At 43.8% G+C, this 72,089-nt stretch overlaps 1 long non-coding RNA gene across 1 annotated transcript in view; it reads left to right on the plus strand.

Annotated features, from left to right (window-relative positions):
- 1700104L18Rik (RIKEN cDNA 1700104L18 gene) overlaps nt 1–1,346 on the plus strand; it is an 8,706-nt gene extending 7,360 nt beyond the window's left edge. Inside the window, exons 2-3 of the long non-coding RNA NR_108033.1 lie at nt 661–775; nt 1,002–1,346. This is a non-coding gene — a long non-coding RNA (RIKEN cDNA 1700104L18 gene). The remainder of the gene's footprint in view (nt 1–660; nt 776–1,001) is intronic.
- The last annotated feature ends 70,743 nt before the right edge of the window (nt 1,347–72,089 follow it).

The raw sequence follows: 72,089 nt of genomic DNA on the forward strand, positions 1-72,089 counted from the left end.
GCCCGAAATACTTCACATGACAATCCACATGCCATCCCCAAAGTGCACAGATGATAGAATCAGAACGATAGGGATCCGCTGACTACAGCCTGTGGCCAGTCAGCAGTAGGGCAGTATGGGACAGTTGGGACACAATACAAGTCTGACTCAGTTTCCTAATCTATAAAAACAAGGGCACGGCCCAAGATGGCTTTGGTCCCATTTGACTCTTGTATTTTTTAAAAATGTCTTGTCAATGAAACCACAAGGGTCTCAACGAACTGAAATCTCATAGCGTCTTTCCCAAGGGTCTCAATGAACTGAAATCTCATAGCGTCTTTCCCTTATTTGGTTGGTACTTGCAAATTTGGATGGTAAGATTGGTTTTGGGTTTGGGGGTTTGTTTTGGTTGTTGTTGTTTTGTTTTTGTTTTGAGTTTCTATTCCTTCTAGGCAAGAAGTTACAAGTGTGTTTGATTTTAGGTATCATGAACCGGACAAGAGTGACCTGGAGTCCCGCTGAGAAGGTTTCTGAGACCGGCTCCAACTTGCTGAGGGTTCAAAAAACCTGATGATGCTTGGTTGTCTTGGGCCTGGGAAGAAATAAGAACAGGAACACATAGGCCCAGGCACTGTCCAACCACTTTATCGCTGAGCCAGTGTTCCCTTCGTCTCTTATTAGGTACTTCTGCTGTGAAAGGACCTGGGAGACTTTGCATTCTGCCACTTTCTGCTGTGAAAACACATTGTCAAGGCAGCACTGGCTTGAAAACAATCTAGCAATAAAACCGTGCCCAGTGAGTATGCAGTTAGCAGCTTCAGTGCTGTTCCGTCTTTACAATGGTCAGACAACCATGAATGAGTTGGTCTAAATATCTACTCTACTTAAAGAAACTTGATATTTAATACTGTTTTTGCTAAAGCAGAAAAAAATGTTTTTGATGCTTTTACTCTTCAGGCAGCTCATTAGATGTAGCCTACAAGTGAGGTAATCTGTGGCCTTCCTCTCTTCTACCTCCTTAGGTTTTGAAGATGGTGGCTTCTCTTTAGGTCATGTGACGCCACAGCATGCTCTGAAAATCGACTGAGTACTTTAGGAGATAATCCAGGACAGACTTTGAAGCAGGAGCCATCCCGTCACTAATAGCTCCTTGGCAGATGATCCTTCCTTCTGGCTCTTCAGAATTGGATGTAGTAATTGCTCTGGAATTTAAAACTCATCTGGGGAATTCCTTGTCTTACATTTAGGGCACAAACTGCTAATGGCTCAGGCATGTTGCGTGTGTGAGTGTGTGCTCACGCATGCACCCAGCGTGGTGGCAGTGACCTGAGAATCACAGTATGTATAAACATGGCATACTTTCACTGTAAAGGTCTGGAAATCTTTTAACTGACCAGGTTGTAAAGATGTCATACCCAGTAAACTGACCACATGTTGACACGCACATCTGTGGAATCAGTCACACGTTGGCACGTGTGTCTGTGAGGGGGAATGTCCATGAAAGCTTTTATCGCTGGGGGCTCTGTACATGTGTGCTCCAGCTGCAGAGATGCCCACCATCGTGTTGGTTTGGAGGTGCCATCTCCTTTAGTTAAACTGTTGTGGGGCTTGTTTCTTTAGAGCTGTGCCTCGGTTTCCCAGGAATCTCCATTTTTCCTTCCACCCTGCTCTCACACACCTCCCTTTTGCACCCGTTATCTTGATGAGACCATTAGATGGTTCTGCATCGCTCCCCATTGCCAGTGTCCTACATTTCCTGAGACTGGGGATCTACATCAAGCCAGCTCTCTCCCATCTTCCCCAACTGCTTAGTTTGATGTAATAGCACCTGATACACAAAGAAGTCTGGGAACCAGTATGTATAATGGTCCTGTCTAGCTCATGTTAATGATTTTGCTGTCTTTTCTCTGCTGTCAGGAGTTACCCATCAATCAGCTTAGTCCCACGAACGGTCAAACATCCCAATATCTTAACTGCTTGAAATGCTAAAAGGAATCAAGTCAGTAAACTAATCCCAAACTAGGAATAAAGTCTCTGATTTGGTGATAATTCCAAGAATCAGTGAAGAAAAAATTTACTTCTTAAATATGGAAACAGGAAAGCAGAAAGCAGAGAGCTAGCTGAATTTTACTTGGAGAAGACTAGATGACCAAGTGACAGCAATGTCCTTCATCCTAACAGTGCTCTGTAAGTTCAGAGGCAAATGTGAGCCCAGGGACAAGTTAGGGATCCAAACCTGGAGGGATAAGGTAACTGAGCCTGATTGAAGGAGAAGGTTGGAGATGGCAGAAGAGAATACACAGGCCTTTCTAGTGAGGCCTGACCAGGCAGAGCCATGGGGGGAGTAGCCAGTGAGGTCATGGAGACAGCAGTCCTGTGTAGAGCAGGTGCTAGCACAACAGAGACTTGTGTACACTCGATCGGTACGAGTCAGATTACTGGGGGCCTTTAAGGCCACACAGGGAAGCTTGGAACTAATGTGACGCAGGATCAGGAGCTGCTGAGGGATTCTGACGGAGGGAGGGACTCAACTTCAGTGATATTTCCAGACTCTATTTGGCCATGAAGTATGGATGAAGTGCAACCTAGGACCAGGCTGTTCACTATTGGTGAGGTGAAAACAGGATTTTCCAGCTGCGGTGGGAGCTGTGGGGGAAGGGTAAGAGATACCCCACGGAAGGTCCAGTCAGTCTTGGTGCTTGGCTAGATGGGTTGGGGGTGAAAACAGTAAGGACAGGTTATAACTAGAGGAATCGATGACACAAGTGTGGAGCTGAGGAGAGGTCTGCCTTTGCAGATGGTGAGTTTGAAATGACAGTGAGCAGTGTGAATCAGGCACTGTGAAGGCTTGGTTTAGGAAATACTGAAAACTGCTTCTCAAAGCCAAGCGTATCTTTAGTCTCTGTAGCCAGGACAGCAGTGTCGGGCTCTCATGGAGCTAGTGAACTATGGAAAGATGTAGAGGAGTTAAGTCTACCCTGATGCAACCTTTGGTGTCTTACTGTGTCTGCATCACCCCTCCAGCAGCACAGGACACTAGTAACATCAAAACGGTAACCCTTGCCGAGCCTGGAAGCCCAGCTAGTGAGACTGTCTCAAAGATAAAGGAAAAGAGGACTGGGGGTAGCTCAGTGACAGAGCACTTGTCTAGCTTGTAAGAGCTCCTGGGTCCAATTCCCAGTACCAAGGGGAAAAAAAGGACAAAACAAACCAGAGACGTTCTGCCTGGCATGTTTTGAGATGTGCCACTTCTTTGAGAGGAAGTCAGCTGGGAGGTCATAGTGATTAAACAGTAAGAGAGGATGCTGAGGGCCAAAACAGCATGTCACAGTACCTGTAGAACTAATGATACTGCTCTCTTGCTCTCTCTCTCTCTCTCTCTCTCTCTCTCTCTCTCTCTCTCTCTCTCTGTGTGTGTGTGTGTGTGTGTGTATTTTTGAGACAGAGTCTCACTATGTAGCTCTGGTTGTCCTGGAACTACTCACCACAAAGATTAGGTCAGCCTTGGACCCTACTTCCTCAGTGCTGAGACTAAAAGTGTGTCCCACCACACCCAGCTAGACTGAGCATACTTTAGCAGGAGGAAATGATAAAAGGAATTGATTGATGGGTGTCTTAGTCAGGGTTTCTATTGCTCTAAAGAGACCATAGCAACTTGAACCAGGAGCACAGAGGGTTGGGTAGAGCCAAACTCAGGTCTTTTACAACTCTCTTCAGAGAAGTGCTAAGGAACCTCACAAGAACTGCCCACCAAAGGGATGCCCCAATAACCTAAAGGCCTTCTCTAGCCCTACTTCCCGAGGCTCCACCATCACCCACAGACCATGCCTTCCATTACAGTGGGCTATGAGGAAACACTCAACCCACAGCCAATCCATAGCATACTCAATAATCAATGTGTTTTGATTGTATTCCTTTCTTATATGTGCGCAACAGTCTAAAAGTATTGTTTCAACATGAAATAAAAAAGTTTAAGTGAAAAACACCACATCAACCTCATTAGTACTGTTCTTACTTAAATTGATGATGAATTTACAATTGAATGATGTCATAAGCTTGATGGTCTTTGTAGATGTGGGGAGGGCTAAGGTTGTTTCTACAGAAAGATCCTAAAATGAACAGTCAGCCCAGAGGGAAAGATCTTTTTAAAAGTATTGCTAAGCAATGTGTCAATGTCTACCTAGAGTCATTCAAATATATTTAAGCTCCTTTATCTCACTTGGCCAATTTGTTTCAAAGAAGTTATCAATAAAGAAAATATATTAGTTAATGGACATTACTTCTGTCACAAAGTGAGGTAGGCACAGAGAATATCCCAGAAGCTCTACTCTGACCACAAGTCCCAGTCTTCTGTCACTGGTCAGTTAGCATAGGAGGGTCCAAGTCAAACTAGAATCACAGTTCATCCCTATTCAAAACATGGTAGTGGCTCTGGTCAGCCATCAACACTGGAGTGTTAAACATCTCTCTTTGTCTCCAAAAGGGTGCACAGAACATTTCAACTTCTCCATGTAATGTCATATTTCTACTTACCAAGAGGGAAAGGTAAACTGGCTCGCTTTACTAACTAACACAATGCCCTGTTGTTGGGCAGTTTCTAGAAGAGGCACTCATGTGCTTGTCTGATGGAGGGCAACACCGTTATAAACAAAGACTGTCGGAAGCTACTCTCTAGCAAAGGCCATGGGTACAGAGGGCACTACAGAACTACACAATCTAGAAAGAGCATATGTTCTTTTATAAAAGGAAAATATACACACAAACACAGAGAGAGAGAGAGAGAGAGAGAGAGAGAGAGAGAGAAAATAAGCATGCCCAGATAACCAAATATCTCATTTTGAACATGTATTAGTATAATTTTTATACATTGTCAACACCTATTATTAATAAAAGAATAAAATAAAGAATAAAAGGTAAGATCAATATTGAACTGAATGACCAGAAAACTTCGTAGAATATATCTTTATATACAAAATTTTTAATAGCTGTGTAGGAAATGGGGCTTTAAATGACTGTTTCATTTAGTTTGAATTTTTTGAGGCATGATACTGTGATTTTATAACCATAATAGGTAAAATGGACGATATTAACATTATTGTTAAGAGAAAAAAAGCTATCAATATAGTTCATAAAAGATACAGAGAATCACAAACCACTAAATAGGAAACAGGTAAATCTAGAAGTCACAGGTAAATCTTCAGTTAAGGGATTTGATCTTAGTAAATGATGCTTGTACCAGAAATCACTGAAGCAGAATGACTCGCTTGCCCTCAAATTGTTTGCCCCAGAAGTAAATTCGCCATACTAGTTCTCACAAAACATAAAGGAGGCATGCCCTTCAACTTTTTAATACCATCTTGACTCCTTCAACTAAAGGATTTTCACATATAATGTGTTTTACTCCACTCTAAAAATTGGGTATAATTATCACTCCCTTGGAAGGAACTGGCAAAGACTGGCCAAAATCTAGCATTGTTGAGTGTTATTTCTTAACTACCTAAGTACTGTGTCTCAGACAGCAAGTCCCCCTACTCCTTTTTTTTTTTTTTTAATGGTTTTTCGAGACAGGGTTTCTCTGTGTATTCCTGGCTGTCCTGGAACTCATTTTGTAGACCAGGCTGGCCTCCAACTCAGAAATCCGCCTGCCTCTGCCTCCCAAATGCTGGGCTATATTCAAGATTATTATCTTTCTTAAGACATTGCACAAAGCCACTTGAAATATGGAATTCTTTTATCAGATGATTGTATTGTTATAGACTGAAGTTGTACAATAATGACTTTTCAGGCTATTTGTTTTTATTTAATTTTATGCAAAATTTCTAGGTATGACTTTGTAATTTACATTTCTGTCATTATTCCTGATTATATTATACTATATGTTTATTATATTTTTTGCACACACCTCTGTGTGTGTGCGTGTGTGGCCATCTAGGCCATCTATTCCCTCTACCAATGCAGTGTTGAGTTTTTGTAGCAGGAGGAACAATGTTAGAGCACCACGTTCCCTTCCCTCCCAAACCACCATAAACTCTTCAGGAACGGGCCCGTGACTTAGCATCCAAGAGCGTGAGTCTAGCCCATCCTCAGTCCCAACTAGATCTATACCTTGACCCCATGAGATACCATGCACCCTAAGGATAGTATTCTAAACAATTAATATGTTGCAAGGCCAAAGGTGAGGGGCAGAACAAAACAGCCTGGACTTAGTCCTGGAATCCCACTGTTATTCTGAATATAATCCTCTGGTGAGGAATCATGGCATTCTGGGAGGTCCCTGGGGGTGAGCAGGGCTTGTTGAGGCAGTGAGGAGACACTAGGGAGTTCCACAGCAACAGGAACAAAGTGTTCCAAGGACAAACAGCCGGAGTTGCCGCATAGGATCAAGTATTAGCGCTGTCTGGACCTTTCCAAGAAGTGTTGTCTCACTGAAGCTAGTTGAAACAGTTCCTATACAAACTGAAGACAAGTTCTAAGGAATATGCTTCATGCCACAATTTGCCATCCACTTCACTAGCCGATTTTAATGGTAACTTCATAAAGCCTTGCAGGCTGGAACAAACTTGGAAGTAATTTTATCTCAGTTCCCACCCCAATTTACTTTTTATCCTAATAATTTATCACAGGGTGGGGGTGGGGGAAATCTGTTTTCTACTCTGTGATACAACATAATAAGATGCTCCTTATATTACAATGTAATATTTACTTATTGTAGGAAAATTTTTAACACATGTATCCAATCAGTATAAGTTAAAAAAAAAAAAAGTTAATGCCATTGTATAGAGCCTGACTTTATACATCTGTATAACCGCTTAAGTTTCACAAGAAAAATTGAACATGAGAACCATCTTTTTTTACATTTAATGTGTATGGTGCTTTGCCTATATGCATATATGTGCACCATGTGTGTTCAGTGCAAATGGAGGCCTTATCTCCCATAGGGCTTAGTCACTGCCCATTGTGAGCTACGGTGTGGGTGCCGGGAATCAAACCTGTGTCCTACAGCAGAGCAGCTAGTGTCCTTAACCATTGAGACACCTCTTTAAAGGACCATCTCTCACAATAGTATTTTGTGGTCATCTTTTCACAAGTGCAGACCGTTTTACAATGTGTTTCCTTTTCTGGGTGTTGAGACATACATAAACGAAGGAAAACTCGATTAGGGTATGCGGAGCATGAGGTCCGTGTGACACTTGTTCCTGCCTGCAGTGTAGGTCTCATGAGATCAAAGTTGACCTTATTTTCAAGGCAGAATTATTCATGTCACCACCTCTCCTGTGGAAGCTGCGTGGCTAGTCCTGTCTACCCGAGAAAGGATGAATTTACACATTCGGCTGCAAATGCACGGTTGTCAACCAAGCACATTCTTTAATCTCCATTATGAACTTCCGAGTTGCAAAAAGGGAAGAGGATAAATGAGTTATGTGGCTTCATCTATCACTTAGCTTCCCTGCTCTTATCCACTGGGGAAGGGAAGTCTTCTTAAGTAAGAAAAGCAGCTTTTACTTGATCACTCCAACGTGAACGCTGAGTTTTGTTCAGTGATGCCAGCTGTCAGGATATGAGGACACGACAGATCAAATCAAATAGTGACCTCCTGGGGTCACCGCATCCTGTATGGAGAGGACGTGAGAGGACACAGAGGACTGCTCAGGTCTCACGGAAAGGGAAGGTAGACACTAAACTTCTTGAGAGTATGCAGATTTGCGATGGTGGCAAGCATCCTGAGAGCCCAGAATAAGAATGCTTCTTGTCACACTGGCCTCCAGACTGCAACGTTCAAATAAAGAATAAGGGTCTCTGGAGGCCACAGTCATCATCCTCTGCTGCTACAGTTGCTGAACTCTGGAAACCCAGTAGAAAAAGAGATTGGCAAATAAGGGCAGGCCCAACAGCTCAGCAAGCCAAGACTGAAGGTCAACTAAGAAAGTGTAAGATCCAAAGTTCCACTCATTTGGAAAAAGGAAGACTGAAATAGAGGATTATCTTTTCTATTTATAAATTAGAAAGCACCTAATTGTCTACGAGAATGAAAATATTTACATGTGAGCATATGAGGTTGGATATTATACAGCCATCAACATTTAAAGAGCAAGATAGGCCCAGCAAAGGGAACGTTTAATAATTTTGCTTCAAAGAAAAATCTCCACTCTAAATATTGATGAATGTTTTATAAAACACACACACAACTTTTGTAATTAGCTTGCAATCAATTGGCATACAAGGAGAGAACGAGGCAACCAAAATTTTGACTTGTATGGGAAAGATGGAGGGTAGAAGAGAGGGAGAGAGGAGGGGGAGAGAAAAGAGATTTTTATTGTTTTTACTACAAAAGGTATACATGCATTCTTATTCTCTCTCTCTCTCTCTCTCTCTCTCTCTCTCTCTCTCTCTCTTTGTTTTTCGAGACAAGGTTTCTCTGTGTAGACCTGGCTGTCCTGGAATTCACTCTGTAGACCAGGCTGGCCTCCAACTCAGAGATCCGCCTGCCTCTGCCTCCCAAGTGCTGGGATTAAAGGCGTGTGCCACCACTGCCCAGCACATCCTCTCTTTTTAAATTAGATTTATTCATCTTATTTTTGTGTGAGTATTTTTCCTGCATGTAGGTACATGTGTGCACCATGTGCATGCTTGGTGCCTGTGGAGGTCATCAAATTCCTTGTTAATGGAGTTACAAATGGTGTGAGCCATGTAGGCACTGGGGACCAAATCCAAGTCTTCTGCAAGAAGAACAAGTGCTCGCTCGTAACCACTGAATCATCTCTCTAGCCCCATGAATTTTTATTGTAAATAAAAATAATAATAATTTCAGTCTCTCCTTGAGTATTATGGAGCATCAGACATGTACTGTACTTTTTTACTCTTAGCGGTTTCGGAGATCAGGAGAGGAAGAATACAGAGGAGATAGAGCTTGCTCTAAAGAAGTGATGCCAGGGCTGTTGACACATGGGGCTAATTCCCACCATGCAAAGCCCCCCAGTCCTAGGCATACTCAGCAAGCTGAGGAGCTATGGTACTGATGCTGCACACAACACTTCAGAGCCTCTTCTGTTTCTGAGAACCTGTTGGTTTCTAAAGTTCATAGGTCAGGAGATAGATAAATCCTTGCTATCTGCCATATACCACTGGGCAACTCAATTTACTTCCCACTGACCTGCTTAAAATCTGGAAAAATAACATTGACCTTGACCTACATAAACTTGACAGATGAGAGTTAGATCACAGTCGTAGACTGGTGAACAGTCATTAGTTGTAAATTTCCACTTATGTCTAGTGTGATACTTAGAACTATGGCACCATCCATGTAGCCTTAGACACCTTGGTGAAGGTCTTAAACTCAATCAGGATTGCACACACTCAGTTTTGTCTGCTTGCTTGTTTTTGTGTTTTGAGAAGGGTCTCCTTTCGTAGGCTTGGCTGGTCTGAAATTTGCTATGTAGACCAGGCTGACCTTGAACTCACGGAGTTCTGCTTACCTCTGCCTCCCAAGTGCTGGGATTAAAGGCCCACCCTACACTTCTTTGCATAGGTTCACTGTACAATGATGTTACACTGTTACTTCAGGTCAGCATTGTTGGTGATTCAGTGGCTTACAGACCTTTTTGGTTTTTTTCTGGTCTTAAATATGATTATATATAATATATATATCATATATAGTTTATTTAGGAATAAATATATGTTATAAAATTTATTAAATGTATATAATTAATTCTTAACTACTGAGCCATCTCTCCAGCCCACTTAATTTATTCTTTAACAATTTCTTATAAGCTCTAATACTTTCTGACTGCCTCTCTGATGTCTCTTCCACTCCATCACACTCTTCTCCCTACAAGTCCCTTATCTGCACACTTTTGTCTTTCTGATTTGTTTTGTGACCCGCTTAACCAGGGCCATTTGTGCAAGCATAGGTGTGGAACTATGCCCTGGATCATGGTGGGATTGCTAATACAACTAAAAACAATGTCCCCATTTCCAGCTTCTATCAATAACCCCCAGTGTCCCACGATCAACTCTCTATCCACGATTAATTGTTGAGATGGCCAGTCTTTTGCAGGCCCAGTGCAGACCAGACAACTGTATTTGCTATGAGATATGGTGACAATGACCAAGTCAAGATTGGAAGTCTGCATTTCACAGCCTTCCTTCTCCTCATGGCCTCTTACATTCTTTCTGCTCCCCATGCCATGATGTTCTCTGAGCTATGGAGGAAGGGACCTTGGATGTCCTCTTTAGGGCTGAGCATACAGCAGTCATTTGTTCTCAGAACTGGGAATGGCCATGAGTGTCTGCATTCACCTCTGTGTCCTGCAATAAGGAAAGAAAGCTTTGAGACAGTGTCTTACTGCAGAGCCAGGAGTCTCTGAGTCCTTTCAACTTTCAGCCTACTGAGTAGCTGGGACTACAAACATGCACCTCCATACCTGGTTAAGTATCATCTTTATACTTGATCTTGGTCAAAAGGCAAAGAGTGATCAAAGATCATCTTTAAGAATGACTTTTTATAGTTGCAATTTTTTAATTAACAGGAAAAAAGAAAACTATTGGATCCAGAATGATACACTACTTAGTGCATAGTAACTAGAATACTAGAATGACTACTTTTTTTGTTTGTTTGTTTTACAGGCATGATAACAAATGTTAGTATGGAACCTTCACACATCATTGGTAATAATGTAAAATGGTGTCCCCACTCTAGAAAATAGTTTGATATTTTCCCCCAAAATTAAATATGGTTACCATATGCCCTAGCAATTCTAATCCTACATATATACTGCAAAGCAATGAAAACTTATATCCATACAAAAGCTTGTGCACAAATATTCATAACAGCGTTGTTCATAAAGTCAAGTCCGAGAGGTGATCCAAATACCTAGTTACTAGTAAATGCATGAAGAAGATAGATGTATATGATGAAATATTAAACAATTAAAAATGAAGTACTGACTCATACTATAATATAGATGAACGTAAAGAACATTTCCAGTGAAAGAAGCTAATCACAAAGGAGCACACACGGTGTGATTCTGTTCAGCAGCTCTATCTGGAACAGGCACAGCTACTGAAACAGAGAGTAGCCTAACAGTTGCCTAAGATCCGGGGGATAAGGACAGAGCATGGGCTTGACTGCCAGTGAGGACAGGCTGTCTTCGTGGGGTGACAAAATGCTCTATAATTACATGGATAATGATTGCACAACTTGGGACATCCATTCTGAGTCTCTCTTTCCTTGAACCCTTTAAACGGCTGAGTCAGACACGGCCTCACTGTTGTCTTAATAAGGCTGTAGTTAAACAAGGAATGAAATCAGGCTTTCACGGGCGCTTTCATCCGCCCGAATTTCTGCAGCTGCTGTGGAGGCTGCTGTACTATTTCCTAGATGGAGCAGCTCAGCCAACACACCACTACAGAAATAGGATGTGGTCCTCCAGTGCCAAGTTCAGCTGTGAGTCAGGTTTCCAACAAAGCCAGAAGACAAAACAATGCATAGATGAAACTCTAACCGGGTCAAAAGTACCAAATGTGAAACATCACGATTAGGCCTCAGCCACTGTTACAATGTTGGTTTCTTTGTTTGCTGGTTTGTCTGTCTGTAACAGGTCTTTACTGCATACCTCAGTCAGACCTTGACCTCAGAGTTCTTCTACCTCCTCACCTTGAATGCTTGGATTATATATGACCCACTCTACCTGGTTAAACCTTTGTTTTTAATTAGGCCAAAGCACGAAAAGAGTACAGATTAACAGGAATAAATGTGCTCCGATATCTTTGACCGTATAGATAGAACATGAAATGTTTGGTTATTCCAAGCCAATGGCAGAATTCTCTGGAATCTCCAGGCAATCATGTGGGTTTCTATAAAAGGAAGTTCTGGGACTTTCCATGAAGGCAGGGCTGCCAGTATTTGCCTTGGTCTAAAATCTGGCTTCCACACCCACCTGAAGGACGCTCCTGGAAGCTGATGGGATGGAAGATAGCTTTGTGATTGAACTCCACGTCTCCTGTTGCCTTCTCATTATTACACACACCGGTGCATGGTTTCTAACTTAGTGTTTACCCACAGTAAAACAGAGCTGTGAATACCTTAGCCAACACACATAGACAGCAACGTGTCAGCCCCTGCGGATTTGATGTATACAAACTTCTAGGAGAAATGTAGCCAATGAAAGGAAGATGACCAAAAGAATCAAAGTAAGCAGACCCCAGTGGGCAAAACCTTAGAATCTTGGCACATTTACAAAGGTGCCATGGGGAAGGCCAAAACTACAGGAAAGCAAAATATCTGTCATGGACTTGTCTTTAAGAAGCCCACAGTTTATTTGAACCAAAGTTTTCATATATCAAAATGAGAAAGAAGACTTCAAAAGTAAATGTACCTGTGTGGGTATGTAAAAATACATAAGCAGAATAACTATAATAATTATAAAATATGTCCATAGCTTTTTATGGGATCTATTAATTCTCAGTAATGGGTTTCAGAGGCAATTTCAACTATATCATATATTTTATATCATACTTATCCCACATAACCCCCTCTTCTCCTCTCTTTCCCTCCTCCCACCTTTCTCCTTCATACCCTATCTTCCGTCCATTGTCAAGTCATCTGTGAAAATAGTTTTTATGTTTCTATATGCAATCCAGAATCTACAACTGAAAAAAAAAAAACCAACATGGTGCTAACGTGATGTGTTAACTTAAACAGATTTGGCACGGCCCCAAGGGTGGTATAGCTGCTGGGTCATATAGTACTTCTGCTTTTTGCAGAACCTCCATAAAATAGATTCGGGGATGGAAAACATATGCTTATCTCAGTAGGCACAGGAAAGGTATTTGACAAAGTCCAACACTCCTTAATGATAAAAGTCCCAAAGCTAAGAGGAGAAGAATGGACTTAACATGGTAAAGGCTCTGGATGCCAAATCTTAGCCAGCATTATACCGGATGGGCGGGAACCCAAAGCATTTTCACCAAAATTAAGACTGACAGGAGGGCCCCCACTCTCTCCTGGTCCTTCAAGGCCTCAAGGATGCAAAAAAGAAAAGAGAGAGAAGGAAAAGGGGCCACAAACAGGAAGAGAAGTCAAATGGACTCTGTCTACAGATGATACAAGCCTGTGCATAAGAGAGTCTGAATATTCTCCCAGAAAACTCTTAGAGCTGATAAAGACATGGGCATAGCAAGATACAACAGCAGCACACACACACACACCAGGGGCTTCCCTGCGTGCCAATAACGAGCGATGAAACTAGGAAACAACCTCATTCATCCTGGATCCCCAACCACGTTCTAATTCCAGGATCTATGAATGTGTGGAGGACGTGGCAGAGAGGAATTAAAGGCTCACATATAAATGAGATTCCCAGTCCACTGTTTACCACCACAGCAAGAAATAAATAGTCTAGATTACTCTGTGGTTCCAATGCAAGCACAAGGGTCCTTAAAGGTAGAAGAGGGAGGCAGAAGAGAGTTCCAGACCAGATCTATGACAATGGGAGCAGGGTAAGCAAGGGTCACAGTGTTTGTTGGCTTTGAAGACAGAAGAGAAGGAACATGAGCCAAGGGGATGCAGGTAGCCTCTGGAGCTAGGAAGAGCAGAGAAAAGGAGATAGACCCTAAAGCCTGCCCACATCCTGATTCAGTCCCTGGGACTTCTAACTTCTTATAGAACTTTAAGATAATGCATCTGAGGTCTTTTAAGCAACAGTTTGTAGCAATTTTTTTAACAGTGATAGAAAATAATATTACATAATACAACGCTTCATTGGTCTCGAGTGAGTCTTCATCTTCGCTGCTCTTCACTTCATTGAGAGAGGCACAGCCAGAGACTTTCTCCTGCCATCCCAGATGATCCTGGTAGCTTCTACTGGCTCGCGTCAGTTTTGTGGAGGCCTGGCTGTTGCTGCTATGTTGTGCCACCACTACTGATTCCTATTCGCTATCCCAACTCTACTGAACTGGTCTGGTGGTATACTCGTGAAATGTTTGTGAGTGGATCGAGCTGCCACTGCTGATTCCTATGATCTGGACTTCTGATTTCCTGACAACACAGATTAATTAGATTTGCTCCAACGAACAATTTCTAAACAGGTCCACTTCCCCCATATCCTAGTAAACATTTTTTTTCCACTACCCCTGGTGGGTGGTGGGCTAGAAGGGAGGTTAAAACATTTAAGAACCTTTATTACAAGTAGGTTTTGAAAAAAATTCAAGCCGACAACCCCTTAGTAATATGAGAGTTATAATTTAGAATGGATGGATGGATGAGTGGGTGGGTGGATGAGTAGATGTGTGGATGTGTGAATGGGTGGGTAGATATGGGTGGGTGGACAGGTAGGTGGATAGATGGGTGGATGGGTAGATGGGTGGATGGGTAGATGGGTGGATGGGTAGATGGGTGGATGGGTAGATGGGTGGATGGGTGGATGGGTTGAAGATGGATGGGTAGGTGGGTGGATGGGTGGGGGATGGATGTGTGGATGAACAGATGGTTGGATGAGTGGATGTGTGGATGGATGGATAGGTAGAAGGATATATTGGATGGTGGAAAGGAGGAATGGAGAAAGATGACAAGAAAGTAGGAACAAAAGAAAAGAAGGCATGGAGGGTTGAGAAGAAGGGAGGGAGGACAGAAGAGAGTAGGAGAAAGGGCGATAGAAAGAGAGAGGAGGCCGGGCGTGGTGGACACGCCTTTAATCCCAGCACTTGGGAGGCAGAGGCAGGCGGATTTCTGAGTTCGAGGCCAGCCTGGTCTACAAAGTGAGCTCCAGGACAGCCAGGGCTATACAGAGAAACCCTGTCTCGAAAAAACCAAAAAAAAAAAAGAAACCCTGTATCGAAAAAAAACAAAAAAAATTAAAAAGAGAGAGAGAGAGAGAGAGAGAGAGGAGAGTGAAAGAGAAATGAAAAGAGGAAAGGGAGGGAAGGGGAGAAGTGGGGGGCAGTTTCTTTATGCAACATGGGACCCTTCCACCCTTACAGGAAACAGAACTGAGAGTGTTAAAATAATCTTTAGAGTTTTTCAGATAAATGCAAAGAGGTCAGACCCAAAATGATGTCACAGAAATTAAGATGTTTGGGGTAAAAGTTGGGTGCGCCTCAGATAACCTGTCCTCCAGGCCTGAACCCCTACTCCTTGTCTGAGGACTTTGAATCTGCCTATTTGAGCCGACATATAGTCATTTCTATTCTAAACTCTGAAAGGTTACTCAGAAAATAAAGTTGTTTGCTTGAGTGTTCCTCTGCCTCTTTGTTATAATGTAACTGTGTTTCTGGTCTGAAAATAGCAACAGTGGGGGTGGGGAGGGTAGGGGGGTAGGGGGTGGGGGGTTGGCCCCTAGAGCATCAAGCAGCCCAGACAATTCACTGCTCAAACCCACCCTCTCCCAAACCTGAGTGGTTTCATGTCACATCCATCCAACCATTTGTTCATCTAGTCTCTCGTTACCATTCCATTGATCTGTGGTTGTCAGACCCTCTGCTAGATGCTGAGATAGAAAGAAGATGGATGTGACCCTCAGGACACTGGGAAATGTAATTCTGATTAAATGAAGTCAGTATCAAGGGATTATTGCTAATTTGCAGGAGAACAATGGTATTGTGGCTGAGAAGGAAAAGGTCCTTTTCTCTCTCCCCCAGAACACTTAAGGGTGCATGGTATGGTATCTCTGACTTAATTCAGTGAAACGAATGAGAAGACACACAGGGTAAAATGATAGTAATTGCTCTGCCAGGTGTGGATGTGTGCATGTTTATGATAATGTTTGAATGTGAGGTATGCCCCCGTAGGCTTCTGTATTTAAACACTTGGTTCCCACTCTAGTTGATGACAGTGTTTGTTGGAGTAGGTGGAACTTTGGGGGTACAGCTGGCATAGGCCGGTCTCTGGGGACAGGCCTTTGAGGACTGTGCCCACTTGCTTCCAGCTTGCATTGTCTGCTTCCTGATCTGCCAGATGTTGGCAGCGGCCACCTCATGCCCCTGCCGCTATGGGTGGAGCTGCCCCAGCCACTTGTGCCTTCCCCATCTGATGAACTTTATCCTCTAAACCAGAAGCCAAAGCAAACACTTCCTCCCCTGAGCTGTTTCAGCTGGTATATGGTCCCACAGTCCAGAGCAGTGGTTCTCAACTTTCCTAATGCTGCAACCCTTTAATACAGCCTCGTGGGGTGACACCCCCCCCCCGGCATAAAATTATTTTCATTGCTACTTCCTAATTGTAATTTGCTGCTGTTACAATATCAGAATGCAAATATCTGTGTTTTCCTAGGGTCTTAGGCAACCCCCCCCCCCCCCCCCCGTGAGAACCACTGGTCTAAAGTAACTAACAGAATTTACTCTGTGGAGTTGATAGGCTGCACACTTAACTTTCATTTTTAAAAGACCTCATAAGGAAAAGTTAATGCCAGGTCTGATAGCTCTGGCCTTGGATGCCATTAAGGGAGACTAAGGCAGGAAAATTGCAAGTTCGAGGCTTTACATGGAGTAAATTCAAGGTAAGCCTCTGCAACTTAGTGAGACCCTGCTTCTGAGTTCGAGGCCAGCCCGGTCTACAAAGTGAGTTCCAGGACAGCCAGAGCTAAACAGAGAAACCCTGTCTCGAAAAGCCAAAAAAAAAAGTAAAAAGAGGCCTGGTGATGCAGTCAGTAACAGAGTTGTTTCCTGGCAGGCACAGAGTCTTCGATTTAATCCCCAATTCTAGGGATTAAATACTTAAAAAACATTTTTGAGTTAAAAGCAAACAAACAATCCATTCGTCTTTAAGATAGCTCTGATATTGTCCTGGGGGACAGGGGTGTGGATTTAAGCCTAGAAGTCATTTCCCCAAAGGCAAAGGATAGAAAAGGATACAAATGGATATAAATGGATACAAATGGGAAACTTTGCACTTTCCTCTTGTTTCTTTTCTGTGTTTTTCCCCATCAAGCTGTGGCCTGTTTATACAAATACAGTTCTTAAAACCCTAAAGCAGCAGTCAGTGAAAAAAGTTGTCCCTTTTCCTGCAAGAGACTAATAGACAGCCAAGACCTACTCTGCTCCGATGACCTCTGTAGACAGAGAGCGCTTGGGGTTAGTCTGGTGTTCAGAACTGCAAAGACTGTACTTTTAACAGTTTTCTAAAGTACTGGCAGCATCAATTTGCCTCTACATTCCCTCCAATTGTACAGCTTGGGAAAGTATGCTGATTTCTACTCTCGGGGGCTCCTGCTGCTCCATGCTGCTCAATGATTATTCCAGAAACAGAGAAGCAGGCACTCTCAGTGGATGACGTTTGAATGAAAGCGAACAGTAGCTCAGCATGAACTAGGAAGTGCCAAAGATGAAGTCATGGTCCGTCCTGCGACCACAGTCAGCCTGCTGGAGAGGCCAGACCTGAGAGCCCTGAGAAGGGAGTTACAAGATAAAACACAGGATGCCCAGTTAAACATGAGGGCATACTTACATTTTTAAAATTGGTTATTTTCTGAAATACAAATTAAGTTAGGCTTCCTGTATATTTTCCTTTTTTCTCCCTCTCTCTCTCTCTCTCTCTCTCTCTCTCTCTCTCTCTCTCTTTCTTTCTTCCTTTCTCTCCTTTTCTAAATCTGGCAGACTTACATAGGCATAAATGAAGTTCAAATGTATGGCGCGGAGGCAGGAGGTAAAACGCAATGGCAGGAAAGGAGCCCACAGTAATGCCATAGAACCTATTCACAGATTGTCTTAGACCCGGGAGCTAAGGGATTCCCACCAGTCCCTTTGGGACAAGCAAGCATGGCTGAGCATGAAAGACTATTTAATTCTAATGCTGTGATAAACACCAAGACCAAAAGCACCTTGGTGAGGAAGGGTTTCTTTTATCTTACAAGTTTACAGTTTAATACAAAAAGGAGGGAACTCAAGGCCAGAACCTAGAAGCAGGAACTGAATCAGAGACAATGGAGGAGTACTGCTTGCTGTCTTGCTCCTTCATGGCTTGCTCAGTTGGCTTTCTTATAGCATCCTGGGACTGCCTGCACACAGGCTGAACACCCTCCCATATCAATCATTAATCAAGAAAACATCCTACAGCTGGTCTACAAGCCAATCTGACCAAGGCATTTTCTCAGCTGAGGTTGCCGGGTGACCCCAGATTGTATCAAGTTGACAAAAAAAAACTACCATCACAAAGACCAAAAGAGAGCATGTGATTGTTATTTATGTCAGATCCTTAAAGGGGGAGACCTTCCCTACCATTTTTTGCCTGAAACACTAGGAGCTCCTGACTAATTTATTAAGCAATAAGCAGCATTTCCTGAATGATCAAAAGAGGGATAAGAAGTCCCCTATTGCCCTCCAACAGGCAGTATAGTAGCAGAGACCTCCCAGACTCCAGAGCTGTGCTGACCCTGGAGCCAGACTTCAGGGTTTCTGAATTCAGGTCCAACACTAGATTTCTCTCTTTCTCTCTTTCTCTCTTTCTCTCTTTCTTTCTTTCTTTCTTTCTTTCTTTCTTTCTTTCTTTCTTTCTTTCTTCCTTCCTTCCTTCCTCTCTCTCTCTCTCTCTCTCTCTCTCTCTCTCTCTCTTCTTTTTTTTTAACCAATTACTTAAACTTTCTATGGCTCCATTTCTTCTAGGAAGAGATTTCCATCTAACCCCATGAGGGTACAGGAAACAGTATGAGAAAGTAGCATAGAGTAGAGCCTACAGAACATATGGTCAGAAGCCTGTGTCTATGCGACAGAACAGGGAAGGAGGGACCAGCCCAGATCACAGGGTCTTAGACTGAAGCGAAGCGGCTGTATCCTGTAGGCACCAGAGGATCTCAGTGTTTGAACAGAGTTATATGATAAATAGCTATCATGATCATAGCTGCTCCTGGACATCATGAGCCAACACTGGCTACTAGTCTAGAGGAAAAAAAGATGTCAAAACTGCCACATAAGGTATGGAGGAAAAATCCATGAAGTTTTGAGAACTCTCAGGGAACCTGGACCTGAGCCCTGAAAAGGTGACTGGTCCAGGGAGGTCTAGGTAGCAGGGGTAGAAAGATGCCAGGAGCCTGTGCTGAGGTAAGGGAGTGTTAGACAGGTTAAATTACCCAGCACCTGGGCCCCACTGAACATCTAAACACTGAAGTATGCTGAGTGACACCTACTGCCTAAAGAAATCAAAAACTCTCTTGAGAAGAGAGGGAGAGGAAGAAGGAGAGAGAGGTAGAAAGGGAGGGAGACAGGAAGGGAGGGAGGGAGGGAGGGAAGGAAGGAGGGAGAGAGAGAGGGAGAGAGAGAGAGAGAGAGAGAGAGAGAGAGTAATGCAAGAGCACCAGATCATACAGAACAGACTAAAGATCTGAGGATTTCATTAAGAACAAACACTAGTGGGAAATGGGGATGTTGCTGAGTGGGGACCACAGAAATGAAGAACAGGGCCCTGGTGTCACAAACAGGTCCACAATAACACCCATCTTAAGTGTGAGCTGGGCTTGCCGGTTTGCTTCTAACAAGCAGAAGAAAGTCAAGGGATGTTGCATGATTCCCAAGATTAGGTTACAAAAGGACTAGAGCTCCCATCTTGAGCACCTGTTTCTCCTTGGCCCCGCCCATCTTTCCCCCTCTCTCCAGTAAGCTACGGTGTGAGCAGTCCCATGTGGCGGGCCCCATGGCAGGAAATGGAGGCTTCAGGCCAAGGAACTGAGACAACAGGTGTGGATGCGCTGGAAGTGGCAGTGATCTTAGCCTGGGTCTGGCCAGGCTTTGAGGTGACTGTAACCCTGGACAGCTGCTTTCCTTCAACCTCAGGAGAACCCAGCCAAGCTACACCACACCCAGATTCCTAATCTTCAGAAACTGTATAAAATAATAAACATGTTGCTCAAAGCTCCCAGGCCTTTGCATAATCAGCACAGAGAAGACATAGGAAGTCCACAGCAAGAATTGGTCGGATGTCATAATCCCAGCTACTGAGGCTTGGCCCGACTCAACTCAATTCCATTCAGATAGAGAATAGACAGATAGGAGGGGAAATTTTAAAGAAAAACAAAACTTCCATTTTGAGCTCAATAAATTCAAAGTGCTGGTAGCATTTCAGGTACGGGGTCCTGAGTGATGTGGAGATGCGCAGGAGTATTGAAGTGACAAGCAGAGCACTGCAGGAGAGAGCATTACCACACACTGCAAAAGTCAAATAAAGGCAAGAGGCAAACCAACATCATATACACTATAACCCCCCCAAAAGAAAGAATGACTCAGAGAAAAGGGTAAAGACTCTACAGAAAATTTTGTATTAGCTTGCTTTTGTTGTGGCTATAATAAAATGTCTGAGACCAGATAATGTTATAAAGAAAAGGTTTATTGGTAAAATAAATTTGAGGGGGCTTCTCTAGTGCCCCTTTTATCTCCAAAATAAATGACACGGGGACCTTATTTTTATTACAAGCTTTAAGCACTCTAGCTGGGCAGATACTGAACTATTCTAAGCTGTCCATGGCAACATGCTCATGGCAAATTTCTCATGGCAGCAAAATCGCCTCTTTCCCACCTGAGTCCCTCTCTTCTTCTCTCAGCACCAGAAGTCCCACCGGGTCCTCTCCTGCCCAGCTATAGGCTGAACCAGCTCTTTATTAGCCAATCAGAGGTGATGGAAAACAACTTTTATACAACACTGAAGGAGAAAATGCTTGGCAATGCCTATGTCTGGACTGCAGCCAGACCCAAGGGCACAGCAATTCGCCTCTGAATACACAGCGCACAAAACCATCCCCCACCACTTTTTTAGTTCATGGTATTAGAGACCAAAAGTCCAAATAGCAAATGGAAAAACTTCAGGGCAGAAAACAAGCTCTTGCACTGCCGTGACCCCCACAAAGCACTGACCATGTTGGCTGTGGCAACCCCACAAAATCTGGACCAGCATGCAAAGCTGCCCTAGCCATCTGTGTGCCTTTTACTTTGAGCTCAAGCTACCAAGGAAGAGATGCATGACCATCACGGACCAACTGTTCTTTTGACAATGGGGATGCTTCAAGTTGTACAGAAAGCTGACCTCGTCTTTTTTTTTTTTTTTTTTTTTTATCATGGGGTAAGGATACTCAGGAGGGCTGGGGAAGCAGGGTTTTCCAGGGCTACACATCAAGTTTCCTCAAGAACCTAAATCAGAACAGAATAGTTGTTTCCCCATCAGCTTCCCATTGCAGAAGCCTCCCTGATAGCCTCCTTTCTCCCTTGTTTCTCCCTTGCTAACAGGTAACACTGTAAGTCTTCTTTCCCAGCCTCTATCTACCAAAGCCATCGCCTGCTCTTTCCGGGACCCTTGGCTTCTGGATGATGTCACATCACCTTGTCTTTCTGTTTCTGGGCCCCTTTCCTTCTCTACCTCAAGTTCAGATTCCTCAAGGAGAGGGCTTTAATTGGTCCAGCCACTTTTCAATACAACTCCAGGCTGCCTGAAGGGGATGGAGCCCATGAAAACAGCCTGCCTTTCGGTCAGCTGATGATTCTTGGTCTAACCAGACGTGACGGAGGAGAATGTGTTGTGTGCGCTCAGAAACTGAGCAATGAAGCCTAGAGAATTCCCTGTGGCCCTATTTTGCCCAAAGGGAGCAGGCATGCCTAGAGATCACTTTGAGTTTTAGTGACGTCTCTAGTACAATCTCCACAGAGAGCTACTGGGGAGAAATGGTTCAGAGCACCCTCTTCCATGTATGGATTCCTCCAGAAGGGTTTTTCATTTTTATATTTCAATTTAGCAGCAATCACACCTCAAAGTAGCACTCGCTGGGTGAGAGGATTAAACACCGGAGTTAAGCAGAGAATGCAGGCACACAGAAGCATTCATTAATGGAAAATTCCAGAAGTTGTTTCTCTGACCTCTGCCTAACCCCAGCTAGTTAGTTCCTGCGCGTTGGTCATCATTCGCCAGCACCACCTACTTACTGGGTAGTTTTCTGGTCTGATAAGTTTATAAAGATGGCTGCGACAGGAGCCCTCCCCTCAAGGATCTGACTCCCAAGAGAGGAGCCAAGACAGTGTCTTCTCTTCCTCTGGGCTAGTCTGACCTTTCCCCTCCTTCACCTTCACTTTGGGCAGGGAAGCACACTATTTGTTGTTACACCTTCCTTGTCTGTGTTTCTTTTCTATGTTGTCAAGGGTTCCTAGAAATTCTAGTCAACTATGGCTGTACAAACAGAAAGTAAATGTGGCTTGGAGGTTGGCAGAGGTTAGGGAGAGGGGAGGCATAATTAGTTTGCAATTTCCTAAGCTTTTATCTATAGATAACTTTTTGTAATAGAAGGGTAATTAAAGAAATTTTGTATAAAGAAGGAAAATAAATGGTAACCTGTGAACAAATGGAGCTGGTAAAAATCTCTGTGATACAACTGGTAAGACTATTTTAGTTTCATGCACACACACACAAACACACACATACACATGCACATACATATATACATACATACACACATATACATACATACACACATATGTACGCATACATACACACATGCACACACATACATATACATGCTCATACATACACATACATACATACATACACATAATCACACACACACACACACACACACACATCCTCACCCAACAAAATCAGCTCATATCGAGTATTATAGAGCAAAGGAGACCAAACACTCTACCATCTAAAAGTGCCTGGGGTCTTTTGTCCTGTAGACTTGCTTAATTTGTATAGATTATTATTTTTGAAATTCAAGTGGCCATCTTCCTACTTCGATATGGAAAAGCAACGGACATGTTACAAGTTAGCCAGCCTTTTGGAAGCTGGGATTTCAGAGGTAAGCAATGGAAAATTCAATGTGGGAGGCCAACAGGACACGCTGCTGAGACGTGAGAGCTTCCTGTAATGTGGAATGCGTACGTGTGAACTTGCCAGTCAGGTCATTTGTAATAACTCGATAATATGACTGTCCCTCCGCCCAGCCTCTTTGCCCACACAAGTTCCAGTTTCACACCAGGCTACTTGCTGTGGCCTTACAAAGAGAGGAGGAAACAGGGCACTGGCAGGGGCGGCAGCCTGGTTCCAATACCACATTCCTAACCAGATGAAAGTTTCCTGCATGGCACAGACGGCAGGCTACATGACTCAGGGTGGACCATCTAGATCTTGTGTTTTTTTGTTTCCCTGTGCCCTGAACCTTTCAAATTCATTATTACTTAAGAGGCTAACCTGGCTGGAGTAGAGCTAGCAGACAATACATTCCGCGCAAGGATCAGCCTCATGCTTCTCTGAACTTGCACCTGCTCCCTCTTCTCAAGCAAAGGGGAAGGAAAAGGTGATAGTAAGTGGCCAGCCTTTTGTCTGATGCCAGGAAACCGGCAAGCGCTCCTGTTTCTGCCCTGTTGCGGTTCATGTTGAAGGGTCTCCAAGTGGGTGGCACTTGAGGGAATTAGCTCCCTGCTCCCTAAAAAGCAAATAGCTCTGAAGTGGAGAGGCAACAGCTGGGCAGTGGGGCCCCTTGACCCCTGGCAGCACACACCAGGGGCAGACAGAGATTACTGTGTTTGGAGAAACTGATAGGATCCAGAAATCAACCTTAGCCTGAGGCAGTATCTCTCAGACTTGAAGGAACAGCAGACAGACTGCAGCTTGGGGAGTGAGGAAGGAAGAGGCCCTGGCTAAGCACACTGAAGGCACGTGTGTAGACATGGCTAGTGTCATGGTAACTCAGAACAGTGTGGGACCCTTCAGAAGCGTCCTTTTTCATGGCTACTTGGAACAGAAGGGCTTGCCGGCCATAAAACCCAAGTATCATTTGCTCTCTGAAAGACAAGTGACTAAATCCAGAGATGACCCCGCTTCCTCGTAAGATTCTGGGGACCTCTTTAACTGGTATCTTATTCTTAGTTCCAATCGTGTGACACATAAGAGAACAAAAGCACTCCTACCAGCCCCTAGGGGCTGGGATTATTATTCTCAAAGCAGTAATGAAAGCTGTGAATGTTGTTCTATCATTTCCAGTCTTTGAAAAATATTGTTCATCTGTCCTTTGATTTTATGAGGCAGTCTTGTAAAGCATCCATCAAGGACTCGCCCCGACTCTCCAGGTGTGAATACAGGAGACAACAGGAGATCCAGATGGTCGCACTAGCAGCAGAGATTTTATTCTTGTGATTGGTGGAGAGGAGGGAGGCTTTGTCTAAGCTCTGGCAGATGGGACATGCCAACGTCATCCCTTAGAGCCTTAGCCTCACTCCCACCCTACAATCTGGAAACAAGTAGCAGAGTGCTCCCCCTTAGCTCGCTTGAAGCCTTTCCTAGATAAGACAACTATGCACTCTCCAAGTTAAAAATGCAGCCATCGCCATCCCCATTAGTTAATAAGAGGGCCTGCCAGACTATTCAAAATAGAGGTGTTCTTGGGATTTAAAACTCATTTACAGTTCAAAAGGCAAACTGAAAAACACGCTTGAATGGTTTAAAATAGACAACAAAATGTGTGTGGGGATGAACACGTGCACACTTGCACACATGCTCAATCACCGTTCTATTTTTAAGGAGGGGAGATATGCTTTGAATGATTAATCTTCTTTTGGGCAATTCCACTTCTTATAAAGTCTCAGTGTCGGTCCGAGAATGTCCCCACCCCTGCTTCAGACAACCACAGTCACTGTTACTCCTCCTTCTCCTCCTCCCGCATGGAAGCAAAGCCATGTTTAGGACCAGGCCACCAGTCCTAGGAATGGGTTGGGGGAGGGAGGAATTCCAGTCCCAAGCCGCACATTCTATTCCATTGCCCAGCCCTGAGCACCATCCCATCTTCAGAGTCCCTTTTCACTAACACTGGGTTTGTAATGTTGGCCTGTATTTGTCCCCGTTTCTAATCACTGCTGGGGTGGGAGAGAAGGGCAGAAGCATGAATGGCCCCACCATGAAACAGTTACAGTAAAAGAAAACACAAACTGACCTTCAGAAATATTTTGAATTGAAATTCTTTGGAAATGAAGACTATAAATATAAGCTTGGCGAACACTCAAAACCCATAGTTTTATTTGTTTAAAATGACGATTTATTTATCTCAAGATGAAGCGTCTATTATTTGCAAAGGTGGTGCTAGCTGACTTTTGTTTGGAAACACTTGCCAGGAAACAAGAGAAGTAAAGAAAATATAGCCAGTGGTAGGCAGAGGGTGTGTGTCAGGGAGAGGCTATGTCTGTAAGTGACTTTTGGGAAACTGTTTCCCCCTCCTCCTCCTCCTCCTCCTCCTCCTTTTCTGTTTTGTTTTGTTTTGTTTTGTTTTGTTTTGTTTTGTTTTGTTTTGTTTTGTTTTGTTTTGTTTTGTTTTGTTTTGTTTGGACAAGGTCTCAAGTAGCAGAGGTCAGCTCTGAACTCTCCATGTACCTTAAACTGGCCTCCAGTCCCAGCCCCCAAGCCCTGGGATCGTAGTCATGCAGCCCCATGTCTGGTGGTAAAATGCTCTTCTTTTTAAGGGCCATTATGCACAGCTTTCATTTTCATAGGTTTTAAACTCAAAGTAACAGCAAAAAAATCAATAGTTAGATCAAAAACATCCTACAAATTAATAGAAACACAGACCACTCATAAGAAAAGAGATCACAGGGTACGTGCGTTTGTGAATGCCCCATACTCACTGGAAAGAAGGGCATTCTTAATTAAGAATCAGAAGTGTGCAAATCGTGAACATGAGGTAGGATTTTTACCTTTCAAATTGGAAAAAAAGTTAAGTGATGATAGCTAATAGTGTCATGTAAAAGTAAATACAACACTAGTATAAATTCAGTTACGTAGATAAAAATATGAATTCAGAGAAGTGTTGCTGAGCAGGAAAAATGGCTCAGCAGTAATGAGTGCCTAATGCCCTCTCAGAGGACTAGAGCTCAGTTTTCAGCACTCACGTTGAGCAGCACACAACTGTCTATAACTTCAGCTTGGAGGGATTTTCTGGCTTCTGAAGGCACCTGCACACACACACACACGATATTAAAATAAATCTCAAAAAAGAGAAAGATTTTAGTTCAAGTTTATGCTATACACAAACACACACACATATATATGTTTAGAAAGGTTCATATGTAGATTGTCATTGGGAACAGAATACATACATGTATGTGTTTCAAGTCTTTAATAATAGATATTCAGTCCGGGGAGAGTAATTCAGATAATAAAGGGTTTGCCATGCAGACAGGAGGACCTGAGTTCTGGGGAGACAGAGACTAATGACACCTGGGTCTCGATGACCAGCCAGCCTAGCCTCCTTAGAAAGTTCTCAGCCAGTGAGAGACCCTGCTTCAAAAACAAGATGGTCACTGCCTGAGGAATGATATCTGAGTTTGACCTCTGGCCCCCAAATGTATGAACATACATGTGAACACACACCACCTTTTACTTAACCATATGTCTCAAAATGTACATGAGAGATCATCATATATGGACTCAAAGTACGTAATCAAAGATATTCATTAGAGAACATAGCGTATTATCAGAAAGCTGGAATGATCCTGACTCTCCACTAACAGAGGGTTGTTTAAATACTTCAGAAGGCATTCATACAATGCAGTGTGCAGCAGCATTGACATCTGCTATACACCAGATGAAGGGCAAACTCTGGCATCACTTATTGAATTCTTTCAGCTTAATATTCATGTATTAAAAACAAAATGAAACCATGCTGCCAGTCCTTAACCTGGAAATGAGGGCTACTGGTGATTTCTGTCTTAGTCTATGCCTCTCTTCTACAATGTTCACGTAGTTACCTTTAAAGAAACAAATATGTTTTTCTTACAGTTGTGTGGTTGCTTTTATACTTAAGAAAAAGCAACAAAATGATTTTTTTAAAACAAACTACATCCCGCCTCAATCATCAGAACGTTACACTCATGCCCGGCCCTCGCGAAGCGTTTTGCATTTCCCAGTGCATGTTTACTTTATGCAAGGTGCTTCAAACCAAGTGCGCCTCATTACAGACGAACAACTAATGACCTATAACTTTAATCACAGCACTCATAATTAAATCTTGTTGTGATCTTGACTCCCTGGTAATGGGAATTACACTGTGAATAAGACAGTGGAAAGGGCCTTGTTCTATAATCTTAGGTATATTTACTGTGCCTTTTATGATGCACTGGGAGTCTTCACACAAATTCCAGCATGACCCACGAGGGTGGCAGGTGTCCCTGTGGTCCTCCATTACATTTCTTGTTACACTGATGAAGGGAGCCATGACACATCTGAATGCATATTCCCTAAATCCCCTTCATTTTCCATTAACACACTACGTTACCTTAGTACATGAGAATAGGAATGTGCACTCAGAAACCACTAGGCAGCCCCTCCCCAGAAGCACCTCAGTGATGCTCAGAGACCTGAAGATGGGTGTAAGGTGCTTTACAGATCTGTAGCTGCACAGGACGATGCTTTACAGGTCTGTGCGCTGAACACATCACCTGTTCTCAGACATGGAGGGAGCCATCGCGCTGGAAAACAAGGGTTAGGATAGAGTAAATGAACATGAAATTGGGCTAACCCAGAAATGTGAATCAGTATGCCTGACCAGTTCATTCTCATTGCACTGTCTACAGTCCCAAAAGGGACTTCAAAGTCTTAAAAAAGAAAAAAAAAAAAAGATAAAAATGCAAAAGGAAGCAGCAAGAGGCAGCAGGGGGATTGAATTTTGAATTTTATTTGAGAAGCATCTCGACAGTGTATGTGGTCTTTTCATAGACCACAAAAAGGGGAGGGTGCTGTCTTGAAGTTTATTTCTTTTTCTTTATTTTGCTTTTATTGCCTTTGCCAGTCTCAACTCGAAGCTCACAGAGGTGATTTTGAAAGTGTAGCTTAACTGATCATAAAAAGTAGGAGCACCCTAGCTGGGAGATTTATACCTCTCATCTGCATTTTGTCTCATGAAGTGGCAAAGCACGTAGAAATGGTGTGGATACGGGCAGCGGGCTTCCCAATGCTAGGACTTTCAGGGACATAATGTCATGACAGCCATCACTAATGGAATTAGGAGGAGAGTTGAAGTAGAGATAGAGAGAGAAAAGGGATTGGGGGAGATGATAAAGAGGATGAATGCAGATGGAAAAGAAACAGAGCAGAGAAGAAGAGGACTCACGTGGTGGGAATGAGAACAAAAGCAACATCAATAAGTGGACAAGGTAAGCCAAGGAGAGATGACGAAGAGTCTTAGTCAGAGTTACTATTACTTGATGAAACACCATGACCAATACAACTTGGGAGGAGGTCACAGTTCTACATAACAGTCATCATCAAACGCTGTGAGGGCAGGAACTCACACAAGGCAGGAACCTGGAGACAGCAGTTGACGCAGAGGTCATGGAGGGATGCTACTAACTGGCCTGCTCCATATGGCTGCTCACCCTGCTTTCTTATACTACCCAGGAGCACCATCCCAGGACTGGCACCACCCACAATGGTCTGTGCCCTCCCCTACCAATCTCTCATCAAGAGAATGCCTTTTTCTGCATCTAACGAGATGATCATGTAGTTTTTGTCTTTGAGTTTGTTTATATAATGGATTACATTGATGGATTTTCGTATATTAAACCATCCCTGCATCCCTGGAATAAAACCTACTTGGTCAGGATGGATGATTGCTTTAATGTGTTCTTGGATTCGGTTAGCGAGAATTTTACTGAGGATTTTTGCATCGATATTCATAAGAGAAATTGGTCTGAAGTTCTCTATCTTTGTTGGATCTTTCTGTGGTTTAGGTATCAGAGTAATAGTGGCTTCATAAAATGAGTTGGGTAGAGTACCTTCTACTTCTATTTTGTGAAATAGTTTGTGCAGAATTGGAATTAGATCTTCTTTGAAGGTCTGATAGAACTCTGCACTAAACCCATCTGGTCCTGGGCTTTTTTTGGTTGGGAGACTATTAATAACTGCTTCTATTTCTTTAGGTGATATGGGACTGTTTAGATGGTCAACTTGATCCTGATTCAACTTTGGTACCTGGTATCTGTCCAGAAATTTGTCCATTTCGTCCAGGTTTTCCAGTTTTGTTGAGTATAGCCTTTTGTAGAAGGATCTGATGGTGTTTTGGATTTCTTCAGGATCTGTTGTTATGTCTCCCTTTTCATTTCTGATTTTGTTAATTAGGATTTTGTCCCTGTGCCCTTTAGTGAGTCTAGCTAAGGGTTTATCTATCTTGTTGATTTTCTCAAAGAACCAACTCCTCGTTTGGTTAATTCTTTGAATAGTTCTTCTTGTTTCCACTTGGTTGATTTCACCCCTGAGTTTGATTATTTCCTGCCGTCTACTCCTCTTGGGTGAATTTGCTTCCTTTTTTTCTAGGGCTTTTAGATGTGTTGTCAAGCTGCTAGTATGTGCTGTCTCCCGTTTCTTCTTGGAGGCACTCAGAGCTAAAAAAAAAAAAAAAAAAAAAGAGAGAATGCCTTACCGACTCTCCTATAGCCTGATCTTATGGAAGCATTTTCTTGACTGAGGTTCCCTCCTCTCAGATGACTTTAGCTTGCGTTACATTGAGATAAACGTACCCAACACAGGCAGGGAAGGCAGGGCAGAGCAGCTGAGGTCACACCACAGTGGGCCGGGAGCAGAGAAGAGAGCTACAGTTTGTGTCAAGTTTATATAAATCTAGACAGCATACAAAGAGATTGAGAATGTGGCTAGCCTTCAGAAGCTGCTCGGTGAGTGAATGTGCTTGCCACAAAAGCCTGATATCTGAGTTAAATCCCAGGAATGCACAGGTGGAGAGAAAAAAAACAACCGCCATGAGTTTCCCTCTGACCTCCACAAGTGCCACACACTAAATAAATAAACAAATAAATAAACAAATGCTAAAGAAAATATTTTTTAAAATGTACAGATAAAGCCAAACGAATTTGAACTTAGATTTTGTGGTGGCTTGAATAAGAATGGCCGCCATTAGGCTCATATATTTGAATGTTTGGTCCACAGTTGGTGGAACTGTTTGGAAAGCATTAGAAGATATAGCTTTGTTGGTAGATGTGTGTCACTGGAGGTGGTTTCAAAAGCCCAAGCCATCCATTCTCAATTAGTGAAATCTCCCTCTCCTCCCTCTCCCTCTCCCTCTCCCTCTCCAGCAAGCTCTCTGCTTCAGAACTCACCAGTTGTCAGCAAGTATCAACAGTGGGAATAGATCTTCAACCTTCCACTCATTGAGGAAGAACACTCAGGGACAAAGTCCAGTTTATGGAAAGGCTTGCTTTGAGCTCCAGTATGTTACATGTTTAGCTATGTGGTCTTGAGAAGCCACGAAAGCGCCCTAGCATAGAAAGCATTGTACTTGACCCCTTGGGGGAGTCAATGAGATTACAGTGTGGACTCTCCCGAGGGGGTTGATGGACACACTAAAGCAGCCATACCTCTGCCTTCTGTTGGGGTCCTGCTCTCAGCTGTCACCTTCCTGGAGACAGCCTCGGGTCACAAACACACAGCCCTGAAGTAGACTACCCATTGGAGTACATAATGCCACACAGAGAGAACACAGTTATAGATGGGAGCCACAATACACAGCTGCCAGACAAGTATTAAAATCCTACCACAGGGGGATGGATAGAGAGAATGGCTCAGTTGGTAAACTGCTTGCCATGCAAGTATGAGAACTTGAATTCAAATCCTAGCATTCATGTAAAAAGTCAGGCATGTTAGTGTGCATCAGTAACTGCAGAACTAGAAAGGCAGACACAAGAAAATCCGTGTGGTTTGTTAGCCAGTCAGCTTAGCCTGATCAACAAGCCCCAGGAGCCCTAGTGAGAAACCTGGGGCTTGGGATCTGTCTCAAATAACAAGGTGGTCAGTGACTGAAATAATGACACCTGAGATTGGCCTCTGGCCTCTACACACATGTACATGCATATGTATGTACATTCACATACATACTGCACCATCCTGCCACACGCAAACATGTACACACCTGTACAAAACACCATTGGTGAATGGGTAACAGGCAATGGGCAGAGAGAGTCAAACTTGAGCTAATGGCTGTTAAGCTCTGTATTGGAGATGGCTACATTAGTCAATACTGTGACAGCAGCTCTTTGGGACTGTGCGGTGTTTGTTTTCTTATTTGTTTCACTATGCGACCCAGGCTGGCTTCTAACTCATGGTCCTCCTTCCTCAGTCTTCAGAGATGCTGGGATTGCAGACATGTGCCAGCACACCCAGGTCAGTATCATCTTTGGGTGATACAGGGCCCTGTGTCAGCAGCAGAGGATCTGGAAACCCAGCTGCATGGATATGGTCTCAGTTCCATGGCTGAAGTCAAAGCACCACCAAGGTCTAAACACATAAAGAGATCCTGCCATCATGCATGAGTGACATGAATTCAACTTAGCGTTAGGGAGGGAGATAAGTACTTTAAGTGCCAAATCTAAAGTGTAAGGGGATTTGCTGATGAGAAAGATGTGCTGTTGTTAACCCCAAATTAGAGAACTATTTGTACAGCCAGGGGAGTGATAGGTATGTCACGTGGTTGACATTCCATCCTCTGTCTCATCAAAGCAGCCCTTACAATCCTACAAGTTGCTGCCTGGCACAAGGCCCACAGGCTTCAGTGCCAGCTCTCTGGGACCTGGCACACTCAGGGAGCCAGCTTGTCCTACCTGTTTTTTTACAGGATTTCTTCTGAAATTGAAATTAAAATCACCTCTTTAGGAATGCTCATGTTTTGTTCTTTATAGCTAGTTTAATGTGCTCTTATTTTCTAGGTGGTTGCCAGGACTTTGGTAAACTGGCCTCTGGATGTAAGGCCAAAGCTAATTCTAGAAGTTTCTAAAGCTGAAGGCCATCCCAAGAACTTTTGTCTCCCAGGGAACCTTGAGAGTATTTCGAGGGTCTAGCTTCCAGGTGGCATTGCCTTCCGTGCCTGAAATGAGTCAGGCCGAGAGGCCTAGAATCTGCTGAAGTGCTCAAGGCGTCTAGCCTTGAGCTGAGAGCACCTGTCAGTTGTCTCTTGGGTTAATCTCCAGTGAGTTACTGCCTTACTCTTCCTCTATGAAGTGGTTACTACTAAGCTGAAAAGTAATTGTGTTAGTGGAAAAACATGTGTCAAGTTCATTCCCTGTCTGCCATCACTGCCTCCCTGCACCTCACTCGTGGTGCCTCTGAGGCCTTCTCACACTGAGTGGAAACTGTTTTCAGCTCCATGGGTTCAGTCAGGGCAAGGCTGGGGCGTATGTCTGGAACATGATGCCTGATATGGGGTAGGCATCCTGTCTTTTTTCTCCATCTTAATTTGTTAAATAATGATCAAATATAATAATAATAATAATAATAATAATAATAATAATAATAATAATAATAATAATAATTGATGACCTATGTGTGTGTGGTGGGTACTTTTAATACCAGCACTCGGCAGAAAGAGTCAGAGGACAGCCTGGTTTATATAGAGAATTCTAGGCCAGAGAGAAACAACTTTTTCAAGACAACAATAATAACAATGATAATCCAGAAGTGTGAGTTTTGCTGGTATGTGCCTGGGATCCTAGCACTCAGGAGGCAGAGGCAAAAGGACTCCAAGTTCAAGGCTAGTCTGAACTCCATGGATTCAAGGCTATCCAAGGCTAGGTGATAAGATTCTGAACTTAAGAATAAAGGAAAGGAAAGGAGAGGAGAGGAGAGGGGAGGGGAGGGGAGGGGAGGGGAGGGGAGGGGAGGGGAGGGGAGGGGAGGAGAGGAGACTAAAAACTATAGAGAAAGGCAATGAAAACCACCAGTCATGGTGACATACCCAGAGGCTGATGGAGAAACTGGATAGGACCCCAGGACCTGGCATGAGGCCAGTGCTTTCTCCCAGCCTGTCACTTTTCATTGAAGGTGAGCTTGTCTTGTTGCTTCCTCTGGGGTTCCTTGGTCAAGCAGACCCACAGCTCCAGAGACGGGATGTGGTGTCCGGTCTGTAAGAGTCTCAGGCTCAACCCAGGCAACACAGCCGTGCTTCCGTGGGTGTGAATTATCCCATGCATAACAGGAGACATTCTGGGCTCTCTACCAATGTCAGTGTCTCTGCTTTGCTTAGTTTTAATGGAGAAAAAAAAAAGGGGAAAGGGTCATATACACAGAGATACCGCAAATGAACAGTCTATGCCTAATATGGACCATCTCCTCACTAAGTCTACTCACTATGAGTCCCTGACAAGGCAGTGTGAAGTTGCATCAACTTTGGGATCCAAGCCTTTAAAGAAAGGCTGAAGACTCTGTACCAGACCCAAATCTCGAGAAAGTCTCAAATCTTTTTTTACTTTGATGCTTTTGAAAGGAAATCTGTATCTTTGTGAATTCTCTTGGGGGCTGTTTCTGTAAATATCATATTTTTTGTTTATTTTTGAGACATGGTCTCTCTATGTGGCCCCAGTTGTCCTGGAACTCATTATGTACATCAGGCTGGCCTGGAAATCACAGAGATCCTCCTGCCTCTGCCTCTTAAGTGCTAGGATTAAAGGCATGCACCACCAGGCCAAGGTGTTAACATCAGTTTTAAAACAAATAATAGATTACTAAAAAAAAAAAAAAAAAGTATTTCTGTAAACATATTTTATATGGAAGTAGATATTTATAAGATATTTTGCTTTCAATATTTTAATCAGCATATATCCATTGTACAAAATAATGGATTTCATTATGATATTTTCATACATACATGTAATATACTTGATTATATTCATACTCCCTCCCATTACTTTCTCTTGTCTCTCTGAATTAATTATTTTTAAATATTCTTAGAAAGAAAAACAGCTCTGATGATCTGAATTTCATCCCTGTCCACACAAGGGGAAGAGAAAACCTGTCCTCACAAGTTATCCTGATGTCTACTTCTACTCGGTGGAATAATAATGTACTCAGAAATAAATAAACAAACAAACAAACAAATAAATGTAGTTTAAAAGAATTTTAAAGACTCTGTAATCATGTCACTTTTATAAATGCAGAGAAATAAAGTTCAAAAGATTCTTTCGTCTGGTAAAGGCACGTGCCTCCAGGCCTCACTTGAGTTTGATCTCTGAGATCTTATAAAATGGAGATAGCTGACTTCAGGAAGTTATTCTTGGATCTCCAGATAAATACCTTGGTGTGCAAGCACTCTTACAGACAGACAGACACACAGACACACACATAGACATATGTGGGACGTAGAACCATGCCAGGAAGTTTGGTAAGGTGGAGCAGGTCGAGACTTAGAGACTCTGTGGGCACACGCCTGAGGCTTAGGCGACACCCAGCAACCTGCCAGACTCCTGACTTGGAACATGTACCATGCTGCTCATATAAAAGAGACGTGACCTATGGTCACGTAGGCTCAAAACTGAGTTCTCCATGCTAATGAGGTATCTAGAGGTCTGGAGGGCCAATAAGCTTCCTTTCTCAGACATTCCTCCCTGCAACATGTATTTAATCTCAGACCCACCCTGAGAAGTAGGGTATGGTTTTACGCGTCCATTTTCTGCCATTACAATAAACTGTTTAGAACCGTAGACTGTCTCTTTTCATCAAGTTCCACCATGGGGAGCCATGAAGAAGTACTTCGCCTACAGAGCCACAGCCTAATCTCCTGTAGAAGGACTCTCTATGCTCAGCTTCCACCCAAGCCTCCAGCCCTGGGCTAGATGGTGTCCCCAGCCTGACCCACCCCCCCCAACACACACACACACCCATTCTCTGCTCTTCTGTGACTCCCAGCGGCTCCCAGATGAACCCCACAGCGCTGGCCTTGTCGCAGGCCCAGGGACACCTTCCCCAACCAGCTCTGACTTTCCTAAGTCTCAGACTGAGCTTTGCCACCCTGGAGCAGTGTCTAGGCACTTCCTTACAGCTCTCAGTCACACTCCTGCGTCCTGCCTCCCTAAGCAGCCTTGCCCTGAGGCAGAGCAGACCCAGGCCCACTAACACATACACACACTAAATAGGTGAAATTAAAAACTATTTTAAGGGTTGTTGTTATTGTTTTGACTTTAAACTTCCAGCCTTCCAGAAGCCTAAGATGATACCATGCACAGCATGATTATCCAAGAGGGATGTAAAGAGTGGTCTGCAAAAGACTTCCTCCTGTTTTGTCTGCTACAACAAAGTTTAGATAAACTGGCTGTAATTTCAACTCTAATCTGAATTTTCAACTTATGGTAGTTATTGGCTTTTAGTCGAAGACATAAAAACGTAAATTTGTCATTCTTTGCCAATGCAAAGAAAAGAAGTTCATGACGTTTATCCAATGAAAACAAATTGTATATGACAACTAAAAATAATGTTAATAATTTTTAAGGATATAAATAAAAAATTAAAAGTAAATAAACCAGTTGTTCCACAATTAACTATTTTCTCCAGCATGTAGAACTGATGGTCTTAGCTCTTAATTACCCCAAAACTCCCTCGCCCTCTGCCAGTTCTGTCTGTCTCTGAAGATGAATCATTTCTGGAATTGAACTGGATGGTCCACTGCTGAACTAGAGCCTAAAAGCACTACATCTATATAGGGTTTCCATTGCTGTGATAAACCATGACCAAAAGCAACTGGAAGAAGAAAGGGTTTGCTTGGTTCACATATCCTGAATCACAGTCCATTGAGGGAAGACAAGACAGGAATTCGAAGCGGGAACCTGGAGGCAGGCATTGAAACAGAGGCCGTGGAGGGACACTGCTCACTGGGTTGCCCATTGTAGGTTTCTCAGATTGTTTCCTGTATAGTCAAGAACCACCTGCTCAGGGATGGTTTCGCTCATGGTGGCCTTGGCCCTCCCCCTCCTTGATTGATAAATCATCAACCAAGAAAAGGTTCCCATAGTCTTGGCTACAGGCCAACCCAATGAAGGTATAGCCTCTGTTGAGGTCTTGTGTCAAGATGATAAAAAAATAACCCAAGGGAAATGTGAAGCTCCTGGTCTCCTTGAGAAGTGTGAGTGGAGACCTGTAGGCACCTAGACCTTGGCTCACATTCACAAGGGTGATGTTAGAAATCCCCTAAAGCCCTGAGCCCTGGTCAAATGTCAGAATTTTGGAAAGTCTAAATAATGGAGAGAAACTAAAAATAGGAGTAGAGAATTAAACATCATTTTATCTACTTGAACAGTTTGCTTTAAATCAGTGCCAAATCTTTTAGCAATTGTGTGAACAATGTGGAGAAGATAACCATAACAATTTACCTAAAGCCAGCTTGCAGTTTCTTGGAAGGTGACAATGGAATGAGCAAGCAGAGCAGGGAGCACTCACCCGTAGCTTCCCACAGCAACAGCCTGTACAAACGTCCCCGTCACGTCACTGTCACCTATAGTCATACTCTAGTCCTCTCCACCACTCAGGCCGTCAGGTGCTGGGCCTATCCTGTTTCAGGGATGAGGAAGTTATGACTTGGGGAGCAATGTGAATAACTCGCCCTGTACCTTGTGACAGGGGAGCAGATCCAGAATTCCAGCTGGAGGTGGAGTTGGGTTCACAGCACGTGCCACTGTGTCACAGAACATGCCACTGTGTCAGCAACTGTGGCAGGAGACAGCTGCCAGTCTGGGAGAGGACCTCCAGCAGATAGGAGATTGAGCACCTCCTGAGCTAAGACTCTGCTGAAGGAGAGATAGATGGGAGGCTTTCTCAGAAGAGCTGCCCCACAGACCCAGAGAATAGTGAACATGTGGGAGCTCAGATGTTCGAATGATTGGTTCTCAGCTGGTGGCACTGTTCTGGGCAGGTTTAGGAGGTCAAGCCTTGCTGGAGGGCATATGTCCCTTTGAGGCTTTTTAGTTAGGTGCCATGTCTAGTTCCTTCTCTGCCTTCTGTTTGTGGCTCAGGGTATGAGCCCTCAGCTTGTTCCACACACCGCATCTTCATTCTGCCATCATGGGCCCTAACCTTCCAGAATCATAAACTCAAACTCTTTCTTGTATAAGTTGTCTTGGCCACAGTGTTAGATCACAGCAATGGGAAAGTAACTAATACAATATGCTAACAATTTTGGCAAAGCTCGAACAAACAGACTACCCCCAAATTGACAGAAGTGGGGCATCCTCACAGGGGAGCAAACAACATGTAGCAACAGAGGACGGGCTTTGCTTTACTGTCAACCTGTACAAAGGCTCTGGGGTCTTAGTGCTGATTTTCTAGGTTAATACAAAATATAGTCAACCCCTCAATATCCACAAGGAATTTCATTTTGGAGCACCCATGAAATCTAAAATCTATGGGTAGTCAACTTCCTTATGTTAAACTGTGGGATGATGTAGATATTAATCCAGTTTACTCAAGAAGCGAGTCAGAAGAATCTCTAGTTCAAAGCAAGACTTGACAACATAGAGAGACTTGTCTCAAACAACTTAAGTCTTTATCTAGCCTATGGAATCCTGCCACACTCTTTAAGTAATTGCCAGCATTTTTTAAATTAAGTATTTATTTCATTTACATTTCATTTGCCAGCTTTTATATAATACCTGAGAGAATTTAATACTATTCACAAAGAAATAGTGACAAGTAAAACATCTATACATGTTCAGCAGAGAATGTTTTCTGAGACTTATTCATTATGTGCATGGGTGTTTTGTCTGCATATATGTCTGTGCACCAGATGCATGCATTGCTGGCAGAGGCTAGAGGGAGATATCAGAGTGCCTAAAATTGGCATTACTTTCAGTTTTTTTGGTATCATGTGGGTGCTGGGAATCAGACCTGGGTCCTCTGGGAGAGTTGTCAGTACTCTTACATGGTGAGCCATCTCTCTAGCACCAAGTTGTAACTTTTAGGTTAAGTTTTTGGTTAGTAATTGGTTGGACCACAAGTATGGCTATGGGCTAGGGAGGGCTAACTGTACAGCAGTGATTTCCCCAACATTTCTCTCCCTCCTTTCTTTACCAAGTGCAAACTTCCTCCTTGAGATATTAGATGGGTATATTTAAAGAGTCTAGGACCACACTATAATCACAGCCAGGAATTATACCCAATGCTTTCAACTACCCTTCATTAAAAGACTTCTTAATTAATTATGTCTTCTTGGGAAATTTTCTTCTAAGAGCAAGAAGTAAATCACAATGACCATATGTGATTTATTCCCTTAAAGGAAAACCAGCATTTCCACCAAACCCACTAAGTCAAATCCTCCTCTCATTACACACAGCGCGCGCGCACACGCGCACAAGCACACGCACACACACACACACACACACACACACACACACACACACACGTATACAGAGGGATGTTGTCTTAGCCACTATTCTATTGCTGTGAAGAGAGACCATGGCCATGGCGACTCATAAAAATTTCTAATTGAGGTTTGCTTACAGTTTCAGAGGTTTAGTCCATTATCCTCATGACAGAAGCATGCAGGCAGACATGAGATCTAAAGGTTCTACTTCCAGATCAGCAGGCAGCAGGAAGAGAGAGCCACTGGGGGGCCCTTGAAACCTCAAAGCTCACCTCTAGTGACATACTTTCTCCAAAAAAGCTACACCCTCTCCCAAAAGGCCACACCTCCTAATCTCTGTCAAGCAGTGCCACTCACTAATGACCGAATATTCAAATACATGAGCCAATCGGGGCCATTTCTATTCAAACTGCCACAGGTATTAAACTTTTCCAGCATAAGGTGTCTTCATGCCCTTCCTTGTCCTCACAGCTGGGAAATGTGGCAGGGGCCATGTCATCTGTACTACAAACACTTCCGTGGGGGTAGATAACCAACTGCTTGTGCCTCTTGATGAAGCCACCAACACCTTGACTATTACAGCCTTTCACCCAACCCACTTTGCTTATCTCTTAGTCCATTATGGATCTTCCAAATGCTATAGTTCCACCTACAAGAATCATGCACTTCAGAATTGGCCAAATTGGTTCTTAAAAGTTGATTTTCAAAATGAATGAAGCTTGCGTGGCCCACAAGTATGGACTGTGTCCTCACTGCAGACAACTGATCTAAGAGGTCGGTCACAGTTTTAAACTGTTTGGCTCAGTTTGTACTGACTGTTTAATTTCTTGGAGTGTTGAGTTAAGACAAGACCAGGAAGAGCATGGGAATTGCTGTTTCCTCAATGATGCTGTGATGGCCTCTTCAGCGCCCAGGCTAATATTCAGCTCTGGAGGCCACGTCTGGCCACAGGGGCCTCCCAGAGACTTTCAAGGCTGTCCCTGGAGGAAGGAACTGTCCTTCATTCCAAGGAAGACTGAGGGTAACTGAGCCCCTTGGAGCACAGGCCTGCATATCACCCTGTATCTAGCAGCTTGGCATCTCAAGAAGCCATTACTATAGCTTGTTGACCCACACAGTGAACAGAACATTCTGGAAAGCAGATGCTGACGGACTCTGTCAGCTGTGGGATGAAACATTCAGTCTCATGTGAGTATCAGTTGTCTTTCCAGGAACGGTATCACTTAATGTCTCTCCCACCCAGCCTTGGGCATAATATTAGAATGCCTGCTGTCAACTTTTCCAGGAAAGGGGCCCAGGAATTTGAGACTTCGCTAAGCCTTGACTTTGGACTTCTAGGTGTTTCTTTACTTATGATCATAAACTCTGTGTCACTATTTTTCTTATATTTACCCACCCTCCTAACAATTATTGAGTACCGAATGTGTGCCAGTCCTTGTACTGAAGACACAATAATGAACGAAATGAATACGGGCCCCAGAGGCAGACTTTGGTACACAATCAGGTAGCATGCCAGGGGAGCAAAACAAGCAGATCTAATGGAGAACACTTGTGTAAGAACATTTGTCTCAGCATCTGTCCTGAGTCAGAGGCCCCAAGGATGTGGGCCACAGCCAAGCGTGTATCTCAGAGCTGCCTTCCTGGCCTCAAGGAGTCCTGAGAAGAGAAGCAGCTGTCATTTGGGCTTTGCTGGAGAGAAACATCTAGATCGGCACTTCCACTTGAGCTAGGAGAAGTCTGAAGAGATTTCAAGGGCAGGGTCACCTGTCAGGCAAGTCTGGGACTAAGGACCAGGGCACCCAAATTGAACATACAACTAGTTAATGACAGATTTTCATTTTTTTTTTTAACAGATAAGTAACTGTCCTCAGAAAGCATTCAAATGACCCCACTGGGATTTAAAAAAAGATTGATTTTTTTTGTGTGTGTATGTGTGAGCACGTATGCACATGCACTCACAGAAGCCAGAAGATACCTTGGATCCCTTGGAGCTGGAGTTAACTGGCGTGTTTGAGATTCCTGGTGAGGATGTAAGTTCCAAACCCTGATCCTCACAATGGAACCGCAGGCATCTAAACAGCTTAGCCATCTCCCTGACCGGAGTAATAGCAAAGGGGAAGGAAGGATGGGGAAGAGAGGAAGGGAAAGAAAGCAAGAAAGAAAAGGAGGAGGAGAAATAATAAAAAGAACAATATTAATATTTAACTAAATACTCTAATTAAATACTAATATTTCAATTTATATATTTTAAATGAGATCAAAATGTATATATCAAACACATTTTGAAAAAAATGTAAATGGAATGTTGTATGGAACTCCCAAAGAACTAAAAAAAAAAAAAAATTAAGGGAAGACATAAGTAAAGACAGACTCCTCGTTACAAACCCTTCCTCAAGCCTTGGGTTCTAATACGGCCCACATAGCACTGATAGCCACTGTTACATGTTCTGGCTTTGTTTTTTTGCTAACATTTAAAAACTGATGGGCCCCATATAGGTCCTGTTTTACATCTAATGAAAGTTCCTTGCATTGACCTATCTATGCTAATGGTGTCACCTCAGAAGCTTGAGAGCAAGACAAAGAGTATCAGCAAAACTGGTGGAAGGAAAAACCTGGTTACGGCGACAATCACACTCACCCTTATTCACTCATTCACACATTTATACTCACACACACACTCATATTGTCTTATACCTACACATACACTTATTCTCTCATATGTTCACAGTTATACACACTCACAAATACACTTACACTCACAGTTACACACACTTATTCATGCAGTTATATACTCACACATGAACTCACACTTGTTCACTCAGTTACACACACACACACACACACACACACACACACATACACACACACAGTTGCTGTGCCAGCATCAGCATCTACCTATTGGGAAGTTTGTTTCCTTCATTTTGGACCAGACATTGGTGAGGGTTCGAGTTAAAGCCGGCTGCTGTACTATGGGTCACCTCTGACTTTGTTGCTTGCACCAGAAGATGATTAGCATCCCTGGTTTCTATCTACCTTGTGTAGTTAGAACTCTTTCTCCACCCAATGGTAACAACCAAGTCTCTAGACAGCCCCACATGCCCAGAGCTGGGAAAAGCATGATGGCAAGACACTGATTTGAGGACTAACAGGGACAGGAGGCCAGAACCCTGGAGTGACAGCTTCCAACAGAAAAGCAATTTGGTCTTGCCAGTTCTGAGCTCAGGGAGCCAGCAGCCATAGCCTGCAGGAGGTCTTTAGCTCTTTTAGGGGTATTCCATGCCTCTCTCTTGCCTACACAGTGGCCCCCACAAACATTTGGTTAGAGAGAGAGAGTAGCGAGTTATGATTAGAAACAGACTACCCAGCTTAAGACTTAGGTTTGACCAGGAATAAAGCCATGCACACAAGTCCCTAGTCACTCTCCACGAAGAGGCCTGTCTCCATAGGAACTGTGAGTAGCAGGCTCTTCTGACTTTTCACATTCTCACTTTGCACACATTCCACTGGGAGTGTGGCTCAGGCCTGGTGTTCATGCAATCCCTATGAGTGAACTGTAAAATGAAATAATCTTTGGGACACAACTCAAGTTATTGGGAAGAATATTTATTTAAAATTGTTATGCCTTGACAAAGCAGATAAATGACCTGCTCTGAGCTTGTGACACCCCCGCCACCCTCCAGTCTGGATGGCTTCCTCATTCCCACCTCACAGTTGCTGAGTTGACCCTCACTGACTCTTACCAGCTGTTGTTTGCAGAATTAGAAGCTGGACAACGGAGGAGGAGGGAGAGGGGGAGGGGAGGGGGGAGGAGGAGGAGGAGGAGGAAGAGGAGGAGGACAGAGAGAATGAACCCCTTTCTTGGAATCTTAAGGATCCAAGAACTAACTGTATTGGGGGAATCAGGACTCCACCCAGACACCAGAAAACATCCACCCATACAAACAAAAAAGCTTAGCTTCAGATGACCAAGGAAGCTAAAAAGCTCACCATTCAGCTGGTACCCTTGTGCTGAGTACTCATAAACCTTCATCTTCAGCCCTGACCATCTTCTTGTACACGAGATGTGTAGGTGTGTGTGTGTGTGTGTGTGTGTGTGTGTGTGATGCATGTGATGCCAAGGCCAGAAAAGGAGGTTGGGTATCTTCCTCTATTACTTTCTGCCTTATAGACTTGAGATAGGATCTCTACTGAACAAACCACAAGCTCACTGTTTTGGCTGGACTGGCTGACTAGCAAGCTTTGGGGATCTACTTGTCTTCACACACACACACACACCCTGTGCTGGGTTTATAGACATTTATAGCCATGCCCAGCCCCCTAGCACCCATCCCCTCTTTTTAACATGGGTGCTAGGGGATTTGAACTCATGCTTGCCTATCTAGATATCTCTCTAGCCCAAAGCCATGTACACATTTCTTCAGAGCAGTGTACATTTCATGCATACGTCTTAATCAGCCCACCCCTTCATTCTGTGCACTGAAAACTCAGGCACCGGATCTGCCTCTACCGGTTAGTTGCTTAGAACATAGCTGAATGAAACTCAAGTCCCAGAAATGGCCAACCCAGTAAACAGGAGCCACTCTGAGGTTAAGTTCTGCATCAGCCCTGAAGTGGATATGCAGGTAGGATGCCATACTAAACATCAGGGTGCACTGGGAGGTAGAAAGGGAAGGGCAGGAACTCAAGAGGTTCTGGCCTTCAGAAAAGAAAGGGGGCCCCATCACCCACTACATCTCCAGCTCCTGCTGGCATGGAGCATTGAGTAGAATGAGTAAGCACCGTGCAAGTGACTGAGCAGTGACTGGCCAAACTGACTAGTGCCTGGGGTGAGCCATGGGTGGAGCTTCAGCCCTCAAGCCTCACTAAGCTCACATTTCAAAGACCCTGCTACCCAGAAGGGCGGTGACATCTTCCCTTGGTGTTGACCAATGCAGTTCTTTTGCTTGAAAGGAGCTTAACAGAAAACGCCTCAGAGAACTGTTGATGAGCATAATTACACGGCTAGTGCCTCCTAAGCCAAAAAGTTTCTTTAAAAACTTAGCCATTCAATCGGCCCGGCTGAAGAGGCAGTGAAAACTGAAGAGAGAGAAGTCTCAGGACCTGATGACCACTTCTGAAAACTCGAATATAATGTACAACTCTCTTTGCACAACTCCATACAGTGAGCACCTCTTTATGTGCTGGGACTATAGTGGGAATAATGAGAACACTACTAACTGCCCACAGGAACTGATGGGATGTGGGAACAGGGCGGTGCATGCCTCTAGCACCAACATTCAAGAGGCAGATCTCTGTGAGTTCCAGTCCAACCTGGTCTACTTAGCAAGTTCCAGGCCAGTCAGACCACATAGTGAGATCCTATATTAAAAAACAACAACAACAAAAAAAAAAACAAAACAAAAATGAAGACAGGAGCCTAACATAACTGTCCTCTGAGAGGCTCCACCCAGCAGCTGACCAAAACAGATGCAGAGACCTGCAGCCAAACACTAGACTGTAGACTGAGCTGGGAAAGACATGTGGAAGTGTTGGGGAAAGGATTGAGGGACCTGGAGGGAATAGAGACTCTAGAAGAAGACCAACGGAGTCAATTAACTGGACCCTTGGGGCTCCCAGAGACTTAACCACCAGTCAAAGAGCATGCAAGGACCAGACCTATCCCCTGCCCTGCTCATATGTAGCAAGTGTGCACCTTGGTCTCACCTGACAACTGGAGCGGAGGCTGTCCCTGACTCTGTTGTCTGCCTGTGGATCCTGTTCCCCTAACTGGGCTGTCTTGTCTGGCGTCAGTGGAAGAGGAGGTACCTAGTCATGCAGTGACTTGAGGTGCCATGGTGGGTTGGTTTCTGGGAAGGGACAGTATCCCCTTTCTTAGATGTGAAGGGGAAGGGGAATGAGAGAGGGGGCATATAAGGGGAGACTGGGAGGACAGAGGGAGCTGCAATCTGATGGTAAAGTGAATAAATTAATAAGTTAATGGAAAAAAACACACGTGATATAAATACACATATATAAATATATAATATAATACATAGAAATACATGTAATATAAACATGTGTGTGTGTGTGTGTGTGTGTGTGTGTGTGTGTAGAGGCATAAATGATGAGAATAACAGAGGAAAACCACGCTAACCAATGGAGGTGAGAGAGAATCACTTTTTTGTTGTTTTTAATTTTGGTTTGGGGGGTTTTGTTTGTTTAGGGTTTTTTTGTTTGTTTGTTTGTTTGTTTTTTGAGACAGTCTGTGTAACCCTGGTTGTCCTGGTACTCACTGGGTAGAGCAGCCTGGCCTTGAACTCAGAGATCTGCTTGCCTCCACCTTCCCACTGCTGGGTTTAAAGGTTTGTGCCACCACCATCCGGTGAAAGAGAACCTCTTATCAAACTCTTAAGCTGAACCCGGAGGGGTGAGGAGCCAACTCCAAGAGCTATGAAATGTCCCAGGAGGTGTAAAGGCCTTGGAGCGGTAGGTACTTTATCAACCAAAGGCCTTGAGTTGGAAGTGTGAGCAGAGAGCTGGAGAGGAAGGGCAGGGTGGGCCACTTCCCGCGTCTAGAAAGGTTCTTTTTCTTTTGAGTGGAGTCTTGTAGAAGCCATTTCATGTGACTGTGGCTCTCCTTGTTAGCTCTAAGATAACACATAGAACTTGCTTAGTGAGCCCTTCACTCCTCAGCACCACGCAAACCCGACAAGCTAGAAACCAGTGAGGAAATAAGTCCATTTTGCAGTGTTTTGACTAACAGCAAGGATGTAACAAATTAGCCCCAAGTGTCAATCACGTAAAGGATCCAGCCCCTGCCCAAGCAAAGACTGGGAACAACATTCTCAGATGTTGGTCTGATCCTTGGCAAGCGGTCAACAGAGATGACAGGGGATTGAGCGTCTCAGTGGTTGGAGCTTGCTCTGGGTCACACAACCTCATTCGGATGCTAGCCTTACATGTTTCTGTCTGGGGGGGTCCTTGACCAAGTTTCCTAATATTGTATCACAGTGCTCAGGGTCCTCGTCTGCAAGAAAGGACTACTCAGGACTACTCCGAGCACCCTTACAAACTGCAGGGTGCAGAGCAAGCTGTCAGTAAGTGGTCCTGACATTAGTGTTCCAACACGGTACGTAAGAGAACACACACAAGAAGATGCCACAAACTATGGGGAGTTGTCACAGACAGTCAGAAAGGCCTGGCCTTGTTCTTTCTGTTTTGAGAAGCAGTTGGGTGGCATCCTAGTGAGGCTTACTATTCCTGTGAGGAAATGCCGTCACCAGAGCGACTTTGCAAGGAAAGGGGTTTTTTCACCTTAAGCTTCCACATCGCAGGTTATCACCAAAGGAAGTCAGATCAGGAACTCAGATAGGGCAGGGACCTGGAGGTAAAGGCTGATGAAGAGGCCATGGGGGGTGGGGGGGGGGGGAATGCTGCTTTCGGACTTGTTCTCCATGGCTTGCTCAACCTGCTTTCTTAAAGAACCCAGCTGAGGGACAGCACTTCCCACAGCCGTCTGGGTCCTCTTCCTACCAATCGCTGATTAAGAAAATGCCCTACTGACTTGCCTACAGCCTTATCTTACAGAGGTCTTTTTTTTTTCTTTAAATTGAGGCTCCCTCAGATGACTTTAGTTGACATAAAACTATCCAGCACAGGTGTGTTGCAAACCTGGACCCTGGGCAAGGACCCGGGCCAACACATATACCTTTCTCATGCAGACTCTGAGTCCCACAGCAGTGTTTAAACCCAGATCTGAGCCTAATTCTCGGGGCAGTCTGAGACCAGGAGAGGAAGGGAGGAAGCTGCTTCCTGGTCCTCTGTCCTGAGCCCATTAGCTCCCTTACAGCGCAGGCACAGCTTAGTCTCAAGTTCTTGCAGCTTGGTTTCTCCACATTGACCACTGCTGTCCAGGCCTTTGCTTAGAAGAAAATCATCGTGGCATCAAAAAGGATGGAGAGAGAAAAAACTGCTTGGCTCCTGTCCCTGGCCGCGCACTGTGCCCCAGCTGGCTCCAGCTGTCTTGGAATGGGGCAGGGTGGCTGGCATGTAATTGCCTGGGCAGAGATAGGAGGTATGCAGGCCTACGTGCACGGCTGCATGCCCCGCAGAGGCCGGGAGGGATACTGTTTAGTGAGTGTCCGTCTGATAACAACCTGAATCCTTCAGATGTCAGCTGCCTGCCAAGCTGGACATGTCTGTACACCGGCACGCAGGAGTCTGGGAGACAGAACAAAGGGACTGTCACTGATTCAGCCTTGTGCTATAGTGTCATCCTCATTGGAACAAATCTTGGGCCAGCTGGCAGGGAGATTGTATCTAGGAATTCCACAGAGTATCATGGAGACTGTCAAATTCTAAAGGGGCTTTGGGGTGGCAGATCCCTGTCAAGGAGCCAACCACTCCTGTCCCATTAGGAGTTGGCAGCTGGTCGTATACCTCCCGTACAGTGCTCTTTTCTATGCCTCTCCCTGTCACAGGCCTGGCTGTTGCTAGCTGTGCCCTTTTCCTTTGGGTCACAGTTTCCCTCAAGGCCCCAAACCTCCCCTCCCTCCCCATTTCCCAGAACATGATGGTATTAATTATGGCTGGCTCGTATCTGCTATGCATTCCATGCCACTTGCAGCTCCAGCCTGCTTTCCTTACTCATCACTGCAACCCTATAGGATGCATACAATTATCTTCTTGCTCAGTACACGAGTAAACCAAAGCTTGGCAAGAATCAGTGACTTTGTCCAAGTCACGTAGACAGTGAGGTGGCAGAGCTAGGAAGCAAGTCCAGGCTGCCTACGTCCAGGATCCAAACTCCTACTTTCTTCCCATTAATGACCAAGTCCTTATGAATCACCATTTGAAAAACAAAACAAAACAAAAAACATTTTGGGTTCCCAGGTCTGCTTCAGTGGAGTGACCAGCACTCAAACGCAGCATGAGGATTTTATAGCTCTCTCTTTTGTGTGTAGTCAGAAGGAGAAATGTTTTCAAACTAGGAGATGCTAGGAAAGGAAGTGGAACTGATCTGAAATGTCTCTGCATGGGGAGTTGCTGGTCTTTTCAGCAGTACTTGGGCAAAAGCCACAGTGTAAGCTATGCACCAGGCTCCTGTTACACTGAGGTTTATGTTTGAACAGAAGCCATTATCCTTTTGTAGCCCTGTCATCCCAGCACTGGAGGCTAAGAGGTCCAAAGCTCAAGGCCACCCTCGGGGAAGGTGGAGATGCTCATAGCTCTTCTCTGGGGAGCCTTGTACATTGACAGGAAAGGCAGTTATTGGTTTGTGCTTTATTCACAGTCCTGCCTTGTTGCAAGGAGAATCGCAGATATGCAAATTCTAAGCGCTGTGTCCACTTTGGAAAGCCATTCTCAGAAGGGGCAATTCCTTGCAGCCATGGAAACGGTCAATGAGGGGATCCAGCATTACTCAGGGCTCATTCAGCTATGCATTTTACCATCCAATGCTCACAAAAGCGTGGTGCGGAGTGCTCTTTCTCATCTTGGAGGTGAGGGTAGTGCTGCCCTTTGTCTCACAAGGAGCACACTTGTTTGCTTCTCAGATTATTAATCTGGGGGAGTAGTAACAATAAGTTGAATTCTATTTCCTGGGTATGTCTGGGCAGGTAAACCGAGAGATCTAAAGGTCTTCAGCAATTGCCTGAACTCCCTCGTCTGGGTCGGTCAGCCACTTCATGGCTTGAAAGTGCCAGCACAGTTCTATGGTATAGCTTCAAGTATAGCTCTTGCTCTCCTTTGTCAGCCTCATAACTGCTTGCAATTGAGATTTTTAAACCATCGTGTGTGTGTGTGTGTGTGTGTGTGTGTGTGTGTGTGTGTGTGTGTTAAAGCATCTGAGTGGAGACGAGAGGACAATAAGCTGAAGGAATTACTTTCCTCCCTCCACTGTGTGAAGGCCAAGGCGTTGAGCTTACAGCTTGGCAGTGAGCCCCATCAGCCCTAAGCCAGCACACTGGTCCCAAAGCATGACACTCTGATAACACTGCCACCACCTCAGGCTGAGCACAGTACAACTGTAGCCTTCTTCAGTTCCTTTCGGACCAGCACCCACAGGCTTTTCCCCCTGTAAAGTGCCAACCAACATGGGTCCTGAGATCCAATCTCAACCCTGACTGAACCCCAAATTCCTCAGAGTAAAAACAAGGCCACAGGTGCGGCCCGATCTGCCACCAAGCTTACCCACCCCACCCCCCAAAGTCAAAGCCGATATCTATCTCAGTTGAGTTTGGAGAGAGGAAAGCATCTTCTAATTTGACAAGAGAGCAAGAAGCAGGGTGTTCCCCGTCATCCCTAAGCTCGGACACAGAGGCTGTTGTCTTGAGAGTCTGAACCCACCCAACCTGATTCTCTCCTCTCCGTTGCCAAGTGTATCCTGCACGCTGACACCAACATGAGCGTCTGCGCAGAGTGAGTCATGTGTGAAAGTTACCAAGGGAGGATAGCATCGTGTGCTACCTCTCCAGAATGGGAGACAGTCAGGGGGATGTCAGCTGGCTGCTCCCAAGGCACACAGAGCAATATGTTCTTTGTCTCCTGTTATTAGACGCGTTCTCACGACCGGCCAGGAAGAACACCACAGACCAGAATCTTCTGCGGCAAAGCTTTATTCTTACATCTTCAGGAAAAGAGAGCAAGAAGCAAGAGAGCGAAGCAAGAGAGAGAGAAAAGCAAGAGAGCGAAAAAGCAAGAGAGCGAAGCAAGAGAGCGAAGCAAGAGAAGAGAGAGAGAGACAAGAGAGAGAGAGAACGAAACCCCGTCCCTCTTAAGGAGCATTCTCCTTCGCCTCGGACGTGTCACTCCTTGATTGGCTGCAGCCCATCGGCCGAGTTGACGTCACGGGGAAGGCAGAGCACAAGTAGTCATAAGATACCCTTGGCACATGCGCAGATTATTTGTTTACCACTTAGAACACAGGATGTCAGCGCCATCTTGTAACGGCGAATGTGGGGGCGGCTCCCAACAGTCTCCTAGGAGTCCATGCAGAGCAGGGACCTGCAGGCAGCTGGGGACAGGGGGCAAAGGCTTTCTGCTGCCTCTCAGTTGCTTGGTATCTCTTTTCTAAGCCAGAAACAGTGGTTGTCTTGCCATGCTATGTCCAGCTCCTTTCTGATCCCATGTAGTTAGCATTCACTTGTGCAGGACACCATTCCCTCTGTGCTTTTTAAATGGACATCGACTATGGTCCCTGCCTACAGAGAAATATAGTGAGGAAGAGAAAGAGGAGGAGAAGCAATAATCTCCCTACCATTCCAGCAGCTGGAAGGTTGAAGCAGTAGGGTTGTCGTAAATTTAAGGCAAGATTGAGGTACATAAGTAAGTTCCAGGATTGACTGGGCTATAATGCCACAGTGTGTCAAAATAGAAACAATACAAACACAGAAAGAGGAATGGTTTCTGTTCTTCCTGTCATGCTAGGATGCAGCCAGATGTTTCTTCATCGGCAAGACCATCCTCAGTAGCCAGTGTGTCTGCTGGCACAGGACTTTCTGTCAAGTCACCCAGTCCCCAGTAGTTTGTTATAGAAGTCTACGCTGACTCAAGCAGGCTCCATTTCCTGGAAGGGGGTTTTAGGGCAACTGTGTCAAAATATAGCTTGTATCTAGGACACAACAAGCTGTGCATTTACAGTGTACTGTCAGCCTTTGTGTCCAAGGATTCATCCAACCACAGGTTGAAAGGATTTGGGAACAACAGCATCTGTATTGAACATGTACAGACTTTGTCTTGTCATCATTCCCTGATGGTCCAGCACATCAACTGTTTTCCCATCCACAGGGTCTTAGGTTTTGGGTCAAAAGGTCATTTAAAGCATCCTGGAGGCACCATAGGTTATATGCAGAAACTAGTTTGCTTAAATAGGAGGCTTGATTGGACACAGATTTGAGCATTTGGATCCCCCAAGAATATCAAGGGACAACTACAACACAGTTTGTATTTTCTAGAATTGTTTTCATAAACAGCAGTGTACAACATATAATACTATCGAGGGGGGAGGCTGATATCTTTAACCCATTGAGATTCACCAGTGCTGTAATAATATCCGTTAACCATTTATCCTCTCTTATTCCTAAGTAGTTTTCTGTTTGAAACAACCTTGTGTACCACAGATCTAAGACCTGAGAAGATAAAGGATGTTTGAAGGTTTGGGCTCGCCACTACAGCAACGGGTACTTTTCCTGTACTAAGAAGTAAATTTATTTTTGTCTAAAAATTAAGACTATAGTGACAGTCACTTACTATTCTGTAATGCTAAAGCGGATTTGGCAGCATCCCTGTGACTTGGGACTCTGAAGAGCAAGAGGAAAGAGACCGTTGTCCCACCAAGACACTTTTGAGCCCATTTGGAATTTGTTTCCTTGTGGTGTAAAAATGCACTGAAGGGTCCAGTCTCCATTGTGGTTTTTGATTCTGCTTTGGAAATCACTAAAAATGAAAAGTGTTGGGTCTGGCTCAGCAGTTAAGAGCGCTGACTGCTCTTCCGAAGGTCATGAGTTCAAATCCTAGCAACCACATGGTGGCTCACAACCATCTGGAATGAGAGACAAAAAGAAAAAAGTAAAAAAAAAAAAAAAAAAAAAAAAAAAGGAAAGTGTTCTGCAGGTACAATTAGAGCTAACCGCGCATACGGCCATAGTTCACTCCCTCACTGCGCATGCACCAGACGGCACGCTGGACGTGCAGAGCGGATCTGAGACTACAGGAGAGCTTGTTTCACCGCCAAATCCTACGGGACCGACAAGTGCCATGGCTGGGTAGTTTCAGAGCAAATTTCTTAAGAATAAATGAGACATCAAAGAAGCAGCATAGAGATCAAGACATATAGATCAGGACGGTGATCTAGACTGCGCTGTTACAGGGGTGGAAGTGAGAAAACAGTAGCCATGTGTCTATGGTGGCAGAGGAAGGGTTCTGAGACGATGCCTCATTGGCAGTCACAGGATGAAATGTCACTGCCCCTGTGTGGAACAGTGAGGAAGACTGAAAGGTGTAAGGGGCACACAGGTTCATGTGCCTTGGGTGTTCCCACTGGTGCTGGCTGTACCCCAAAAGGGTTGTTCTAAGTAGATGAGAGTGGCCTGGACAAAAAAAAAAATGGTTCTTAAGAAAAAACAAAGCACTTTGCTTGTCAGAACAGAGAATGAGTAGAAAAATATCAGGTTTCCAGATTGAATGACTGAGGTACAGATTATAATTAAAAAAGCAAAACACTTCCTTAGAAAGAAAGGGATCTAGTGGGGGCAATTTCCAAAGAAAATATGACTGGAGAGTTCATCTGCCAATTTCCATTAGTGTATATTCTACTGTGAAGCTTGTGGGGGAGGACTTTGAACACAGCCTTTCTGGGAGGCCATGGATTCTCAGCAGAAGGTAGTCAGAGTCTGCCTGCAGTCAAGAAGGAAGCTGGAACCATAGATCAGTGGCTTTCAACCTTTCTCATGCTGAGACCCTTTAATACAGTTTCTCACGCAGTTGTGATCCCGCTATAAAGGTAAGGCTTTGCTACTTCATAATGATAATTTTGCTACTGCTATGAATTGTAATGTAAATATCTGATAGGCAGGATACTGGGTACGCGACTGGGATTGAGAGCCACAGGCTGAGAACCACTGCCACAGACAACTAGAAGTGATGGAGAGCTGTATCCTTTCAGAAAGATCTTTGCTAACCTGAGAGCTACTACTGTAAGGTTCAGAAAGAGAACAAAGATCAGATGAAATAGGGGACCAGGATCCAACTGGCAGCCACCAAAGGCAAACCCAACCTGGCTGGGCAGCTGTGAGAAAGCACTTTCTTTGGGCCATGGGATACTTGTCTGTCAAAAAGAGGGCCCAGGGGATGTGGTCTCTAAGGTGCATTCTCACTCCAGCATTAGTGGGTCTAAATGTATAATTCATTTCAGCATGCATTCTTGGAGGACCTTGGCACTGTCTGAAGCACTGTGGGTCAGCAGTTCTCAGCATCCTCTCCGGTGTAGCTCCCATCAATCACAACTATTGAATAACTGCTACTAAATGTAGAGTGATGCATGCTTTCCAGAACGGAAATGTGCAGAAGTGGTCCCAGCATACAAGCGAGAGCTAAGAGAGCAAGCTTGCCTCTCACAATGTACCAGACTAGCCGGCAACATTAAGAAAGGGATTCTGCCAGGGTGTGATGGAGGGGAAATTGACCCACACCTCAGAGAGGAGCTGTCCTGGTACTAAGAAAGGCCTGGTGCTCATGGGATCACCATCCAGAGGGGAGTTCCCTCCCACCTTACCCCAAGCCATCTCTGCCATTGTTTGCTCTGTTTGCTCACAAAGCTAGAAGTCAGCCTCTTGATAGGAAATGAGGAAACACACACAGACACAGATGGGTGAGCAGGAAACTGGAGGCGATCAGAAGGGAGACAAAAGCATGTCCTGAGATGAGTCACTGTAACCATTTCAAAAGCCACCACAAAGTCCCAGCACCTGTCACGGGCTCAGTCTCTGTCCTGAAAGAAATGTAGCAAGGGAGGTTGAAGTCACATCTGATAACTTGCAAGCTACACATCAGACAGAGAGGCCTGAGCAAAGAGACTAGGGAAATGAGACTGATGGCTGCTTGTTCCTCACCTGCCACAGTCCTCAGGGGTCCCCCTTAGGTAGGCTGAAGGCTCTCACTTTGAATTCTCAGTGGCCACAATTCACAGTCAGCAGAGCACAATGGACCTGTTGACCCCTCTCCATGATGAACGCAGTGTTGATGCTTTATATTGACCTAGAAACAAGCCAATGCTCATCCTTTCGCCACTGCAAGGGGTACGTGCAATCAACTGGAGAAAACACGGAAGGAAGGAAGAATCCAGAAGAGAGAAGAGTCTACCCAGGACAGAAGTACTGGGAGATTCTGGGGTGATGACAGGAAAGCAGGTAGCAGCCACAGGGGTCACCAGTTCTCACAGGACAACAGGACAAGGACCTCTAGCAGGGCTGTCTCAAAAGAGAGCAAGGACCATCTTCATATGGGCCAGGAAGTGAGTCACGGGGCTGTTGAGGAGTACCATGCTGACTACTCTGTGAAAACAAAGCTATCAGTAACTCCAAGGATGCTAGTTGGTTCCTTCCAAACCCAGTGTTGGAGCTGATGCCTGTACTGTGGAGGCAGTGGTCCTTTCAGGACCTTTCCAGCCTTTATCCATCAAGATGTCTTTGAGGGGTAGATCGGTTCTTGCAGGAGTGTGTTGTTGATATAAAATGGGTCAGCCCTTTCGTCCTTTCCTCTCTTTGCCTTTGTCTTTCCACCTTTCTATCATGCCTGGAGCAACACAAGGTGTTCACCAGGAGCCAGTCTGTAGCTGGTGCTGCACTCTTGAGTCAGGAGGTAAAATGAGCCGGAAAACCCCAGCCTCGGGTATCTGTTATAATAAGTAAGGAGGAATGGTCTCAGTATCTCATACAACTCACCTTGAACTACAGTTACGTGTCCACAAAAGGTCATCTACACTATGAAGAGTGCTGTGAACCATTTGGAGAAAGTGATGGAGAGAGAGGGAGAAAGAGAGAGAGGGGGAGAGAGAGAGAGAGGGAGAAAGAGAGAGTCCAGACCTGCACATGCAAGAAATAATAGCACGAATGCATTGAGGAACTTTCAAGATTGAAGCCTTCACAGTGGCATGTGCCCAGACTCCTGTTCATGAGGCTCAGACAGAAGGGGACCGGTGGGAGGTCCTTGGGCTAATGGGGACCCTGCCCTTAGGAAGCAGTACTTTGGAAAGCAAGCTGTTATGAATGTGAGCAGGACTCCTTCCTGTCTCCCAGGTTTCCTGAGTCAAGATGTATTCTTTCTCCCTCAACATTCATAGCAGGGTGAGGTCCTGACTCTTCTAAACAGTAAACTAAAGTAAGCATCTTGTCTTTCTAAGCCTAACCTGCTCACCCCAGAAATTTTACTACAATAATGGAAAATGAACTAATGCATTTTATTTTAAGCAAATGTTTAACAAGAATATAATATACACTCGTATGAAAAACAAAAGAGCTGGGCAGTGGTGGTGTATGCCTTTAATCCCAGCACTTGTGAGGCAGAGGCAGGCAGATTTCTGAGTTTGAGGCCAGCCTGGTCTACAGAGTGAGTTCCAGGACAGTCAGGGCTACACAGAGAAACCCTGTCTTGGAAAAAGAAAAGAAAGGAAGAGAGAGAGAGAGACAGACAGACAGACAGACAAAAGACACAAAAAAAGTTAACAAAAACCTGTCATGTGCTGGTTTTTCCAAGTCAGTGTCTCTGTAGTCCTGACTGTCCTGGCACTCAGACAGCCTGATCTCAAATTCACATATCTACCTGCCTCTGTCTCCTGCCTCTGCCCCCAGACAGTTGGGTTTAAAGTCATGCAGCACCAGGCCCAGCAACAGAAATCATTTAAATAAAAGGGAAAATGGATCCTGTGCTACCATGCCCAGGGCTGACCCTGTGCCACAGCTCTCCATACCCAAATTCACCCCAGAGAGAACTGGTCTCCCAGGAGTACTGACACACAGGCTTGCAGGAGGGATAAACCACAGTCAGAGGTAGCAAGACCAGTTAACACAAGACATACCCAGATGGAGAGCGGCAAGGGCAAGAGTATAAGCAACAGAACCCAGTTCTCCCACCACAGTGAGCCCTGGATACCCCAACACGCCAGAAAAACAAGACTCTGATTTAAAGTCACACCTCATGATGATGATAGATGACTTTAAGAAGGACATAAATAACTCCCTTAAAGAAATACAGGAGAGGGGGCTGGTGAGATGGCTCAGCAGTTAAGAGTGCCAACTGCTCTTCCAAAGGTCCTGAGTTCAAATCCCAGCAACCACATGGTGACTCACAATCATCCATAATGAAATCTGATACAATCTTCTGGAGTGTCTGAAGACTGCTACAGTGTACTTACATATACTAAATAAATAAATAAATAAATAAATAAATAAATAAACAAACAAATAAATAAATAAATAAATGAAATACAGGAGAACACAGGTAAATAGGTAGAAACCCTTAAAGAGGAAACACAAAAGTCACTTACAGAATTACAGGAAAACAACCAAACAGGTGAAGGAATTGAACAAAACCATCCAGGATCTAAAAATGGAAATAGAATCAAAAGAAATCACAAAGGGAGACAATCTGGAGATAGAAAACCTAGAAAAGAGATCAGGAGTCACAGACACAAGCATCACCAACAGAATACAAGAGATAGAAGAGAGAACCTCGGGTGCAGAAGATACCATAGAAAACATTGACAAAACAGTCAAAGGAAATGCAAAATGCAAAAAGCTCCTAACCTCAAACATCCAGGAAATCCAGGACACAATGAGAAAACCAAACCTAAGGATAATAGGTATAGAAGAGAGTGAAGATTCCCAACTTAAAGGGCCAGTAAATATCTTCAACAAAATTATAGAAGAAAACTTCCCTAACCTAAAGAAAGAGATGCCCATGAACATACAAGAAGCCTACAGAACTCCAAATAGACTGAACCAGAAAAGAAATTCCTTCTGTCACATAATAGTCAAAACTCCAAATGCACAAAACAAAGAAAGTGTATTAAAAGCAGTAAGGGGAAAAGGTCAAGAACATTTAAGGGCAGACCTATCAGAATTATACCAGACTTCTCACCAGACACTATGAAAGCTAGAAGATCCTGGGCAGATGTTATACAGACCCTAAGAGAACACAAATGCCAGCCCAGACTACAAATATCCAGCAAATTCTCAATTACCATAGATGGAGAAACTAAAATATTCCATGACAAAACCAAATTTATACAATATCTTTCCACAAATCCAGCCCTATAAAGGATAATAGGTGGAAAACACTAACACAAGGTGCAAAACTACACCCTAGAAGAAGCAAGAAAGTAACCTTTCAACAAACCTAAAAGAAGATAGCCACATAAACACAGTTCCACCTCTAACAACAAAAATAGCAGGAAGTAACAATCATTATTCCTTAATATCTCTTAACATCAATGGACTCAATTCCCCAATAAAAAGACATAGACTAACAGACTGGATATATAAACAGGACCTAGCATTTTGCTACATACAGGAAACACACCTCAATGTCAAAGAGTGACACTACTTCTGCGTTAAAGGCTAGAAAACAATTTTCCAAGCAAATGTTCCCAAGAAACAAGGTAGAGTAGCCATTCTAATATCAAATAAAACCGACATTCAACCAAAAGTTATCAAAAGAGATAAGGAAGGATACTTCACACTGGTCAAAGGGAAAATCTACCAAGATGAACTCTCAATTCTGAACATCTATGTATGCTCCAAATGCAAGGGCACCCACATTCATAAAAGAAACTTTACTAAAGCTAAAAGCACACATCACACCTCACACAATAATAGTGGGAGACTTCAACACCCCACTCTCATCAATGGACAGATCATGGAAACAGAAATTAAACAGAGACACAGTGAAACTAACACAAGTGATGGACCAAATGAATTTAACATATATTTATAGAACATTTCATCCTAAAACAAAAGAATATACCTTCTTCTCAGCACCTCATGGTACCTTCTCCAAAGTTGACCATATAATCTGTCACAAAATAGGCCTCAACAGATACAAGATTGAAATAATCCCATGCATCCATCCTATCAGATCACCAAGGACTAAGGCTGGTCTTCAATAACAACATAAACAACAGAAAGCCCACATACACATGGAAGCTGAACAACACTCTACTCAATGATAACTTGGTTAAGGAAGAAATAAAGAAAGAAATTAAAGACGTTTTAGAATTTAATGAAAATGAAGGTACAGCATACTTATGGGACACAATGAAAGCAGTGCTAAGAGGAAAACTCATAGCTCTAAGTGCCTCCAAAAAGAAACAGAAGAGAGCTTACACTAGCAGCTTGACAGCACATCTGAAAGCTCTAGAACACAAAGAAGCAAATACACCCAAGAGGAGTAGACTGCAGGAAATAATCAAACTCAGGGCTGAAATTAACCAAGTAGAAACAAAAAGAACTGTACAAAGAATCAACAAGACCAGGAGCTGGCTCTTTCTTACCTTCTTTCTCTCTCTCTCTCTCTCTCTCTCTCTCTCTCTCTCTCTCTCTCCCTTCCTTCCTGCCTTCCTTCCTTCCTTCCTTCCTTCCTTTCTTCCTTCCTTTCTTCCTTCCTTCCTTTCTTCCTTCCTTTCTCTCTCTCTTTCCTTTCTTTCCTTCTTTCCTTCTTTTGTTCTTTCTTTCCTTCCTTCTCTCTCTCTCTCTCTCTCTCTCTCTCTCTCTCTCTCTCTCTCTCTCTGTTTTTTTTCTGTTGTTTTTGTTTTTTATCAAATATAGTCTAACAGGAGTCAAACTGAAAAAGGAAACTTCAGTTGAGAAAATGTCTCCATCATATTGTGTAGTAGGCAAAAGATCATTGAGTATTTTCTTGATGATTTACATTGCAAGTGCCATCCCTGAACAGCTGGAATAAGAACTCAGTCTACACAAGATAGTAATTCTATTCCTTCACGACCTCTTCTTCAGTGCCTGCCTCTAAGTTCATGTTTGATTTCCTGTCCTGACTACCATTCATAATGTACTGTAAGATATAAGATGAAATAAACTCTTTCCTCTCCAAAATAATAAAATGAAAAATAAAAAGGGAAAGTATGAGAAATGGTTCCCTCTCTTAATTAGTTACATTTTTTTATCTTCCTGAGACTTTGAAGTCCTCAGCTATAAAATAAGAACAATGCTTTCTCTTTTCCCCCTCCCCCATTTTTTATCTCTTTAAATTTAAATGTATGAGTGTTTTGCCTGCATGCACACTCACAAGCCTACCTCGTGCCCATGGAGGTAAAAGGAGGTCATTGGGTGTCCCGGAACTGGTTTTACAGATGGTTCTGAAACACCTGTGGATGCTGGGAACGAAACCTAAGTTCTCTACAAAAGAAACAAGTGTCCTTAACTGCTGAGCCATCTCTCCTGCCCCCCTTCTTTCTTGTTTGAAAATTTTTATACTTCTAACTGTGTATCTGCCATATTTAAAGCACTGCTCTTCAATACTTTAGGAGTGTTCCATCCTGGAGCAACACACAGAAGGATGGGGCTTTTGAACATCACATCTTTGTCCCTAGAGATGTCCACTCACTTTTGGGACTGCCTATCGGTGGGAGTTCCCTTTAAGGCTCAACTCCTCAAGGACAAGGCCACCTGGGGCAGAAACTCAAAACTCCTTCTAGTGTGGTGTTTGTTTCCTTACCCTAAGAGGGGCACCCTTACAACTCTTATCCAGGGCCCCTGATTTGTGCTCACTCACTCCCCACAGTCCCAGCGGGATGCTTCCCATCTGCGTCTCACATGCATGGGCTTCCCAGGAGAGCGTACCTCCTTAAGCCCAAGGATAAGAGACCCTACCCCTGAGGGCAACCCCCTATAGCTAGGTTGCTTTGTACTGTCCAGAAACAAAACTACAAGGTGGACATGGAGAGTTAAGTGTTTAAAACTTACTGAACGTTCATCCAGAGCTCTGAAAATCTGATAGTGCCCCTCTACCCAAACAGTAACCCACCCGGACATCATCCCCAGGCCCAAGATCATTGCCAGACCCCCATTTGAACTAAAGTGCACTGAAAAGAAGTTCTTGAACCCTGAGCTGCTGGAAACCCCAGGGTGCCTGACTAGCAAGGCAGCTTGAGTCAGTTTCCTTATCGCTGGTTTCAGCCTGACTATAACAGGTCTCTTGTGTTCTTCTTCGCTCTGACACTTTCTAGGGTTTCCCCCACTCTTGTCATCCTTTTTTGCTTTTTCATTTCCAATACTCTCGGGTCTTTTGTTCAATTTCTAGGGCACAGGATAAGCGCATCCCTCAGCCAGAGTGTGGAGTTTTCCCTGAACCTCTTCCCACAGGGGAGGCATACTTCATCTGTCTAATGAGTAGGAGTGCAGGGGATTGTCCCCGAGCTGGTCACCAGGTCCACAACAACAACAACAACAAAAACAGGCTTTTTTGTGATTAGTCTCAAAGATTGCTTTTGGTACAGATAACTATTCAGACCTACTTTGATTTTTAAAATTTTAAATTACAAACTGACTTGATGTATTGCCTCATTCATAACTTGACTTTATAAAACTCATTCGCGTACTTTATTAAATCATGTTTACATGTTTAGCACATCTTATTTCTCTTATGTCAATTGTCTAAAATCTTCTTAGAGCTCAGGCCAATTAAATTTTAAAATATGGAAATTTTAAATTCTCTCAAGTATTCCAGTACTGATTATATAATTTTAGAATGTCTTTTAATTTAAAATTAGAAAACTAAATCAATGTCTTAATTACATATTTGAAATTGGTGTCAAAAGGATGATCACATTACTGTAATGGGCCAATTTTCCTTAAATATTACAAATACTTGAAATACTAAATGTATACAAATTAACAAAAACATGGGTTTAGCTGTCTCAAACATTCCTACATTTATTTCCAAATCTTCACACGATGATAAGCTGTGTCTTCTCTAAGGACAGGCGTGTCTTAGGACTCGTTCTTGGGTTACCTTCCTTGGTGACTGTAAGTTCTATCTCAGGCTGGGTTTCATACCAACAGCCTCTGTCCTCTGTTGTCCCTTTTCAGAGCAGGCCTCTCTCCTTAGTCTTCCTCCATCCCTTGGCCACAGTGAGGCCTGTTTCTGAGGTGGCTGGTCACACACTCACCTTTCATAGAAACATCAAACTCCTTGTCAGATTTGCACACACACACACACACACACACACACACACTTTTACCTCTATGTTAGTTCCTAAAATGTAATGTTATTTTCTGCTCTGAATGGAGCAGTTCTGGGTTTATTTTTTCCATTTATCTAGTTAGCGCGGCAGCTCTTACTGGTGCTTCCTTTAATGCTGCCCAGGAATTCTTCCCTGCTGTGTCTAATTTGTTTTGGTTTGCACGTTTCCAAGTTCATGCTGCCATCACTTCATGCATAGAGAAAAAATAAAAATAAAAACTAGAAAAGAAGTTCAAGTCCTTGAGAAGCTTTCAAGAGTAACTCTGTGCTAGGGGATCGAGAGACCAAGCAGAGACTCTACTCTTTCTCCATAGCGGAGTCATCAAACATCTCCTGCCTGCTTAGCCTCAGGATTGTAAATTCTAAAGGGCTCACCAGGATCCAGGCATCCCAAGAGCAGTTCACTGTGCTGAGCCTAACTTTGCTCATTCTGTCTCACAGGTACTCACAAGTTTGTGAGTAAGGAAAGTGATTCAACAAGAAAGCTAGAGTGAATCTCCATCCTCCAGAGTGAATCTCTGTCCTCCAGGAGGCAGCAGTTGTCACACAAGGAAGGAAATGGCAGGTATGACCTACTCAAATTTCTGCTAAAAATTAAAATTCCGTTCCATTATCTGTGACATCAATGACAAGGACATAGGAACAAATGTCAAGGCCACGTTCATGGGTAGGTTTAAAGACACACAAAACAAAGTCTTATCTTTCATGGCACCTAGGCATTGGACACACATGCTTAGCTGTCTGGTCCATGTTAGGCTCTTTGCAGCATCTTTCCTCTATCTTCTCTGAATATTGCACTCAAGTATAGACTTCTGCTCTCTGTCTCCATGTATCCATATGTTAATGTTATTTGTGTGTCCCAGTGGTTCTCACATTCATATCCAAGAACTCTCCCATGAACTCTGGTGTGAGAGGCTTTTAATTAAGTGTTTGTTGCAGTTTTCCTCTTAACCCAGCTAACTCCCAGAAAATTGATACTAGACTATTATATTTATTTTAAAAAGCATTAAGGGCACAACAACTGAGTAGTACTACTCTATTGTAATCCTCTAAATGAATCTGACTGTCTCCCAGACAAAATCCCAGTGACATACACATTTTAGTACTGATCTATCTGGGCTCCAGGTGTTTTCTCATGGTGTCTCCTGGACTCTCTCCCTGTGGCAAATCCCCACTTCCCATCTCTCTCTCCTCCTCTCTCTGGCTGGAAGGAAGTTCAGCCCTATCCTGTCTCCTGCTCAGTCATTGGCTGATCAGCTACTTTATTGACCAATCAGGGAATAACTGGGGAGCAATATTTACACTGCATCGAGACAGGAAATTCTCAGAATAAGGACTGCAACCAGATACAGGAAGAAGTTATAGAAGTCAGCATTTGAGTTATAGAGGGATAATCTTTACACAGTGCACAATATCATTTATACCTACACTCTGAATTTTCACCTTCCCACACATCATCTCAGTTTGGGGACAACTCATTCCCTTACTCTGTATATTCAAAACCTGTTCCACCATGGTCTTCCTGCATTTAGTTGATGGCAACTTCATTTTCCCAGTAGACTGGATCAAAAGCATGATTCACCCACACTCATCTCTTCCACACCTCCTGTCTATCTGTCCCACCAGCCAGTACTTCAAGTTGTGTCTTCCAAGGATATCCCGAGTCCTGTGGCTTTGCAGCACCAACCACCAAACAAGGCTGGAAAGGTGGCAATCAACCTCACCTGTTGTCTTGCTGTGTCTCCTATGCCTCCAGTTGCCCTCAGTCCAATTTTAACATATTAGGTGTAGTGAGCTTGTCTAAATATGGATCAGTATACCTTATTTCTCTCCTCAAAACCCTCCAACCGCTGCCTATCCCATGATGAGGGAATGCTAGGCATTACCACTTCCTAGAAATAGGGATCAAATCGATTATTTGCTTTACAAGGGTGTGGTGAGCATGTATAAAGCAGTCCCTTAGAATAAATGAATGAATAGGCGTGGGTGGTAGACTATCAAGCACAGGCTCACGCCTTTTATTATATTGTTATGTATCATTGCACTGATTCGTATAACTTTGGATTATACTCATTTTATAGAAACTGCATTGCAGAGAATGTAAATAATTTGCTCCAAAGTCACACAGCCCAGTGCATGGGAGAGTTAAGGCTCTACCATAGCCACTTGGTCCCCACAGACAATGCTGCCACTGAACTGTCTCAGCAGAATGTCTTGTTCTGTGTGTTTGAGGCTCAACGGGTTCAGGATAGAACCCTGTCATCTGGAGGCACCATCCATTTGCTTACTCATTCCTTCCCTAAGTCCCCTGATCATTCCAGAGGTTAATTAAGCTAATTAATTCATTTATTCAACAGATGTTCTTGAACAATAATGAATGAGGCTATGGAGATGTCGCTGTGAACAACCAGAAACGTGGCCTGAGCTCTGGAGCCATGAACTGCACAGTGTTTATAAGCAGTGTTTAGGATGGAGGTACACTGAAGGCCTGCTCACCTACTAAATAACAGTTTCTCTCCCCCAAGGCCAAGACAGTAAAGATATAAGAAGATGAGTCCATGGATAGCTGGGTTGGGATAAGAGTGGATCGGTGAAGATGTTGGACTTGACCACGGCAGACAGGGTGTAGTGGTAAACGGAGACCTGACTACTTTAAAGGTGGCATTGCTCTGTGACACTGTTGGAAAACTGTGCTACTCAAACAAAGCCCAGGAGGACATTTGGTCAACCCAGACTGCAGCTAGGCCAGGCTGCCTGCTTTCAGACACGTACAAAAATAAAGAGCTTTCCCAAGAAATTCTCCCTTTTTTTGTTTTGTTTGCTTTTCCAAATGGCTTACAAGTTCACAGTTTGTTATGATGAGAGTCTTCCCAGGAATCCACACCCACTCCATTTAGGACTAGTACTGGCTGTGGGATCTCCAGTCACACCCAAGCTCTTTCCTACCTACTCCCTGAGACTCTTGGAGGCCCTTGTTTGCATTTCCAATGGGCTGAAATCCATCCTCAGAAAGACCTCATATCCTCCCTTTCCCTGGTTCATATTCCCACGCTGGAATTTTTCCCTGCAATGTCCCCCGGCAGTTCCTTGCACACCCTCTTGTACTCACAGGGAGATATTCTCCAGAAAAACTACCTGTGGTGTACAAATGAGTGTCGGACCCCAGCCAGGTGGCACCCTTGCCTCTCTGAACACATGTCGGGGCAGATGCTCTGGCGTGGCAGCCATCCACAGCCCTGTCTCCACGTACTCGGGCTCAGGGACAGCTCACTCGTTAGCCTAAGGTTTTTCATCTCCATTCCCAAACCTCTGTAAAAAGCTCTCTTCCCCCTCCCTCTTCTTCTCTTTCTTCCTCCCTCACCTCTCCATTTTCATTTCCTGTTGATCTGAATGCCCGAGGATGACAGTGTCAACCTTGCCCCCAGCTCTCCTTTCCATCCACAAGCAGAGGGTTAGTAAGTGCCTACTTCCTTCAAGGTTAACATCGTTAAATAATTAGTACATGCAAGACATTTGGAACAGTCACTGTCTGAGACAGGCAGGTCCTCGCAGGAGTACACGTTAGCTTCTACCTGTTCTTTTGAGATAAGGTCTCACTATGAAGCCCTGGCTAACTGGCTCAGAAGTCTCTATGTAGACCAGGCTAGCCTAGAACGTAGGAGATCTACTTGTCATGAGAGTGCTGGGATTAAAGGTCTGGCCCATCAAGTCTAACCTTTATTTTTGTCCCTAAGACCTGACTGCCCTTTTGCTACTGGGTCAGCTGGGGAGTGGGAACTCTTGGAATTTTACTTGAGAAGACAAATTATCTTTGGGCTCAGATGTCTCCTTTCCATGCTTGAAATCCCTCCAAATCTGTATTTGAAAGAGAGCTAGGAGATATTAGAGCAGTTATAGTTTTTTTTGTTCGCTTGGTTGGTTTTGTTTTTTCCGAAGGTCATCAGATTAGATCTGGGGATAGTGAAGGGCTTCCCTCTACGGAGCCAAGAGAAGAGTACCACATAAACCACCGGCAGGACACTAAGGACCACGGATGGATGGGAAAGAGAGGCTTCAGAGTGGGGTGAGCACAGATGGACGGGCATCCTGAAGATGCTGGGGAAGAAGGTAAGGGAGGCTGAACCAGACAGTTCAAGGAGCCACGTCCTCACCCAAGTAAACTGAGGGAGGATTTTAAACGTCACAAGAGTAGAGCAACGAAATTCTTTAGCCTGAAAGAAACAGAAAGGTTGAGTCCTTCTGGTATAGGACAGCAAGATTCTGCAGACTCCCTGGTACTATGAGGATAAACAGTGAAGCCTTTTCTAGCTCATCACAATTCTTACCTGGGACATAGAGCGTAAGTGACCAATGACCGGTCAGCATCCGCTGCTGTTTATGTTGACCAAGCCAGGACAAGATATGACAAGCCATCTGCTGTGAACTCTTTGGTCTAGTTTTAGTTTTAGTTTGTTTCAATTTATACATATATAAAAACCAGTCCCCTGGGACCAGTGCAGGGCACTTGTGACTTTGGGTTCTCCTGAGTGTGAGTTGTTTTGCATCCCACTGACCAAATACTTGACAGAAACGAAAGGAAGACAGGTTTGTCTTGGCCTGTGTTTTCAGGGGTATTTCCGGCCACGCCAGAGGGAAGGATGTGTGCCAGCAGTCTTCGCATCCTTGGCAGCTGGACGAGGAAGCTGAGACCCGCCGTGGCACCTCACTCTCTGTGAAGTAACTGCATTTGTTAGCCAAATTCAAGAGCAAACACAAGCCAAAGTGAGTCTGGGGAGTAACATGCACAGGCTTCGCTGGTGTGACACTCGGCCTAGGCTTGGTCACAACCCAAAAGACTCACAGTTATGGGAAATGGCTCAGCAAAGCCTAAGTTTTCTTTTAGGAGTCAGTTTTCTAAAACAAATAATAGATAAATAAGTAAATAAATACTTATAGATTTATATAAGGCACTAACCAGTACCAGAATGGGATCTTTTTTTTTTTTTTTTTTTTTTTTTTTGGTTTTTCGAGACAGGGTTTCTCTGTATAGCCTGGCTGTCCTGGAACTCACTCTGTAGACCAGGCTGGCCTCGAACTCAGAAATCCGCCTGCCTCTGCCTCCCGAGTGCTGGGATTAAAGGCGTGCACCACCACGCCCGGCTCAGAATGGGGTCTTTTTGAAGGATGATCTTAGGCTTAAATGGCCAAAATGAGGAAATTGTAAATTTGTGCACAATAACGTGTTGGTAGCAAAGTATATTTGTATACTTTGTGCACACACCTTTTAAAAAAGGGTAGTCTCCCTCAAATCAAAAAGTAGCTGCAGTTGTGCCTAAACCAAAATTCCCGTTCTACCTGTTAGATCACAGACCCTGTAACCGCCTTTCTCTCTCAGAAATAAGGCTGCACCTGTCTGTCTCTTAAGGCTTAGCACTGGAGGCACCTACTGTGACCTCAGCCTCCATGGGGAAAACAAGCCCAAGCAGGCTCCCCATTCCCTTAAGCTCTCTTTCCTGGATACACAATTTACTTTAAAAAATTAAATTAAATTTTTTTAAAAAGCACACAGCTGCGCTGTGGTCTTAAAAGCTCGTCCCTTGTATCTGCTGCTGCTGCTGCTGCTGTTGCGACAGTTTATGGATCTGTCTCATGGCGCCTAGGCCAGACCAGGTCTCATGGTAGGAAACCTGCCCAGCACTCTGGAATCCCATAAGAGTCATACGCGTTACGAGGACTGAGGGGAAGGCTCCCTCTGCTTTCTGGATTCTTATCAATCCATACATGGACATTTTCTTTCCACTTGCTATTCCTCTCCCGGTCTCAAGGGGAAGTTTCTCTTCTCATCAAGGCCCCTTCCTGCCTGCTGCGGACGGACGCTCTGTCCTCTCTAATGCTTTCCTGTTCTAAGGTTCGATCACGGCCTGAAACAATCTTTTTTTTCCCTCTCTCTCTGTATAGCCCTGGCTGTCCTGGAACTCACTTTGTAGACCAGGCTGGCCTTGAACTTAGAAATCCACCTGCCTCTGCCTCCCGAGTGCTGGGATTGGCCTGAAACAACCTTGAGGCCCTCTCCTACCAAATCTCATCTGAATGGTAATTCGACTCTTTCATCGCAGTAAAACCGGAGTGCATAGGTCTAAATTTGCATGACTTTGTTTTAAAATTAGCATATATCCATTCTATCAAATAATGAGTTTCATTGTGACATTTTATGCGTGTATGAGTTCTGTTTCTTTATAATGAAAATTTTATCGCATGCTTCACCAACAAAGCCATTAATAGGGTTGCCTATCCAAATTTGTTTGCAACAATTAAACAACTGTCATTAATCCAGGGTTTCAAAAACTCAGAGCTTGCAAATAAATCTAAAGGAATGCTATAACTTTTTAATATTTTCATGTATGCGTAAGTGTGTATATGGTATGTTGTTTCTACATGTATGTTTATGTGAACACAAGTGTGCATTTTCTACATGGTGCCAGTTTGACACAGAGATTAATAAATAGAAATTATCACTCTAAATAAAATGAATTTTCAAAGTTTATGTGACTTAGAAAAAAGTTTTTAGAGTCATTTTATACCAACCAAGTAATTTTCTTTTTTCAGATGTTTATTTATTTACTTTATGTGAATGAGTGTTTGCCCCGTGTATGTCAGTGCATGACGTTTGTGCAGTATCCACGGAAGTGAGGAAAGGGTGTTGGGTCCCCTGGAACTGAAGTTACAGATGACTGTGAGCCACCTTGGATGCTGGGAATGGAATCCCAGTTCCCTGTAAATGCAGCAAGTGGCCGTCTCTCCAGCGTCCTAAACTAAACTAAATAATTTTCTTTCAATGTGTATGCCATTTCTAAATAAGTTATTAGAATAGTAAAATGTCAGTAATTACACGTAAGCTTAAAAATTTTGTAGACTTTAACATTTTGTCTTATGTGATCAGAAAGATAGTAAGTCTGTTTCCACATTCAAGTACTATGTTAGCGGAAAAATAAATGTATTTCTTTTATAAATTGTTGCTGGCCTACAGGGTGCTGGCTCCTAATTGCTGAGTATTAATACACATGTACTAAACATTAAAGGGGACACAGCCCAGCTGAGGGCATCACTCAGCGGCAGAGTGCCTGCCTCTCATGCAGGATGCCCTGGATTTGAGCTCCAACACCAAGGAAATGGGGAGACGACAGCAAGATGCAAGAGGAAAATGAGATATAGTTTATAAAGAAAGTTAAAAGTATGGAAATACATAAGTATGGAACATTATAAATATGTTCTTTTGGTAAAGAAGGAGAGAGCATAATTTTTATTTAAGAGAAAATGATAAGGAAATAATTTTTACTGAACTTAAGATGAAACAGAGAAAGCTATAGGACAAAATCAATGGTTTAAGCAAGCCATAGAGGATCTGAGAAAGCTGGAAAAGGTTCACAGAGGAGGATCTTAGGAAAGCAATTTTATGCTTGATCAAGTTGATTAAAATTAAAAGGAATTTTATAGATTAAACTTTTATATCAAAGTCACACTAATGTAAAACCAAAATATAATCCTCTGTGTTAAAATAAGGTTATTTAGAGTATTGATTTTCTTTTTATAGGAAAGTATAAACAATTTTTCTTGTTTTGTTTTGTTCTCTTTCTTCATGTTTAGGTAAATAACCTAGGAAATGAAGAGTCAGGATTTTAAGATAACTTTTTGTTCTTTGTGTTAGTTATTTTTAATAAGTTCTGACTCCTTATAGAAAGAACTTCTCAATCTTAAAAACACTGTTTTCATTAAAAAGGTACAACCTCCAGTTGCCTTTATAAATCTTTATTTCACATGCTAAAAAAAATTGTGTTCTTAATAGATTCCCCAAATCAAATTAAGACTTTAAAAAAAAAAATCTGGAAGTAACTTTGGGATGTCCAGAGGGGCCCTGAAGTCCAAAGGCATACATTAGACTTATACTTATATAAATGTGTTATTAATATGTACATAAAATTGCATTCCTAGAATATTCCATGTCTTAGTATCAGTCATTCTTCTAATTTTATAGTTACTGTCTGCTATAGAAGTAGCCAAATTTGTGAGTTGTTGTATAAGATCAGATCTTTAGCCACGGCTACATTAAGTCTTGTCACAATGAAACTGTTTATTCTGAGTCCTTTCTTGACGCTTCTGGTAAGCAACAACAATCCCAACAATAAGTGTTATAGCTCTAAGAAGTTTCATGAAGAAGATAAATAACGCTTTTTAACTTTATGGACCCTAGAATCACCTAGGAGGCAGACTTCTGGACACGCCTATGAAGAAGATAGATTGTGCTAGTTTAGGACCCATTGTAGACCTGGGCAGCCTCATTCCTGGGGTCCATGATAAGAAGAAAGCTGAACACCCGTATTCATCTCCCTCCCTCCTCACTGTGGATGCCTGTGGTCACCATCTCAAGCTCCTGCCAACATGATGGGCCATAGCCTCAAACTTGGAGCCAAAAGAAACCTTTGCCCCCTTAAGTTGTTTCTGTCAGGATGTTTTATCGAAGCTACAAGGGGAGTAACAATACGGGTGGGAAGCACTCTGACGAGCAGGTGTGATGGCGGCATGGGACTCATGAAGTTCCAGCATCAAGTCGGGGAACTTGTGGGTTGATGAAACCACTCTACCCAGAATCAGGTGGAACAGGAATTCCCATACAACTGAATAAGCTAACTGCGTCTGAAAACAAAGAAGTTCTGAGCCTCTGACTTTTCCACTGACTCAAACTGGGAAAAATTAAATAGTCTCTCCATTCTGCCTTAAATCAGCTGCTAAACACCTCTTCTTGAGTATACTTTATACCCAGGCTCAAATATAATTGATTTTTTTCTTGGCTGGGGATCCAACCTGGGCCCTTGTACATATGAAAAAAGTATTTTATTACTGAGTTGTGCCCACAGTTCCTGAAATACAATATTTATTTGGTTGTCTTCACATCATGAACGTGTCGTGTCAGAAACATAGATGACCACGTTTGTGTCCTCCCATAATATCTGAATTTATTAAATAACAATACATTCACAAGCTACACGAGCCATGTTAGTTTTATTGGCAGCAATTCTCCAAGTAGTCCCAGTTTCCCTTGAGAGCTGGCCACTGGCAAACACGAGTTATTTTATTCCAATCTTAATTACTAATATTAGCTCTCAGAATACATATTACACATCAGACAGTAAATATATCTCTATACATGCATGTCAGGCAGCAGCAGAGTCTAAGTTCAGAGAAGTCTTCCTAGGGGCTGTCAGAAAGCTAACAGGGAACTGGCAGGGGTTAGATCATGAGCTCTGTTGAGAATCAGCTGGGGAGGAAAAGAGAGCCTTCTGTGGGTGCTGCTGCAGGGCCACAGGTTTGAGCTGAGTCTAGGGGTTGCGTTTGGAAGCAAGGGGAGCACCGTAGAGGTTGTAGAGTACGGAACCCAGACTAGACAAAGGGGCAGGAGGAGGGATGGAAACACAAGGTGGCCAAGTCAGCAGTGACAGATCAATCCGTTCTTAGCCAGTCAGTCCCTTAATATACATCCCAGGCAGCCAGATGACAGGATGGGACCATTCCATCTCAGAGGTAAAAGTTATCTGTTATCTTCCTTCCTTCCCTCTCTCTTAATCTGTGTGTGTGTGTGTGTGTGTGTGTGTGTGTCTGTCTGTCTGTCTGTCTGTCTCTCAATATCTCTGTCTGTCTGTCTGTCTCTCAATATCTCTGTCTGTCTGTCTGTCTCTCAATATTTCTGTCTGTCTGTCTGTCTGTCTGTCTGTCTCCTCACTATGTAGCCCTGGCTATCCTGTAGACCAGGTTGTCTTCAAACTCCCAGCACCCCCCTGCCTCTGCCTCATGAGTACTAGACTTAGAGGTATGTGGCAAATATTTCCTTTACAGAAATATTTCCTTTACAGAGTCCAGATGCACAAGCTACCCACTTCTTGCGATCTGGTGTGTTCAGTAAGTTCTTGGGCCTGGTTTTAATATGCTTTGTTTTTCTTTCCCTTCAGACTGCACTCTCTCTGTCTAATTCCAGGGAGAAGGAGCATGGGTTAGTTATAAAAGGCTAACAAACTTCAGGTGGGCTGAGAAACTCCTGGCAGGAACATTGCATGCTGGTAGCATCTTCAGAACCCTAGGATGCAGGAGACGCCTGACAAGAAGACCCACCACATACGTGATATTTACAACTTAGAACAGATCTGCATATGGAATCTCCCACCACAAAAATTCCCTTTTCTGCTCTCCAAACCCCCACGGCCCTGTACCTGGGCACACAGTCTCCAGTCCTTTGAGAGCTGCCCTTCGCTGTTGGGGGAAGTGCCTGGTGGTTATTCTAATTAAGCATTGTAAACTAGCATCTAATAAATCCGATGACCATTGGTCAATAAAATATCTTCAAAACAGTCATATGGAGATCCTTATAATTCATGATCTTTCATCAATTCGGCTTCTTAGGACCAGTTATGATGAAATGCCATCTTTACCTTTAACATCTCTGAGTGAACTTATGCCCTAAGGGAAAAAACAAACCCATCCTTCCCATTCAGCAACATATAAAGCAGGTGTTGGGTTCTGAGTGCTGATTACTGGGTGCTGGGTGCTGGGTGTCAGAGGTAGAAGACAGCATGCTGCAGTCCCTAAGGATATGGAGACTATGCCTAACAGTGTGCTCTTGTTACAAAACCATTTATGTCGTTTGATCTGAAAATTTCAACTATGCAAATCATTAACCAAGTGACCAACTATTTACATATAAAGACACTTGAGAGAATATTACTTAGACAAAAAGTAGAAACAACATAGCATACAATGATAGCAGAACTACTGCAAACATGACAAAGTGAAGGGTTTGTCAATGTGAGTGTTACGTAGTATTCTCAATTACAAAATTAACTTATTAAATATAGAATATACCAGAAATAACATGTTGTGTGTTCCTGTGGAATTTAAGGACTCTTGTCTTCCTATTCTGGGTATTTAGCTTTATTCTTTTATGAGATATGTATTAATCTTTTCCTCTAGGAAGCCTTGGGGAATCCCCTTTCCCAAAACAGTAAAACAAACCAGAACAAAGCCCAGCCTACATAATAAGCAAAACTGAAAGGCAGTTCTGTAACCCGGAGCTCTGCCTAAAGTGGAATCCACCCCCTTCGTTTGTGCTTTTCTTTCCTTGTTTGTTTAGTTTTGTTTGGGGTTTTGTTTTTGTTGTTGTTGGTCCTGGGTTTTTGTTTGTTTTGTTTTGTTTTGTTGAGACAAGGTTTCTCTGTGTAGCCCTGGAATTCAAATGTAGTTCAGGCTGCCCTTGAACTCTTGGTTTTGTAACTGCTTGCTTCTGCCTCCTGAGTGCTAGGATTAAAGACAGGAGATGCCACCTGCTGCCACCCCCACAACCCAAAGTTCATTTCAGTTTTGCTTGTTTCTACTGGTTTCCCAAGACAAACAAACAAGAGCAAAGCAGGCTTTTCTGAAGTAGTCAATGACTGACATTTTCCCCATCCAGTTATCTTCAACAAAGAAAAGAATATCCTGTTTCATTGCCACGACCATTGCAGCTACAGAAATGCCATTTGCAGCTAGCGCCTTACTGCAGCCCTGAAATAAGTCAGGTATCCATAGGGGCCGCTCAGGACCCCTAGGCTATCCTGTTGGTGTTACAAGCCCAGGGACCACCCGCTGCACTTGAAGCTGAAAGTCAGTATCCCCACCACCACACCCAAAGACCTGCCTAGTCCCCTGCAAGCACTACTCTCCCTTTAACTGTGCCAGAAAGGGCAGCACTAAAGAAAAAGTGGGGGTAATTTGACACATTCATTAGAATCCCCACTTGATTTTGGCGGAGTGTGAAGGCTTGTGGAGACCAGGTAGCCAGCCTGTGCTGGCCTGTGCTGGCCTTGAACTGGCTAGGTAGCTAAGAATGACCTTGACTTCTGATTTTTCAGTCTGGGGCGTATACCAATACACTTGGATCCCCTTTTCTCTGTCACCTGACTTTCCACTGAAACATGAGACTGGGACCTGTCACCAAAGAAGGTTACGTTAATGCCAAGTGCTCCTCTGTGCGGTGCTAAAAGTTCTCTTTGTGGTCAACTGATAAAACATTGAACAAAGGCGGGTCTTGAGCTCCTCGCTGTCAATGGATAAAGGGAGCCTGTCCTTTCTACATCACACTGGGTTGCTTAGAGACCAAGAGATTTTTGAAAGCAACAAAAAACCTAGAGTAATTCTGAAACGTCTTCACTTAGATAAGAGGCCATAAAAGAAAGAAGCCAGGGGCCAGCTCCGGGGCTTCTGTGGACTCCCAGGAGGTCAAGAAGAGGCTCGAGGGAAGGGCATGTA

This window comes from Mus musculus, chromosome 12 (assembly GCF_000001635.26).
Source record: "Mus musculus strain C57BL/6J chromosome 12, GRCm38.p6 C57BL/6J".
In the NCBI taxonomy this organism is placed as follows: domain Eukaryota; kingdom Metazoa; phylum Chordata; class Mammalia; order Rodentia; family Muridae; genus Mus; species Mus musculus.